The following is a 52,098-nucleotide window of genomic DNA, read 5'->3' on the forward strand; positions in this document are numbered from 1 at the left end:
ATAATTGTCATTAGTACATATACTCCCAATCTTAATTAAAAACTTAATCCAATATTTCAGACTTTATCTATGGCCAATTTAACATCGGCTTTGAGGGTGCAAAAGTGTTCTCATAACTTTAGTAAAATGTAAAACATACGGAGAAATATATGCAATTACAAGCACTGGGATTACATTTGTACAACAAAATGTACTGAGCTCCAACTTTTGTGTATGCATGCCTCCACACTTTGTCAGTTTAATAATTATCCAGCATATCAGTTATTTTTCAAAATAGTGCCAATGCACAATTGTTTTCTCACTTTCTTTGATTCACAATAAATGAAGTGATGTGTGGACCCCAGTAAAACATGTCTTGACAAATACCTGCAGTATGTAACAAATACTTGCAGTATGACTATACTGTCGTACAGTGACTATAATCGGTTGTGGTGTCATGATAACGGTCATGAAAATCGACATGTACCACACAGCCAGGTATATCAACATGTACTACACAGCTAGGTTTGGTGATATGTACCACACAGCCATGGCAGGTATGGCGACATGTACCACACAGCTAGGTATATCGACATTTTTTCCCAGCACATGCTACTCTCTGATCTACGTACATACAGCAATAGCACCTGTCTGGCATTTATCATCACACATACTCACTTATACTTTCTCCAGTGATCAATGAGTACATGAATGGTCACATGGTTTTGGCGTGTCATACCCAGCATGCTGAAGTCATGAGAGTAATGATTCTTCATAGCCGTTATCAAGAAAACCTAACCCTATAATCTCACTGAACTTAATGAATTCATGTAGAGCTTTCCTCTGCCGGAGTGACTTCCTCACTTGGACCATTGACAGTGTTATTCAGTAAAAATGTTACAACAACCTGTTATCGTTCAACAAGCGATGGCGCCATCTACGTCACATCTTGGTGGAAGACGAGAGTATATGCGGCCCAAACTGCTACTGGACTTGGAATTACTCAAATTGTTCTAGGGATATCCGCATTTGTACTTGGCATTGCAGCGATTATTGCTGATTGTGCGGGGGCTTTTATTGGAACCGGAATATGGTGTGGTACTTTTGTAAGTCATTTGAGCTACTTGCACGGTTTTAAAACATGGTTGATATATACAGTTTTAAAACTACTACTACGAGTTCACATATACACATAGAAATAACGTTGAGTGGCTTCATCGAATCCAACACACGTGATAGGTTAATACTTGGTATTCAGGTTAGTACTAGGAGAGTAAAAAGCAAGCAATGTTCTAGGTTATACAGTTTCACCTATAGTGATTAGGAGTTTGGCTTATATACCATGGAATTCATACTATAGTATTTTACTTAGGAAATAACTGAAAGTCAATATCTTGGAATGGGCTAAAGAATATATGTTTTCTGATTATCTGCATAGTGTATATTTTTACATGTCTGTATCATTCAATTTATCAATAAATTGTATTCGGTCTTAAACTGACATGTTGTCTATCAAGTAACCAAAGACATATTCACTAAAAAGTGGTCAAACACATTGCATATGTTAATTAGCAGTCAATGTTATCTATTGGTAGTGTAGTGGCAACTTTATAATTAAATCTTGAGCCGACGCTTGGTTTTTAGAATCCGCCACCATGTTAACTTGACATTGTACTAAGTTTGTAACTGTGGTATCATTTTTTTGACAATTAATCTATTCACCGATAATTGTTAAAATACCAATATTGAGATATAATTGTACATGTTAATCAACATCTTATCTGTAAATAGTGCAGTAATAGATTGAAATCGTGATTGCTCTTGAGGGCGCTGTTTTTTGAATGCGGACCTCAAAATCAATTTGATTTTGATTTCTTTAACCATATTATATCTACAGCTTCAAAATACGTTCATCCACAGGTGATTCAATACTATTCACGATTGCAAGCAACTTATTTAACCATCAGAACATATTCAAATATACTGCTCAGTTGTAGATTTAAATAACACGTTGTGTGTGTGTTTGTTTGTTTGTTTGTTTGTTTGTTTGTTTGTTTGTTTGTTTGTTTATAATATCTAGAAGAGGTTAACTATAATATTAAAAGTAATAAAAATAAAGTAGAAAATCTGCCATATATAGTATCCATCGGTTATCAAAGTAATTCATTGAGAACTTAAAATGTCAATAATTTATAAATATGTTTATCCATAATATCTTATCATGTTTGGATTTCAATTCTCAGTTCATTATCACTGGAACGATTGATATAGAGTCAGCAAAAAGGAAGACAGAGTACCGTAAGTTGAACATACTAATGATTGTTGTTCACTTTCTTGTCACCCAGAGACACGGTTATATCACCAGGCATACTGCAATGGCTCATAATACGACATTGTCGAGCGTCAAGACATGTACATATAGTAAAGTCTCTTGGCTAACTTTCTGACACTTTTTTAAAGATCAAATCTGACGAGGCAGTGGATAATCACTCAAGGCACCACTCCGAGCACTCGCACAAAAGTGTTCTGCCCTAAGGCCCCGTACATCAATGTTCAGCATGGACGATTTTCAATAGCAGTAACAACAAGCTTTAGTTACTAGGGGAACACTCGTGAATGACAAAATCAAATTTTCCAACATTGCGCGTTTAACCTGTTAATAATAATTCTGTTACGAAGCTTACCAAATTAAGGGATCGGTCAGTTTCTCCAGCTGGGGGGGGCGTTGGATTCTTAAATCAGGCCGACAAAAAGTCACCGACACCCCCTATCTGTAAAACCAAAATCATGCTGACCACCCCCGCCCCCATCACTTAATTCTAAAACACGATGACCCCCCCCCCCCCCATATATATATATAATATTCACATGACAAGTATTTTTTTAAACGTAAATGTAAGTTTTAAATGAGTTTCCCATGTCACATAAAAATGGCCCCCGTAACATTGGTATAGGGGCATTAATATTGCATGTATAGTAAAGTCACCAGTATATTAAAGAAATTTAGGTGGTCATACCTAGTGTATAATAGAAACTGGAATCTGATGAGATGTGGTGATTTGTAGTGTCAATAACAGGTAGTGTCCAAAATAGAAAGTGTATTAATCCCTTCTGACATCTTCATACTGACGAGTAGAACAATTTAGATTAACTTTTTTTTATATAAAATATCTATAAAGATTACACCAAACCTTCAAGTTCACTTTTGTCCCAAAGTGCAATATAAGTGAAGCATTGATTGTGAAACAGCCAAGCATTTACATGACATGTTCTGTAACTAGTGTGGTAGCTAGGTAATACATGTATATTTATATGTATAGTTATGTTTGAACTAATAAGTTATATTAAACAGGGACAAGAACAAATATTTACATGTACCACATTTCAGACAAGGCTATATGCCATTGTAGAAAAGGATTTTTTTCTTCCATCACAATCCAAGACACAATGACCCCCCCCCCTTCCACAATTTTCATAACAGCATGACCCCCCCCCCCCCTACTGCCAATTTAAAAAACAGGGTGGCCCCCTACAAATCCATCGCCCCCCCCCCGGCCGAAGAAACTGACCGGTCGCTATAAGTGGAATATATTCTGTGATTTGCTACAGGATGGTGGACAAATTTTTAAAAAAAACATGTTTCAGGGTATTGCATACTTTTAAACTACATGTACATAATGTCATATTGTGAACTTTGATACAGAAACCAAGATATGGTAATTGGAAAATAATCACATTGATTTCTATTTCTGTACAAGATTGTAGCAACTATGGTTATGTCAATCATAGCAGCATCTCTAAGTGGTTGTGTCCTGTAGGTGTTTTCGTCTATTGCTTTAGATATTGATTCTTGGACTTGTTATCACAATTATAACGTAAGTATCATGTGCCATAACCTTGGAACAAGACAGATCTACACTCTGACAGTGTTCTTTCATGTCTGTAAATACTGAAGTATCATTCAATTCGATCGCGATTTTCTCCAGCAAGGTAGATGACATCTACAAAATGAAAAGTGAATATGTCGTCTTGACAAGGTAGTTAAAATGTAGTGCTGCAGCTTGTAAACCGAATATTAATAATACAAATACATAGTGTGTCTAGCCACAAGTATAGACGTCAATCAATACACTCGAAATAGATACGTTGATAGGAAGACTTTCAACCGATAAAACGGAATTTATAAATTCATGATTGTCTATTCGTTTCAATGGATACAATAAGGTTATAAATATTCCAACGAAATGAAACCTGCACTTGTTTAGCATTACTTCTCAAAGTTCTCAACATAGATAAAAAAAAAATTATGGACAGGTATGGTAATATCTGATGATTAATCATTTCTCAATTTCTTAATACAGGTTGGGAAGGTAATTATTGATTCCCTCCTTATAACTGTCTCAATCATTGAAGGTACTGTTGCGATCTTGGCCTCTATTGTCTGCTGTAGCGGTCTTTGTTGTGGCAAATCTGAAAGCGCAGATCCAATTGTAAGTATTTGCAAATAGAATGACTATAGTATCAATGACAAATTCGTAATATTCATAAATTCCATATTTGCTCTTCGACTATTTTTATTGAACGATGAATGAACTATAGTCAGGGTCAGGATATGGATGCCACTCTTTGCATGTTTAAGGAAATAGTACACATTTCTCAAATAACTAGAAGTCATATTAATCACAGGCATTTATCATTATTGTTTGCGATGGCTAATACATTTTGTAACTCCTCCTCTTGTCGACCCTTATATAGTTTATATATAATTATTTTAACCATTCCCATTCATATTGTAAGTTTGGAGCTTTATCAGAGTAAAACACTCCTGAAAGAAAACATGAAAGGGGACGTTCAGCTTAGCACAGAGAGCAGAGAGCTGTGTTTAGCTCGAGACGAGAATAATGGAGCAGATGTGCAAGGTGCACAGCTCACAACTGTCCTTTGTATGTTTACCTTGGCTTTGAATATAAGCCAATGTGGTGTCCACTAATATATAATCCTCAAATGTTCAAGTTACCTCTGTACAATATGGAGATATGATAGCGACCTCTGTATAGTCGCAAGATTTAGCTGATGGGTGGTCAAAGATCAAAGATATGTATCAACCACGAATGCAAGAAATGACTTTAGTTCCAGGTGAGTCTAACCAGTAACCATGGTAGCACGATTATGATGAGTCAGCCATGGCATCATAGTTCAACAATTGTTTGATTTGACGTATCGACATGTGTTTCTTTCAAAATTTATATATGTATGATTCATACAAATCTTCTGAATCATTTGGAAGAGAATATTGTATCTACGTTTGACCATTTCACCTTGGATTACTAAGCAGATGTTATGAAGACTGTCACTCTGAGTTTTTATCCAAAATTTACCCACCTCGATATCAGTTTTAAAATAGTCAACGGGCTTGATATTAATCATAGATGTTTCAATTTTAACAGGCTCGGGCTTTGGTTCACAACAACCGACACTTCAGAATGTGCAAATACCCTCACCCCAGCAAACATCAACTGGGTTCTACCCTCAGGTAGCAGTAACAAACCAACCCTCACTGAACTATCCCTCAGTGGCACCACAGATGTATCTACAACCGGGTCAGCAGCCACCATCAGTCTCACAAGGGGCGCCTGGCAATATCAGAAGTGGAACCAGTCCGCCACCAAATTATGATTCGCTTCAAAGTGGCAAACAATAAATGCTGTAAAATTAGGTTGGACAAACCTACGATCGTAGTCAGCGCTAGCCTTGAATAGACTTAGGAAAACAACTGAAATTTGACGGACGGGAAACTGTTATGTTCTCAAGCTATTTTTACCTCATCCCATAACAATGCAAAGTTAAAATTATTGATGTATCTAAAGTTAGTTATTACATTACATTACCTCCTCAACTGATGCCTTTACTTTTCGTCTTTTTGCTGACGACACCAACCTCTTCAGATTTATGGATACCCCCTCCATTGATTTAAATGATATCAATGGTCATTTTAACAAGGTGTATACGTTGTGTCGCGCAAATAAACTCACTATTATCTTAGATAAAACTAACTACATGACATCAAAACCCAACAGAGACAGGTAAATGCTCAAGGTTCCCTGGCTATTGGCAACACAACTATAGAAAGTGTATCCTCAGCCACATACTTGGGCGTCTCAATTGACCCATCATTAACTTGGAAATCTCATGTCGAGAAAGTACGTAGCAAGGTTAGTCCTATAGTAGGCATTATCTCACGTATCCGTCATTATGTTCCAAAATCAGTTCTTCTTTTAATTTACAACAGCCTCATCCTGCCCCAATTCAGCTATCAGAAAGAACGAATTTCAACCCGAAATTAACTGCCTTTCTTTCTGTCTGCTTGTAAGAGTTGCTAGTCAATCAGAAAGAATGAATTTCAACCCCAAATTCGGTCTGTCTGTTTGAAGAGACACAGGGGTAGTTCACTGCCTTTCATTCTGTCTGCCTGCTCGCCTAGTCAATCAGAAAGAATGAATTTCAACCCCAAATTCGGTCTGTCTGTTTGAAGAGACACAGGGGTAGTTCACTGCCTTTCTTTCCGTCTGCTTGTTCGGGTTGCTAGTCAATCAGAAAGAACGAACTTCAACCCGAAATTCACTGCCTTTCTTTCTGTCTGCCTGTTCGGCTATTCAATCAGAAAGAATGAATTTCAACCCGAAATTCGGTCTGTCTGTTTGAAGAGACACAGGGGTAGTTCACTGCCTTTCTTTCTGTCTGCTTGTTCGGGTTAATTGATAATCAACCCGAACAAGCAGACAGAAAGAAAGGCAGTCAGCTACCCCTATGTCTCTCCAAACAGACAGACCGAATTTCGGGTTGAAATTCGTTCTTTATGATTGATAATCAACCCGAACAAGCAGACAGAAAGAAAGGCAGTCAGCTACCCCTATGTCTCTCCAAACAGACAGACCGAATTTCGGGTTGAAATTCGTTCTTTCTGATTGATAATCAACCCCAACAAGCAGACAGAAAGAAAGGCAGTTAGCTACCCCTATGTGTTTTCAATCAGAAAGACCGAATTTCGGGTGGAAATTCGTTCTTTCTGATTGACTAGCAACCCGAACAAGCAGACAGAAAGAAAGGCAGTCAGCTACCCCTATGTCTCTCCAAACAGACAGACCGAATTTCGGGTTGAAATTCGTTCTTTCTGATTGGTAATCAACCCGAACAAGCAGACAGAAAGAAAGGCAGTCAGCTACCCCTATGTCTCTCCAAACAGACAGACCGAATTTCGGGTTGAAATTCGTTCTTTCTGACTGATAATCAACCCGAACAAGCAGACAGAAAGAAAGGCAGTCAGCTACCCCTATGTCTCTCCAAACAGACAGATCGAATTTCGGGTTGAAATTCGTTCTTTCTGACTGATAATCAACCCGAACAAGCAGACAGAAAGAAAGGCAGTCAGCTAAGAGAATTACAAACAGCCTCAGACTTTTAGTGGTCTGAGATATAGCGGAGAGCAAAGTAACCAGGGAAAGAAAAAGAAGTAGTTTTAAAACTCAATGAGTGAATTGTTCAATATCACACACAAACTAAGTTATGTTGCGCCACAAAAATTGATCATTCAATCGATCAATCATTCAACCAAATAATCAATCAATCAATCAATCAATCAATCAATCAATCAATCAATCAATCAACCGATCGGTCGACCAATCAATCAGTTAGTTACATGCTCGCTGCCCCCTGTGCTGTTATCAGGAGAAGACAATGCACACTGTATATATTCTCATTGCCAATTTCTGATCCAAGCAAAGAGTAAATACTAAAATATTAACTATTAATCATATTCTTATGTGTGCTCTTGATAGTTAACTCTAAAGATGTCACAACAACCTGTTATCGTTCAACAAGCGATGGCGCCATCTACGTCACATCGCAGTGGAAGTCGACAGTATGCCGCCAAAACTGCTACTGGACTTGGAATAACTCAACTTGTTCTTGGGGTACTAGCAGTCGGGTTTGGTATTGGTGCGATTATTGCTCGCTGTGCAGTCTCTTATGTCGGCACAGGAATATGGTGTGGTATACTTGTAAGTGTTATACTTTACCTCCCGTAAGGGTCGATTATGTTATGTGTGTGTGGGTGTGTGTATGTGTGTCTGTCTGTCTGTCTGTCTGTCTGTGGACACGATATCTCAACAATAACTGCATCGAATTTGATGAAATTTGTCTTTTTCAGGAGTTTTTCTGTGAATGGGATTTGCTCCCGTTGGTCTTACATTAAATAAATAAATAACAAATAAATAAATAAATAAATAACAAATAAATAAACAAATAACTAAATAAATATCTTTGAATATGCGTAGGTTTGAGTTAAAAGAATGATTGACTTGCTCACTATTTACTGATTAGCCATATAGTTGATGTCTGATGTCTACACATTCAATTTAACATTAATTGCTAGCATTTGGATCATCAGAACACATTCATATCTGCAGTTAGGTATATATGTAATTTTAAAGTAACAAAAACAAGGTATCTAACATCAGTCATAGTATCCGTTCAAAAACATGGTAATTCATTTCAAATTTAATATATCAGCAATTATCCATGTTCTCTTATCTCAGTTCATTGTCACTGGGTCGATTGAGATAGCATCAGCAAAAGCGAAGACAACATGTACCGTAAGTTATACCGTTAATATTATTTTATGTGTACGATGAGGGTTCAGTTCTAATATATAGCCCATAGACTTGGTTATTTGACTTACCATAAATTTCAGACACCATTTTAGAAACAAAATCAAATTTTCCTATGAAGTGGATAACGTCTTAAAAGATGTTCTGCCGCCCTAAAGCTCGTGCACCTCACTATTACGACCTCATATCAAACATTGTAGATGATTTTCAGTAATGTAATGATCCAGTACGTAGCAATAACAATAATCCTTACCTATCTGTATTAGGGTCTTAGACTAGTAAGACCCCAAAAAATAAAAGATACGAAATTTGCAGACTGTCTCAACTAACATTGTTGAACAAAGAGTTACTAACTACCCAAAGTGCTTTGAAATTGACAATTGTAAAACAGCTCAATATAAAGTCATTCGTTGTAAAAAAAACAACAACAAAAAACACACTCGTAGACTGGAACAATCTGGGCAATATTACTGTGTGCGCTAAATCAAGTTATAACGCCTTTAAAATGGTAATCACTGTCAAAACCATAGAATCTATCCTGTGATTTGCTACAAGACAGAGGAATTAAATAAAAGGTTGCACAGTATTGTAGTGTGCTAGTGCGGCATATTTTAAACTACACACTATAAACTCATATTTTGAACTACAATACTGTCAGAAACCAATATATGGCTAATTGGAAAAAGTAATCATATTTATTTCTGTTTTACGAACAGATCGTAGCAACTATGGTTTTGTCAATCATATCATCATCCCTAAGTTTCTGTGCCTTATTGGTTCTCTCTTCAATCGCTTTATCAATTGACGTTTATTATTATGACGTAAGTATCTCATTAAAAATCAACGTTTATGTATCAACCTAATGTAATTTCTGGGACGCCTTAAAATATTCAGTATGCGGCAAGATATTGTAGTCAATTTTTATCATTCAGCCATTGAAAGTATTTTAACTAACTCTATCATCGTCTGGTTCTGGAACATTACGCTGGAGGAGTTAACTTCACTCGAAAAATCGTCTGCACTGCAGAAAGAATCATTGGCACCGATCTGCATTCACTTGACTCCATATATCGCTCGAGGATTAACCGTAAGACAACATCTATTACACAAGATTCAAATCATCCCACTCATGGTCTCTTTAATCTTTTACGCTATGGTAGGCGCTATCGTAGTATAAATACATTCTCTGAACGTTTTAGGATATTATGGTAATTAAAGTACCTGAATCGAATCTGGATAATGGCATCTGCAATGAACATGGGAAGTGCATATATCGCTTATTCGTTTCATGGAAACAATTAGGTTATTAGAGGAGTGTCACTAAAATGAAAGCAACAACTTTTGAAAGATCTCAACCTAGATATAATGTTTTTCCAAGAAAGTAGAAATGGTAACATATAAAATGATTATTGGTGTCTCAATTCCATCAATACAGGTTGCAAGGGTAACTATTGATGCCTTCCTTGTAACTATCTCCGTTATTGAAGGTATTGTTGCCATCGTAGCCTCTGTTGTATGCTGTAGGAGTGTTTGCTGTGGTAGATCTGAAAGCGTAGCTCCAACTGTGAGTATTACTTGACATTTATTCACCGCTCATTTTATCCCTGTAGATTCCAGAACAATGACATAATCATTGCATACCACACTGTTTTATTTGCCTTTTAGGACACTTTTTTCTCTCATAATTGCACATATCAACAAGTTCTACAATTAATGTAAATATAAAAACATGAAAATGTGACAACTGTTCTCGCAAGAAGGTTTAAGAAGACACAACTTAATTCCTGAGTTTTGTGCTTTTATCTTATAAAAGTCATTTATAGAAATGCTAGTGTATGCATGTCCAATTATATTACACACACACACACACACACACACTATATATATATATATATATATATATATATATATATATATATATATATATATATATATATATATATAGTTTTCCATATAGTTTTGGTAGTACTGGAACTCTTTCTTGGGTGTAACTCGGAGTTTCACGCATATTGCGATCATCAGACACTCTGAGGCCTACTCTCTGGGTGTGCTGTATATATAGAGTGTAGACAATAGAAATACCATCACTATTGTCTGTGTCGGTGGGTAGGTGTTGTATGTGTGGAGGTGTTGGTTGTTATTGTGTGGGTTATTGGGTGCGGACAAGTGAGTGTTGGCGGGTTGTTCTATGTTGGGCTTTGAAGACATATGAAGACATATCAGATGAAGACAAACAAATTATCATGCACGCGCGGAAATCTCTCCTCTTTGATAAAACCAAACCATGGGTAAAAAAGAATAGCAATGGATCATTTGACGTCACAATGGGAAGCAACGACGGGGCCGAAATATGCGAACTGGTCGGAATATTCATGCTACACAAATTAGCCAAAAAATACGGTAAAGAAAACATAGGTCTATATAGGGACGACGGACTAGCCGCCTTCAAGAACATCACCGGAAGTAAATCAGAAAGTATCAGAAAAGACATAACTAAAACCTTCAAAGCCATGGGGTTAAAAATAACCATACTCACCAATCTGAAAACCGTCAACTTTCTAGACATAACGCTCAACCTCAACAACGGTAAATATTACCCTTACAGGAAACCCAACGACAACCCCATGTACATACACACACAGTCTAACCACCCACCCAGCATCATCAAGAACATATCGTCAGCCATCGGCCGTAGAATTTCCGACATATCATCCGACGAACACATCTTCAACCAGGCAGCCCCACTGTACCAAAATGCACTAAAAACCAGCGGCCACAAAGAGAACATCACGTACACCAGCACCCCGACGCAGAAAAACAAGAAAAACAGAAATAGAAACACCATCTGGTTTAACCCACCATACAGCAAAAATGTAGCCACCAATGTAGGCAAACGATTCCTCAACCTAATCACAAAACATTTCCCAGCAGACTCTAAGTTACACAAAATATTCAACAGAAACAATGTCAAAGTCAGTTATAGCTGCATGCCAAACATGGCTACCATAATCAAAGCGCATAACGCCACCATCTCCAACAGCGAAACTAAACCCACTCAAAAACCCTGTAATTGCAGACAGAAAGACACCTGCCCTCTGAACGGCGAATGCCAAACGGAAAACATCGTATACCAAGCCACCGTCCACGGAAAACAAACAAAAGTATATATCGGTCTAACAGAGAACAACTTCAAACAGAGATACGCCAACCACAAACAGTCATTCAAACATGAAAAACACGAAAACAGCACAGAACTATCAAAACACATTTGGAAACTGAAAAGAAACAATGAGCCTTTTTCCGTATCCTGGTCCATCAACAAGAAAGCCCAAGCATACACCAATAAAACAAAACGATGCAACCTGTGTTTAACCGAAAAACTAACTATTATTAAAGCAGACAAAAGCTCAACACTAAACAAAAGAACTGAGTTGATATCCAAATGCCGACACGAGAATAAGTTTTATTTGTCCAACTTCAATAGAGCATCTATCACCTAAACTATTAAACCCGTTAACTAACGGAACATCAAAGCCCAACATGGAACAACCCGCCAACACTCACTTGTCCGCACCCAATAACCCACACAATAACAACCAACACCTCCACACATACAACACCTACCCACCGACACAGACAATAGTGATGGTATTTCTATTGTCTACACTCTATATATACAGCACACCCAGAGAGTAGGCCTCAGAGTGTCTGATGATCGCAATATGCGTGAAACTCCGAGTTACACCCAAGAAAGAGTTCCAGTACTACCAAAACTATTACGCTCTGCCACTGCGGTATAGAGCACTGTCTTATAGCAGATTGATACTCACCGAGTTATATATATATATATATATATATATATATATATATATATATATATATATATATATATATATATATATATATATATTGTGTTGATTTTTGCATTACCTCTCTGCTATTGTGATTTTGTGATAGATATATTACATGCCCGCTCAAATGAATAACCTACCAAATCAGGTTCCTATGACGACAGTGCAGCCAGCCTCCAACCTACATATGTATCAACCGGGTACGCAGGTTGTGACTTTAGTTCCGGGTAAGTTTTATCTGCAACCATGGTAACAAGAGTGTATTACGTCAACCATGACATCTTTGACTGATTTGGCATACGTATATATCTGGTTGTTGGCAAATTCATATATTTTTGAGTTTTGGCAATCTTCTTAATCATCACATTGGAACAGAATAATATTTTTATATAAGCTTAATATGTTCACTATGAATTAGCATATATTTACCATATACATGGGATGAATCGATTTGGTCAGTCCGTGATTTTTCTCCAAAATTTTTGTCACCTTAATATTGGTGTTACAATTAATGGCCCGCACAGGTTAATATTAATCACAGATGCTTCATTTTTAACAGGATCAGGCTTTGGTTCACAAGCAACAATCCCCGCAGCACAATGTACAAATGTACTCACCCCAGATCTACCCACAGGCATCACTACATCCGGGTCCGCAACAACAGTCAGCCTCTCAAGCGCCACAACAAGAACCCCAACAACTACAAATGCCAGCTTACAATGTTGAACACATTGTATGTATGTATGTATGTATGTATGTATGTATGCATGCATGCATACATACATACATACATACATACATACATACATACAACTCAAATCGACGAACAAGCAACTGTTTGTTTGAGGGAAGAAACAGTTGCTCGTTCGTCGATTTGAGTTGTATGTATGTATGTATGTATGTATGTATGTATGTATGTATGTATGTATGTATGTCTATTATGATTTCTAATACAACAATAAATGACATAGAGAGGATCCAATCATTAACCACAAAACAACGGCTTTCTAGTGAATGGTTTTACTACAGGAAAGGTAGAATTACTGCAAGTGTTGCAAGTGACATTGTAAAATGTAAGGGAAAAAGAGAAAGGGTTGATACCATTGTTAGCAGAATTATGGGAGAAAGTTGTGACCTGTCTGGTGTTCCAGCTGTGTATTTTGGTATTGAAAGTGAGCCTGTCATTCGACAGCTTTACTCTGATAAATATGCTAAGACACATAGAAAAGCAAGAATAAAGCAAACAGGATTGTGTGTATGTAAGGGTTTTCCCTACATTGATGGAAGTGCTGATGATCTTGTTACGTGTGCATGTTGTCCTCCTGGTCAGTCAGAGTATAAAGCATGCTATAAACATAGGAATGGCCTTCCAAAGGATGCAGCAGAAGACCCTCAGTCTCAAAGTGTATATCTTGATGAAAATAATGAAGTGAGACTTAGTACAGAGTCTGCTTGGTATATACAAATTCAAGTTCAGCTTGCATGCACTGAACGTCAGTGGTGTGATTCTGTGTTATACACACGCAAGGGAATTGATGTTGACAGGATATATTTTGATGACATATTTTGGAAGTCAACTGAAAAGTTGCTTTCTGCATTTTACAGAGCAAATGTCATAAACAGGTTAATGTAATTATCAAAATTGTAAAGATATGTGATAATCCAATCTTGCTCTTTGTATGTGATATTTATCCACGTATATTTCTGTAACCATAAATAGTAAGTCAAATAGTAAATCATATTATATGTCATAGTCATAGTCATAGTACGCGTGGCGTTCTGATTGGTCATAAAGAAGGTGACGATTGTACGCGCAACTATGACCCCATGCATTGCGCTTTACCAGTTAGTATTGTACATATCAATGACTAATATTTGAATATTTAGTATTTCGACAATTTCAACCCCTTGTCTTAAAAATATATTAATTAACTTCTAAAATTGAGCTACTATAAAAAAAAAAGTTTAATTAGCTCTTATCCCGTCGGTTGACTGACAAGAAAAGTTGGCATTGACATATTGTGATCATTTGAATGATGTAAAAACAATCTCATTTCTTTGTCACAGAGCAGATAATGACAGCAGTTAGAATTTGTCTGACGATCTCATTTTAAGTCAATTATCACCGATGACTTCATCGTTTACTTACATCAAATCATATAGAAGATATTATGACGTCATTGTTTAAAAATAGAAATGTAGACTTTTCTCAAAGTAAAAGTTTTGACAATAAAGGCCGGAGAGGTAAATGTCGAACCGTACATCTCTGTCGACGTCTGTTATGTTCATGATCTATTCCTAGGCGCTCGTGCGTGATCCGGTACACAATACAAGAAGTAATTTTGAATGTAGTATAGTTTAGCTAAACATTCACTACAGCATTAGGCGTTAAGAAGAGAATAGCGACCCGAATGTGAATCAAACACACACTGATTTCATATATATGACACGTTGTCATTATATTCCTGTAAATTGCGAAACCAAAATAACCATGAACAACTTATTATTTATATGAAATAAGAGACCACAACGTATAACCGACCCTCTATGTAATCGATATCATTGATGTAATGTGTACATTGTGTACTGGTTTGATGTCTGTATGTGTGTATATGTATGTATGTATGTATGTATGCATGTATGTATGTATGTATGTATGTATGTATGCATGCATGTATGTATGTATGTATGTATGTATGTATGTATGTATGTATGTATGTATGTATGTATGTATGTATAAAGTATATAATAATAATAACTATTATTATTTACTGTATTTATAAACTTACATCTTGAAATCATTGACTTGACTGACCACAACAAACAGCTCTGCAGCAGAACGCAGATGTCAAGATAGCAATGATCCCCTCAATTATTGCCACAGCTATCAGAAGACCATCAACTGCCATACGATTATACTGTTTTCTGGAGTAATTTAGAAGATTGACGCCATGGCAAATGAAGAGATGACTGTAGGTATGTAAATGTTTTTGTTTCTTAATTTTCAGATTAAAACTCGGATTTATTGTAGAAATTAGCCTCATTTGACAATATAAAGAGATGTGAAATTTTGACAAAAGAACAACATATAAAATCATGATAGAGGAGTTGCTAAGATAATGCATCAGTACATTTATATACATGACTACAGCATGACTCTATTTCACAAAAATATTTGAATTTTCCGTCCATTGTACAAGAGCAGAATATGGACGTTAGTTTCTTAGGTAGGTAATTATGTAAACACAGCCTTCATTGAATGATATTAAGTTACAGTTCTAGAATACTTGATATTATGTTATAAATATCTGATGATATGCAAATAATAACTTCATAATTTATAATCTATTCTTTCACACATATTTAAACTTTTATACAAAATTGTGTCAGGATAAGTTGAACCCCACAAGTTATGACACACAAGTGCACATGTGTCATACTCTGGGTATTTGTGCGAGTGTTTGCAGTGTTCTCTGCGCCCGTCCTTTCACGAGCGTAGTGAGATACACACAATGTCCATGAATTAAAATCAATATCATTAAGTTCTGGAGGATATTATGCAAACTGTTAATATTTCAATGTCAAGAAAATGTTATGCTGATCTTTGCACATCATGGTGTAATTTTATCTGCTCTTGATAAATATTAATTTTGCTTTCGATAATGCATTACTAAAAACTTACTAATGCAATGTTCATAACACCTCATACTTTTATAGTATTCTTTACTATATTCATGTAAAAACTTTGTAAGCATTCATGAAAATTTACATCATGTGAGTATTAGTGACTTCTGAATTCAATAAAAGTCATTCGATGCTAGAGATTGTATTCTAATAAATAGCGCCCTCTAATGTTGGGTATTTGATGTAAGCATTGCACGAGATATCTGTTCTTCGAATGCATGGCTTCTGTTTTGTGAGCTACAGTCAATCAATGAAAAGAATTTGTACAGCACCAAAATCCAATACGACGACATGTTCTATGGCGCTGAACAGGAACGATAGTAGATCATTGTAAAAAGTTAGAAAGCTTTTGCAAACAGATGTGTCTTGATGTCCTTCTTGAATGTATCGACAGTTGACGAAGAACGAAGTTCAAGTGGTATACTGTTCCATAAGACTGGCGTTGCTTGCAAGAACGCACGCTCACCGTACGACTAATTTGTATTACAACAGGGTATATGAAGTAGACTTTTGTTATTTGAGGGAAGTGAACAAGTTAATTTGACATTTGCAATACATGATTCCTTCACCATCTCTGCCTTGATATCCCAATAAAATGAGGTACGTTAAGTATACAATATATGATGTACCTATTCATTTAGCCCAATATACAATTCAATCTTTTCAATTAAGTGAATCAAAGTTACATTATACCATGCACAAGCCAAGTTGAACAAAAAATATGGATTATATACTCTGATCATTCTACGTCACAATAACGCACGTGTACCGTATGTCATTACAACACGTGTCTACGTCACTGGTTCTGCTGTGTTCAAAATATGAGTCAAACCATTCAAATTGTCATTACTTTCCCTGGTTTTCCTTAGATATTACGGGAGCTGGCATAATTATGTTATTCTCCAATATTTTCAGCTTGAAAATACTCGTGACCTAAGGGTTGTTACTACTTATCTAGTGACTCATAGTGACAAAGACCCCTTAGATCACTTGTGTTTTCCTTGGATGAACAAAGAAAAATATTGTGGAATAACATCTAATTAGACCACATATCAATTAAAGAATTAAATATTCATTGATTAATCTAAAAACCTATAATTAATTATTCACCAATATTTTTTCTTCGTTCAGCCAAGGAAAATACGAGTTACCTAAGGGCAGGGTCTTGTCACTATAAGTCACTTGATGAGTAGTGACAACACTTAGGGCAAGAGTATTTTCTGTTGTGACATAGGACGACCTGTATATATTCTATTTAAAAAAATTAAATTTATCTTGGCTCGTGCATATTATAATTATCATTAGTACCTATACTCCCAATCTTAATTAAAAACTTAATCCAATATTTCAGACTTTATCTATGGCCGATTTAACATCGGCTTTGAGGGTGCAAAACTGTTCTCATAACTTTAGTAAAATATAAAACATAGTTACGGAGAAATATATGCAATTACAAGCACTGGGATTACATTTGTACAACAAAATGTACTGAGCTCCAACTTATGCGAATGCCTCCACACTTTGTAAGTCTAATAATTATCCAGTATATAACAGTTATTTTTCAAAATAATGCTGATACATAATTCTTTTGGCACCTCCTTTGGTTCACAATAAATGAAGTGATGTATGGACCCCAGTAAAACATGTCTTGACAAATACTTGCAGGATGACCGTACTGTCGTACAGTGACTATAATCAGTTGTGGTGTCATGATAACGGTCATGAAAAAGGCGACTTTTTCCCAGCACATGCTACTCTCTGATCTACGTACATACAGCAATAGCACCTGCCTGGCATTTATCATCACTTATACTTTCTCCAATGATCAATGTACATGAATGGTCACATCTTTTAGCGTGTCATAGCCAGCATGCTGACAGTCATAAAACTAAAGATTCTTTATAGCCGTTATCAAGAAAACCTAGCCCTATAATCTCACTGAACTTAATGAATTCATGTAGAGCTCTCCTCTGCCGGAGTAACTTCCTCACTTGGACCATCGACAGCAGAGGGGTCCCCTCCACTGTCTATGTTTGGATTGTCATCTTGTTGATGGTGACTCAATTCAAACAACTTTTCAGCAAGCTTTTCAATACGATCGTGGTATTCCACTTTCTGTGACAGACAAAAAACAACAAAGATGTCATATTTTTGCAAACGATGTCATTTGCATTTATTTTTTAATGCTTGTGACTATTGTTCAACTTTCACTCCAGTGTGGTCTTTTTGTCAGGAGGTTCAGTTTCTTCACTTACTTTATATTTCAGTTGCGATAAAAAATTTTTACTGATAAAATGCCTTATACATTAATTTACCAATATAACATTTCTAGTATATAGATATTTGGAGTAAACAGCATTTACTGACAATACCCATTAGTAAAGAGACTTACCGTATAATTGTTTTTAGGAACACCATTGAATCCATACAACACACCCCACCAGCATGCACCTATCACACCTGTAGAGTCACTGTCACCACTATGAAACATTGCACGGCTACAAAACTCATTCCAATTATCACCCCCACTCAGCAATGCATCATATCTGCAAAACAAACATACAGTGATATTATTTTTCAAATATTCAAAATTGAAACATATTTTATGCATTCTTGAAATGTCTTTTGCAGTTAACAAAATGAAAACATTCACTTCAGTATTCACGCACAAAAGTAATATGATGTATGATATGAAAAAATAGATTTTGTGATAGCCTACGCAATCATTGGAGCATCATGGCCGCTAGCACCTCCCCAACCAGCAAAACTGAGAGACTTGTAGAACTGGTCACGTTCTTTGACTCCGAAGTTTTCTGGAAAAACTGGTTGTGATTTGCCATCTTCTATCTGTCGTAGTTTGAGATAATCTGTCCATTTGTCAGTGAAGTACGACCTACATCACAAATTAACATTAAACAAATGTAATTATTATATTATTATGATAAAATAAATCTATATTCAGGGTAAAACTCACAAAAAAAGTGTTACAAATGATGCAAAGTGTTGAAGGGATGGCTTCTTTCCATTGAGGCCCCCAAACATCAAATCGACAATCAAACAAGAGTCAACTTACAAATTCTAAAATACATTAAAACACATTGTGACATCATACCTCCAGATATATAAAATAACTGCTAGTCAGAAAAATTGTCTCTGTAATTGTCTTTGAAGTGTTTAAAAGTTTTAGCCTGCTTTACATGTTCGGGTAACGAATTTGATGTAATGTATTGAATATTCATAGTGCATTGACAGTAAATATAAATATTTTGAAAAATGTGAAAATTTTGATTTAGTGTGACTTATAAGCCCGAAGGGGCTAGGTGAAAATGTTTCCCTTCATGTGTTCCTACAATTGTAAACTGTCAGTCATGACCCTATCACTAGAATTAATCCCCACTACCACTATAAAACTGCATGAATGTGTCATTTACATTTGTAACTAAAATTGTTAGTTCATGCTAAAATATTCATTTATAACACAATTAATACACTAATTTACAAACAGGAGTAGAGAATGTTTGACAAGATCTTTTGAGATGACATGATGTATGATGGTGAAAATAAATGTAAACATTGATATTTTGCCTACCAGGAAATTTGACAAATTTTTGGAGTACAACCCATTCCCCAAAAGACAACATTTTGTATATTGTTTATTGCTTTGATTTGTAATCAAACACAAATTGAATGTAAATCATGTAAATGACTGGTATGTATTATCATCATGTTTCTATACTTTGAGAAATAGGTCTAACTTCATAGTATATACATGTACTGTACTCACCAATGACTTTCATTCTCTTGTACATCTCTGCCTACCGACTTGATGTACTGCAAGGCTTGAGGTAACGTCGCCATCAATCCTGCACCCCATTCTATCACTGTGGATCAATAACAACACACACTTTTCAAATATGGGAACAACAGTTACAAGACTATCTTAATTACTTCCTTCTTGATCTGCACTGTGAATTTTACAAAACAAACTAACTTTGGGACAAGTATCACTAACTTTGGGACAAGTATATGTAAAGTTATAAGAATAATTGCTATTTGAAACGTCAAGGATTATACTAATTGAAAAAGGATGGTATTGCTTGTTACTTGTGCACTTCTATGTAGCAATAAATGTAACTCCAGAAGCTACAAGGTTTTACAATTATTTATTAGGCCTAAAAAATTATTTGGTTCCGGTTACCTGACCCCACCTAGTTTTTCACTTATTTCTTTATGTATTTGAGATTAAAATAATAAAATTGCAAAAATTGTGAAGTCTCGCAAGAAATAGTGGATACAGAAACTGACATAAACTTAAAAAGACAATATAATACTGTTCTTCCAATCTGTAATTGCTGTACATTTGATGAGAAGAAGCCAATAACACAGAGACCATATGGAAAACAATGGAAAACATAACTACCTGAACCAGACACTCACACATGAAAAAAAATATATAAAATAAAATAAAAAATCTACCTACCCTACCTGTTCGAAAGTTGAGCGTAATAGGAACCACACAATTTGTTCTATTAGGCTTTATATCTTTCACTCAATGAGTTGAAGTTTGCCAAGTTTTAATGAGGAATTCAAGATGTCTGTCATACTTGAAAGTGATGACTTGGCAATTTCACTGAACTGATGACTTTTGGAGGATCATCAGCTGTTGGTAAATTTTTCTTCCCCTTCATTTATCCATAACTGGGAATCTGTTCAGTTGAAACTTGCTCCTTAACCTTTATATAGCCAATCTCAATTGAAACTTGCAAACAATGTGATTGTTAAGAGAACTACGAAGAATAGTACCATTAAGAGGCATTTCATTTTATGATAATCTGTCAGCTTCATAGGCCATCATTACCAACAACAGTTCACAATAATGATTTTGTGTGCCTCAATATAAGAAAACTGACAGTAACTTTGCCTGTGCAGCATATAAACTTACCAGGTTTATTTTGCACTGCATATGAAGTAAATAACGCTGCAGTCAAACTTCCAAGATATCCCGTAGGGTGATAATGGGTCATACGACCACTTTCTACACTGACACTTATTAAATCTTGGAGTTGTTCTGGTCTAGGAAACCGTAAACCTATGCACATAGCTCTCATGGCTGCACCACACCCTCCACCTCTATCCACAAATACAGAAAATAGAAGGTCAATTTGAGATGTAAATACATATAGTGCCATTGGCACTGCAGCACAACTGATCATACAGAATTAATCATTCCTGAGCTAAAAAAGCTGTTTAACTGCTACCTTTTAAACACAAAACGTAAATGTTATAAACAAAGTTGTCATGGTATGAAAAGTAGGAATTGAAACAAGTTCAAAATTGGATGGGTTGAGATTGGGAAGAAAATGATTGTGAATCAAGGATTGCTAGAGATATGTTCCTACCTTGGATTGAATGGTATAGTATACCCTCCTGGTCGGTTTGGTTTCAAAGTATGGCATGCTGATGTGGTAGTTAAACCTACAAAAAGACGAATCCAACCTTTCTATTTACCAACTGTCTTTATTTCCAATAACAATGTTTTTAAAACATGTTTGTTTTTTCAAGTATGTTTTCTTCAGGAATCTTACTTGTTTGCTTTATGCTAGACTCAAAGAAAGATTGTTTTGCAAACAGAATTGTAATTATAATAGACTTTATTCTACAGTGATGATTTCAGAAAGCAAATGAAAATTAAGGTTACATAATCTTAATTCTCGTAATATTGACTATATAGCAAAGGTAAATAACGACACAAAAAAAAGATAATCAAAAACTAATGAATAACTACAGTTTAAGTGTTATGAGGAGAGACACATTCACCAAAGACTTACATCTCCAACACCAAAGGTACCACAAAATATGCAGTCTTGATTTTTGGAAAGGAAAATACAACTACTGACATCAGACCATGGACGAAAGTAACCTGTTACAAACAGGGAAAGTAATCAACTGAATTGGATTTAATAAAACTTGGCACAACATGTTGGAAGTACAGAGACTTGTATAAGTTACATTTCATCATTTGATAAGAACAGTTCATGTTCACAAACAAGTTAGAAGTTCCCCTGGCATTTCGTGCACACATAAAGAGGCCATAAAACTGTTCTTGTATGGTACAACCATGAAATGTAATACAAGTCTCTGTACTTCCAACCTACTGTGCCAAGTATTATTAATCTAATTCAGTTGTTTACTTTCCCTCTTTGTAACAGGTTCCATTCATCCATGGTCTGATGTCAGTAGTTGTATATATATACAATTGTACTGATATTTGCATTGGAGTGCAATACTGAAATCAGTATGGTGTACCTGTATACAAAAGAGCGTACTACTAGAGTTCCATGATGTATATGAAATCATGTGAATACACATTCACATCATTTTGAAATTTGCAAGTTCAGATAAACATATATCATAATATACAGAACTCCATGACGCATTTGAGTGCCAGAATAGGATCTCAGGGGATTTGCACTTGTGTTTTATTTTTTATTTTTTTTTTGCATGTGCCTTTTCACATGCAAGCGAGTGAGAGTAGGGCCACAGACAATATGAGTTCAAATACCTCAAGTGTGGTACACCACAACCCACATGTTATAGACTTCTGTCATGCTATTTCCAGACACACAATAGAGTACATAGTGATACACTAAAAGTATTCCATTCTCCCTAGAGGGTATTTGTTAGTATTACAAGTATAGGCACAAGTTTGGAGAAAGAGAATTTATTATGGTGATCAATTTCAGTTTTACTTACCTGGAGCCCTACCAGTCATGTCTCTTACACAGGTTTCTTTATATTTGGCAGCAAGCTCCAGAAACAGCTGTTCTCCAATAGGTTTATTGGTTGCTAAGGCTACCATATGATAAAAAGTAAAATTAACATGAGTTAACTTAGCAATTTGTGACATGAAATGAAGTGCATTGTGAATATAAAAATTGAAATTTCCAACTTTTTAATAATTTAATTTTTAATTCCAATTCCATTTTGTGATTAAAACTTAACATTTCTCACCCTGGAAGGAAAAATATTTTATACAAAAGACAGAAATAGTTTGTGTCTTAATCATCAAACAATTTTCTGGTTCTTTAATAACTTATTTGACTCCAAGCATTGATATAAGCAGTAACATAGACATAGACATTTACTGTCAATTTGAAAATTTGCAAATATCAAATAATCACATTTTAAACTTACCTTCAGCTGTTGCTATATGTAATACAGTATCATCACTAACACACCAGCCTGGTACTACACTCATGCAAGATAAAAAATAGGAAAATCCTAAGAGTTGATTTTTTCTGAACAACTCAAAATAAAAGTTATGACTATATTGTCTTGGGTGATATTGCATACTGGTTTTGTTTCTGCCCTCAGAAAGTGTGCATACTTTTCCATGACAGCAAAAGTATACGCTCCATATTTCCGAGTGGACATGTTTTTTGTAACAATTAACACACCACTTTGCTGTATTGTGATACTATTACAGGTCTGGAGTCTGTATTCTTTGCTTACTACATAATGTAGATTTCTGTGATACTGGCAAATTTGGTTAGGGTGACCCTATTTTTCTTCTGTTTCTCACTACCTGACAGGCCTAAATTTTCAACTTTGACATTAATATGAAAAAAATATTGTATTTTCACCCATCCTTAATATTTTGCTGAACAGCACCCTCTCTGGCAAAAATAACAAAGTGTCTGGACTTTCGATGTCATCTACAGTCATGGCGGTGATGACAAAACTTGTTCACAAACAGAGCATTTCTTTCAGGACAGAAGTTATTCAAGTAGGGGGGGGGGGGGGGGGCTGAGAACATGTCAATTGTGTACAGAAGCTAGGAAAAGGCTTGTTACCAGGAATCCAATAAAAAGAAGATAGAGCGGAGGAAAAGGAGATGCACAAAAACATGAAGAAGATGATTTTTTACCCCTTTTTTTAAATCGACTGACCACCCCAAAGTCATGAGAAACAATTTAGAAAATAGAGTTACCCTTAGCCTGACATTACAAGTACAGAGTACAAAACCTTACGTACATTTAACAACAATCTTCTCTAAGCCTCCTAATTTCTTCAACTCTTTATGAATATCTTCTCCAACGTGACAGAATTCCCAATCTCCATTTTTGTAACCAAGTGCATCACCAACAGCACTGAGAAGCATACCTGCCCTGTACTTATCACGCATATCAGCAGCAGCCATCTTGAATCACTCAATACCTTGTGGATCTATTTATGCAAATAGTCATAAAAAACACACATTTTCATCAATTGATAAAAAAGAAAGGTTAGGTGGTGTTATTTATCGCTACATGTTTTTCAGCCAACCCTACATGTAGGCAAAAGAGAAATAGGGAATTCTGTTATGTATGAAATAAAACACTTTCAGTTGTTATAACCCCTGACAGTGTTGACAAGACATCAGAGAAAATTTGTGATTCACTTCCATAGAATGTGTTGGACCCAGCGAGTAGAAGTTTCCATTTGTTACTAACACTATGACTAGAGTACATGAACATTCATTCTGCATTCATTTTCTTGTATGTTTCTGTAAACTTTTAGTGGGAGCAATGTGTAGCCAGTCTGGAAATTGAACACATGTAGATTTTGCCTACCCAGTATTATCTCCCAAATCTCATATTCATATATTATATATAGTAGTCAAAAATTCAATATATACAATTTTGGTTTCATGAAATTAGTGTACACTTTCATCACATGACATAATGTCTGTAATTTATTGCAAATATCTTTCAATAGCTGGACTTGACAAAAATCCACTTTGTCCTGATTAATACAATGAGATGTAAATGAGTAAATAATATATCTACCAGATATACTTCAGGATTAAAGGGATACGGGCTGCATATGTTTTGGGACATAATTTTTTCTACATATTAAAAAGTTATTCACAATATTCTACTTACTGATGTATACTTAACCATCACTTGCAATTGACTGAACCAAAACCTGGTATTAGAATATAACTTATTAACGATCCGATAACATAATTTATTATATACTATCAAAAAATGTACAGGAACTCCCTACTATGCGATCAACAGTTCTATGAATGCTAGAACACAAATTGTGATGTGATACTAGTAAAAATACATCAACATTAAAACCTGACTAATTTAATCAGGGTTTTATGTATGTATTTTCACTTGTAATGAGTAAAAAACTTACAAACTCGGCTTATATCTCTTGTTCCTGCGGAATCATTCAAAAACAGTTGGACGATGGCAACGGTTATTTCATATGATTAATTGTTTGCATTAATTTATTAGGTCAATCTAGTCTGTTACACATGTAGTCTGTAACCATGGAAGTATGTGGTTTATACTTCCATAATGTAACATACAAACATTCATGCCATGCTCCCAGGGCCATGCTCAGCCAGCACCCATTCAGAAGCCGAATAGGGCTGAACAACATGTCGAATCTTACAGTCTACAGTTCAATCCATCTTGAAACAAGCGACCTATCGGTCTGAATAGCTCCGCTGTTGTTTTTAATTTAATTTTTTATTTTGGTAACATGTAGAAGTGGTTCAGTTCTTCAGCTCTTCACTATGCAGTTTTGTTTTAGCGATGTAATAAAGTGGTTAGTGGTTTCATATGATGTCTGACTATAAAACGCATTTTACACAGAAAGTTGGTAATGTATTGTACTTTTATACCATAGTCACCATTTTATTAAAAAAATCTACTGTCATGAAAAATTACACAATATATCAGAAAAATAATGACTGGGAAATGCACACAAGAAAAAGAAAAAAAAGAGGATTTTGAGGTTGGCTATAAATAATTCCAGTGTCTTACAGCTTTAACCCTGGAAAATTTTAATGATGAATGAAATAATCTAGGGATCTAAAATAATTTTGAGGCAATTCGAATTTCAATTGTCTAACAAATTTACCAAGTCAACAACATTCAACTTGTACTAGTTGTAGTAGACATAACATCGTCTGATATTTTAATTTACGGAGTTTCTTGTGACCAGCGCGTGTCAGTAGACTCGGCCAATTTTTTTCATCATTCCAATGTATTTAAACCTTGTACTTGACATTTCGCAATATTTATAATTCTCAACAAATTACCTCAACATGCCTCACCTCGCTCGTACTCAAAGCAGTCCCGGTATGATCACTGACTAGTCGTGCTTGCATACGGAGTAATCTGGGACTCGATTTTGACAATTGTCCCTACTATTTGTTTAGAGTCAAGTCAGCAATATAGACTTGTGCACCGCCTGTCGTATGTAAGCAGGGCTAACCACTGGCATGACAGGAGAGAACCTTTTCGGATTTACATGTAAAACGGGGAAAGATACGAAAAACATAATGCAAAGTCTGAAGCCAAATTAAAGTTGTAATTATTTTAATTATTTTTACCTGCCAAATATTTGCATTTTGGAAATGGCAAGACACGTTCATGTCGTTTAACTTTACATGTAAACTGTCGGCCAATAAACAAAGTTTAGTCGATTCACAGTCGGCAGTGAGACTGCTCTTGCATAACTTCAACTGCATGCCAAGGCACACAGTCGCTTGTAAACTGTTATTCCTTTCCAAATGGTTTTATTCTTGTCTATGACGGTCCTAATACAGAACAATGACGTTATTATAGGGATTGGCGATATTCTTATAAAATCGGTAGCGATGTCATAAATACTTCCATGCTATGAGCGAAAAACTGGGTCAAAATTTCAGGGCCTCAAGTATGCGTCTCGAATTCATCGGAAAATCGGTATTCCTAAATGTAATGCCAAAATTTATTTTGCTGGCACGAAAGAAGAGATATCAGTTGAGGTTTAGGCGTTTTCAGTATCTAAAATGGGTAACTCTAGTGAAAGTTTCGGCGAGTTGAAAATACCGAAAAATAAGGCCCGTGAGCAGCCATTCAAAGTGTCGCTATCTGGAGCATAGCATATGAGGATAGATTATATGGAAATGTGTATTGCGGACTGGCTGATTATGTAGAAGGGGTGCAAAATTTGGATTTGAAGTTTACAACCCTGTTTCGAACAAACACTTGTCATTTGGGCGCAGAATGCGTAGAATTATGACTATAGCACATATTACATTGCTTGTTTGACGTCAATAGTGTCTTTTGAAAAGTGGCAGTTTACTTAAAGTCTCGTCGACTGATTTCCAATATGGCGTCGGTCACAATGCTCATTAACATATTCATTTTTTCTTTAAATTACAAGAAAAAAATCATAAAAAATAAAAATGAAGATGTGCTGACTTGAAATTAAGAAATCTGAGTAAGCTACCCCCTGCGCATCAACACACCAGATATCAAAGTAATCTGACAAATAGTATTTGAGGAGATGATGAAAATGTCATTTTTTGAAAAAAAATCATAAAAAATTGAAAATGGCACAGATCAACTTGGCATGAACAAATCTGAATAGCCTCCCCCCAGGGAACATGCACACCAAATATCGAAGAATTCTAACTGTCACTTTCGGAGAAGATGATGAAAATATAAAAAGTTGACAGACACCTGTGATTCACTCTACTCTCTATACTCTATACAACCTATACCTAAAGCTACGCTTTCAGCTTTCGCTGACAGCGGAGCTAAAAAAAAAATATTTATAAAATGTTCTGATGATATTGGGATAAGTTTTCAGTCCAAATAATAAAATAAAATTACTGACAAATGACGTTGTGACTAGAAATGTTTTGATTAATAAACGATCCTAACAACTTGTGAACAGTTTAGGGAACCCAGTTTCTTGCTGATGAAGGTCTGAGAACCCTGGTATAAATGCAGAAAGCAGAGAATAAGTTCAACTGGCCTTATATAGTTTGCAATATGTTGTACCATAATTTTGGTGGAGAACCCCAGTAAGGAACTCAAGTAGAGATTCTAGCTACTTCCTTACACTGACATCACAGTTCCTATAATCAAACAGTCCAGGCATAAAGGTATAGTATACTTCCATAGGCACTCAAATCAATATGTATGATTTTTTTTATATGTATGGTAAATATTTAATATTTAATATTTTTAATATATAAAATCATACAGATTGATTCGAGTGTCTGTGCTGTGTATACTTCCATGGTCGACAGATAATCGAACCTTTCTGATAACCAAACATCCTGGTAATCAAATAGTTCATATCATTGTCATATTTTTTTTTTACACATGAATTTTGATTTAATTTGTACAGTAGTCTGACTTAATATCAAAATCACTTTGGCGTCGACATGCTTCATCCACGGGCTAAAGTCGTTACTTGCTTCTTCCACGGAAAGTCGTTAGTTGGCTAGGTGTATAATAATCCTGTTTGCATACGGAGTAATCCGGGACTCGATTCTGACAACTGTCCCTCTTAGAGTCAAGTCAGTAATATCACGGACAACTATTCTTGTCTGTGGTAATCTAGACTCGTGCACCGTCTATAAGCAGGACTCGGTGTATAGTCCTGCTTGCAGACAGTGCACGGGTCTATAGTACTGACACGGTATCCAGTCAAAACGGCCCCAACGTCAAAACGGCCCCGCCTTTAATGGTCAAAACGGCCCCAATGGCCCCGCCTTTAATGGGCATAAAATGTACACTTTTGACCCCCTAATTTTGAGACAGTTGTAGAGTTTGCGCCTGTGTTTCAAACCAACCGCGGTACTTATTTAACTTCAGGTCGAGTGCCCCCTGGATACAAGTACTACGTACATTTCTACGCGTAGCTGTACACACAGTTCTTCTCGTGATTGTTACGGGAACCAAACAATAGAGTATTTTCCGTCTCGCGGCAGATCTCGCGAGATATGCAAATAACCTAGCAACGGTTGCTACGGAGGTCAAGCTTTGCGGAGTGGCCATGTTGTTCATATGAAAGTCAATGCATTAGTCTGAAAAAAATACTACCGTTTGTGAACATCTACAATCCTAAGTCATCATGGAAGACATTGAAAAATTGAAAGTACACGAACTAAAGAGCATGTTGCGAAAATATAGCGTGTCAACATCAAGTTAAAAGAAAAATACGCCAGTGTCACACTGTCATTATATTTCCGAACTGACAGTCATTTCTGGGAATACGTTGTCAGTGCCAAACTTATGCAGCATACTAGATGGCTATAATATTTCAATCTTGAGAAATGGTAATTAATGACAAGCAAAATCGAGTAGTTTTGATTATTAGTACACATGTACATGGTGGAAACATTTCCCGTCACCAATATTCAATATAAGTATATTAGAATGCAATGCACATGAAGTGTGGCGTAGTACTACTACACATCCACCAGCCGTAAGCCCTTATGAACCGTTGACATTTACGCTGTTGACAAATACGGACGAAAGCTAAAAGTCTTACACATTTTTAGAGTGCCAATGTCCCGTTTCGGTCCTAGAGTTCAGAATTGAAAAGTTCTTAATTATCGTCACAGATCGGGAAATCATAGTCAGTTCCTGACAATCGTATTCCGATTTTACCACATGTTATCTTCATACAACAATATCTACCAGTCTAGTTCCCAATGACCGTATTCCAATTTTACCCTACCTTAATAACGTAGAGTAAAATCGGAATACGGTCGTCATGAACTAGACTAGTACTGTATGAAGATAACTTAGAGTAAAATCGGAATACAATCGTCAGGAACTAGAATTGGGAATCACCGGCGATGCGTGAAACACGTGTACGTGTCAGCCATGTTTATACTTGAGTTCGATGAACATGTTGTAGAACTCATAGTCCAAATTCGTAAAATAAAACGACATAGTATCTCTAAATTTTAATTTTAAATGCATATATATAGCTCATTTATAAATGTATATGATAAAATCAAAGACAGCGAAAAAAATTCTCAACCGATTTCAAAGTTTTTAGCGGACCCTGACGAATTTAGCTGACGAATTACGGACTAAGAATTACATCATTGCCAACTATTAACACTAACAGCACGTTATACAGTAAAGTGATCGCGTACACGTTGTTGTGTTGGTTTTTAGACGACGCTACGCGACGTATAAAAAGTCTATGGAAAATTTATGACATTGTATCAAATTTTAGACATTGTTTAAAAATAGGAATACAATATTCGCGACCTGACATGCAAGTTTTCAACCATAGGGCCTGCGATCCTCGAGTGGATCCAACTCTAGTAATATTTTCAAGTTCATGTTGAAACTGTCAATCTCAACCGCTCTTCATCTGCGCCCAGACGGCCAAAAATCACCGTCACGTCTGACGGCTAGTTATGAATTTCACATACGCACATCGTTTTTACAACCATACTTTAAAAGTTTGCTTCCCTTGATCTATCATACCATGGAAGTATACTTCCATGATCATACGTATTGCACTGTACGTGACGTCGAGAACAATGGTGTTGCTAAGCGGTTGACACTTCAGCTTGACCACCCGAATGTGGTTGCTATGCACTCAATGGCGTCTCCCGCGAGACGGGTAATGGTCTATTGGTACTTGTCAATCTCCCATAAAGGCGGGGGCCTTTTTGACCTTTTAAAGGCGGGCCGTTTTGACGTTGGGGCCGGTAACTACACCGGTAACCACTGACACAACACAACCCTAAATAGAGGGACAGAATAGAGTCCCGGATTACTCCGTATGCAAGCAGGACTACAATGTAGGTGTATAGTTGCATTAAACCATGGCTCTATTATTGAGAAGCCTTCTCAATAATAGATCCATGATAAAACTTACCTAGTACCTCCGAGTCCGAGTGAGATGAAACTCTGAAAGTGAAACAGTTGACAACGAAAACCTGACAATGACTTTGAAATCAGAGACAAACTGCACTCACAACTCAATGCTGTGCTTTCATATACAAATGTGAACAGATTACAATCGTTTACGTCATTTTCTATTTGTGAGTGTGTGACTGGACGAGCTGACTCGACTATTCATCATGTTTATGTTACACTGCACTAGTATAGTAGTAATGACCTAATCACCAGAAATAACAACATAGCGTAACCTTTGACCTTTACCGACCTATGACGTCAAACAGGAAGTAGCGCAATTTTCAAAACAGTTTCGACCATGGCGAATGTACAGGAGCTGAAATCAGGTGATTTTAACCTTAAATTGATTCAAACACCTCTTATACGTTTACTTATTAGCTATAAGTGATGACATTTATGTAAGAATCGGTTCTGTAGATAGTTTTGCTTACTTTTAAAGACGTATTTATAGTGCTAATTTTAACGACGTTTTTTGACTTGCTCAGTCATGTTTGTTTGGAAAGCTGTCGGTACAATAATTCAATTTCGCTTCAATCAAAGTGTAAATATCCTAAGACAAACTTCATAGTTTTTTCCAACTACATCGATTAATATGCTGCATTAAACATATACATCTTAAACGTAGAAAGCTTTGTAGATATATCTGTTCAGACGTCTAGTGAACAACATGCATGCATTTATTGTCTTGATCAAATTCAAAAGGTCAGTGGACAGCTCTTTCGTCTTGATAAAGGACAACTGAACTTGAAGCCAGGAATCCATGTTTATACCAAGCCATTTCACTGATCAGCATTCATTTAATGTGCACTGGACAGTATGGATTTTAGCACCAGGATAATTTGTCTCTTATTTAATGATTTCCAAATTCCTATACGTTTGAGCTCTAGGGACTATGGTTTGAGTTTTGACACTAATTTACATAAATAGATCTTGCGAGAAAAAACTTATTTTAATTATAGTATACTGATGGAAAACATTTTAGCCACTTGATTTTCATGGCCGGCTATAACAATAGTTTTGACATCAAGTCCACAACAAATGGACATATTTGTCTTTAGCATAAAAGAATGTCATTTGATCCAATTTAACCACATGGAGCTCAGGCTCAGTTAGTTTTGTTTATGCAAATAAATACAAACAAACAAGTAAACAAACAAACAAAAACATAAATAAACAGATAAATGAGTTGATAAATACATGAATAAACAACAAACAAACAAGCAAAAACCCCCCAAAAAAACCACATGCATTGGTGACTCTTTTTTTAAATTGGGGGGGGGGGGGGATTAGTGTTTGTTTGTTGTTGTTTATTCATGTATTTATCTACTCATTTATCTGTTTATTTATGTTTTTGTTTGTTTGTTTACTTGTTTGTTTGTTTGTATTTGTAAACAAAACAAAACTAACTGAGCCTGAGCCCCCTGTGATTTAACATTTGCAGATGAACTCCAAATGTCATAATAAAAATAATGAGTTTAGTAACATAAAAAGACTTGTACTCTCTGTGGCAGATTGGCAGGTCTTATAAAACTAAACTGTTCATATTGGCAGGTCTTATAAAACTAAACTGTTCATATTGTTCTTTCATTAATTTAACACTTTCAATTTCTTTTCAACATTTCTCCTTGTCATGTGTCATTTGTGCAAAAATATAGCCCAGGTATAAAACTTAAAATAACTAATTACTTCTTTTTTTTTCTAAATCATTTGCTATATTAGTGTTGAAGGAAACACTTGAGAATAGAGGTGCCCTTGGTCAAATCAAAGCCAGAATTCGAGCTGAAGTTTTCAATGCCTTGGATGACCAGACAGACCCAAGACCACCGCTGACTAATGAAAATATGCTAATAAACGAACTCATCAGGGAGTATTTAGAATTCAATAAATACAAGTACACTGAATCTGTACTGCTTGCAGGTAAGAGTAAACACAGTTGTGAGAATAGTATTACTCAGCATTAGCAGTAGTCCCATGTCCACAGACTACCAATTCTTGTCATGGGAATACCATAATTTGCAACTGGTAGTCCGCTCAGACTACCACTGACTGTGCAGTGATTTTAAGGATGGAAGATTTACAGATATAAAAGTATATTTATAACACACATATTTCCAATAGAGGAACTCTGTTTTCAGCTCAGGAATATGGGACTACTGGTCACCGTCCTTGGGCTACCAGTATTCTTCACTAAGGGATTTAGCAGGGCGTGGCTCCCTGGTATCAACAGCCAGTGCCCTGCTTGAATGTTTTGTGCCCTGGTATATCAATCTTGTGCATTACAGCATAGTCTGCAACCTTCCATGAACACTTGCATCCTTTGAACCCGCCAATTGGTAGCCCACTATCACTACCAAAGAAAAAAGTGCTACTACTTATGTGTTTCCATATTAGCTATATTCACATTTAGCAAAATTTTGGCCATGCCCTAGTTCCAGTAAACAAAATAAAAATAATCCCAGATTAAATCTTGGTCTGTGTCCACATTGCCACTAGGCTAACCAAAACCAGACCATTAACACTGCTTTCTGATTCAAGGACAACTCTGACATCTCATCATGGGCACATTTTTCACCCTGTAACACTTGCTTTCGCTCTGGGATGAAATCTTGTCCAAGTCTGGCCTGAACCAAACTGTTCACACTTCTTTTTTAATCCATCGCTGGGACCTGGCCATGGCCTGGTTCTAGCTGAAAGTCCCAATGTGAACCCCCTATGGATTTTTGTGGATTAGGGTTAGACACCCTCAGCATAAGCTGGTTTGTATTTTAAGGAGGGGGGGGGGGGGGAGAATGTGTGTTTATACTTGGTAGGGATGTACAACAAATCCCATGCCACATACTCCATGTACTCCATTTTAGACTGTATATTAACATTCCATGTCTTGACCAGTAAAATGCATGCATTGCACAAGCACTGTAATACAATTCATGATGGGGCAAAGTCCAAAATTAATTGTAGTACGTTTGTCCAGTCACATGTTTGTTGTCTCGTCAAGCCTACGGCAGAGTGGAAAGAGTACACCCCATTTTGGACCAAAAATACTATTGAATAGAGAGATACTTAAAGGGCCACAATCTGTGTTGATATGTTTTTGTGATGTAATATATTTCTGCATATTAAAAGTTACTCTAATTATTCTACTGACTGATGCAGTGATGTATACTTACTTGTAGCCACCACTTGCAATTAACTGAATTCAAACCTGGTATTAGGATATAACATACAAATGATCTGATGACATAATTTATTACTATGCAATCAACAGTTCTAATAATGCCAGAACACAATTGTAGGCTCATAGAAAATATACATCGACATTAACATTATACGATTTGCATAAAGAAGAGGGGATCCACCATGAACAGGGATGAAGGGGCTTACAACCTGAGTACCGTGTGGACTGGTCTACTTTCGCCGATACCACTAAGAGGCAAACAGTTCTGAAGATGGCTGCCGATGGTAGTCGAAACATCAACGTTCTCTGGTATGAAAAATTATCTTGGTTGTGAAATATAACTATTTTTCTCAAGCTTTCCTCCTACTTCAAGCATTCTTTATTATATCATTCACTCATGTAGAATCAGGCCAGCCATCAACTCCTCTGGACAGACAGTTTCTTACAAATGAATTAAACATAGCAGAAGACAGAGACACAGCTACAGTGTGAGTATAAATATTTCAATATATTCTTTGTACTTCACACCTTTAATCCCTTTACCTTACCTTGGTACATGTAAGCCTTTGGTTACTAGAAAGTTGGAATGTAAGAATGTTGTTGTGGTGCCCTAACGTAAGAATTTTGTCATTTAGGCAAAAACAAAAGATTTGTTTTCGGTCAGTGCGTGTATCACTAAAATACCTTCGCTTCAGTCTTTTTGTGTGTGTGCGTTTGTCCAGTGGGACACACAAAAATACTTCAGTGAAGACAACTGCCGAGCCAATCATGAACAAGCAAATGACGTCTGTTCCAAACACACACTTGCTCTAAAGTACTAGTCTAAATAAAAAGATCAGTAACTGCCATAAATACATGTAGTAGATTGAGCGACAGGTTTGTTGAGAATAAAAAATAAATAAAAATCGCATCATCACACCACTTTAGACAAAATGTGCAGGCCAGAAACAATTCTCCAGTGTGTTGAGGGTATATTGGTACTATATAGAATCTAACAGGTCATAACATAATATTTTCCCAAATGTTATGGTAGAATGCATAATAGTCTGTTTGTTTTGAATTGGCTGGCCCCTCAGTAGTAAAGCCAAAGAATTAAAATTGTGTGATTCTGAGAACGCCCCAATTTCAAAACAGTGTGGGTAGGTAGGAAATTTGTTATTTATTTTTTTAGTATAAAAAAAAAGTGTTTTGATCTTGTTCAGGCTGTTACAATGTATGTAGAGGTCAACAGAGATTTGTTATTGATGTGTTCACACTTTTCATATGATATGCAGAAGACAGTGTTTTCTACACTGCATTCTGCCATGTTGTTTTGATCACAAGACAATAATGTCATCGAATCTCACTATTTCTGCCACGACTTTACAAAAAATTTTGATTTTTTGATTTTGTTTTTTGTCAATTACCCCTTAAAAAGTTGAGGGACAATAGTGAAAAAATTAGGTTGATCAGGTTACCAAACATTTTTTTTTGGGGGGGGGGGGGGGGGGGGGGGGGGCTAAGCAACCTTGTTAGAATACTGTTGGTAGTTTATGTCAACACAAAAACAGGTACTCAGATGTTTAAATGCTTTACATGTGTCTACACAGACCTCTTCTATATGGTATTGTGGCCCACTTTCTGAGTCGCAGTAAGGATGGGTCAGGCAGAGTCGGAACTCTCAGGTCATCAGCTGCTAGACAAACATCACCAAGTAAATACAGGACAACAAAACTGGCAGCAGAGAGAGATCTTGGTAAGCAAGATATTCATGTAATGTTATTGTTATGTTGTCAACAGGCACAAATTAAGGTCTCCAAGTGAAATTCATTGCACTCTCATACAACAAATATACAATAGTACCGGGTATTATGCATAGCACTGCCAATGTGATGCTGAGCCAATTCACATACCTTAAGCACTGGAACAACCAAGATTTGGCACTGGAGCAATTGAAAATGTAGCTGTATTAACCCCAACCAACCTCAATAACAAAATACTCTTATTACTTTGCTTGGTTTTCAAAACTGCCAGGGCAATCAAAACATTCCATTAATTAGAAACTGCATTCTTACCAATAATTTTTTTTAATGAATTCAGGATGTAGCTTCTGTCCACATATTGGCAGTCTCTTGGTAGAGTGTAGACTGAGAGATTATAATTCTGGGTGTTCCTTATGCTTTCATTTACAAGCTATGATGATGTACAAAAGTAGTGAATCTTTCAGTCTAGTTCATACATAGCATTACTTAAACATGTAACACCCAGATGATAACCAGACCTTGAAAACAAATAGTAGAAAGGGTTTCATATGGATCGCTAGTTCACTATATTAAAAGTGAAAATGATAACACTAAATTCAGATCTTGATATGTGGAGTGGTCACAGACATACTACATGCATGGAAATTCCCCAAACAGAAAGGAAAGCTGAGCAAAAGTGGGAAGTTTCTTTCAAAAACCTACCTGGATGTGCAGTTCAACATCACTATAAGTAGCTATTATGTTATGCAACACAGTATTATAGCAAAAATAATTTGGATGAATTTTGTCTTTGCTTAGAATTCGAAATGGGAAAGTAGATTTTAGATTTTTGATTTTTCCATTTGTCTATTGAACTGCATTCTTCATCTTATTTGTATTCTGTAGATCTTCAAACAACAACGCATGGATTGGAGGCTGAACCATTAGAAATGAGAGGTGCTGGAACAAGATGAAAGGAGCAGTTCAAACAATCATTTTAATCATTGGAAATTCACTAGCCAAAAATTATTGACAATTGAAAGCAATAAGGTTGATATATTAATTATATTGATCACAAAAAAATTGAAAAATTTGATAATATGTTTCATTTTGTTTGTGACTACATTATTTCATAGAACCCCATAAGGATGTACCATAACTAACGAGCCAAACCAACCCTCATCTTCCATGACCAAAGCTGACACATATACTTATACAGTAGTGTTTTGGTTCCCAAAGTTCTAATTATATATAGAGAGAGGGTGATTTTACTTTGCCACTCTTGTTGAAGGGGAATACACTGAGTCCATTCATGTTTTGCTACAAGTGAAAATTTCTACTTGCAGAGTAAAAATATTTCTTGGTAGCGAATCCCAAAGTTTCACCAGCATCCCTTCAGCATCATCAGGGGAATACTACAATGGGTTGTACTAAATCTCTCTGACAATTGTGATGATACATGTAGTGTGAACGGTCCAGCCATTGGTCCGCGTGTGAACCACAAGTGTACCCTCTAGTGATAGCCAATTTTTTTTTTTTTTTTTTTTTTTTTTTTGGAGGGGGGGGGGGGGGGGGGGGGGGCAAAATGAGAAAACTGAGATTTCTTGAGAGTCACCACATAGTAAGAGATAGGGGAATATCAAATTTTGGTGCAGCACTACAAATTGTGTGCACCAGTGGTACATCAAATTGGCTTAGAGGGCACACTGGTAACCACTCACTCACTCAATCACTCACTACCCCACGTCTGGATAGCATTTGTGCTAATTCATTTTGCCACCAAAGTTTTTTGGATCCAATCACAGTATAGTACTTTAACAGGCTATTGTGATAAGATATATTATCCAATCAATCTCCTTTTTGAAATGTACATAAAAATGTTATCCTGTTTTGTATCTGGTGAATAAACAATTCAATTAAATTCAATTCAATATAAGCAAACTTTGGGGTTCACTACCAAACCATTGTCATTTTTTTACTCTGTAAGTAGAAATTTTCATTTGTAATGATGAACTCACAGTCTGTAAACATTCACTCTCATGAAATTTACTTGTCATATTTTACTTGCTGGAATGTTGGCAGAACTCAAATCTTGTCTTTACCATAATGTATAACAAATTTAAACGTATGTACATAAAAAGGCAAGGAAACCAAATTTGTCTTCAACTTTATTAACAACGCTAAAAGACAATTTTTAATACCATTTAAAGCAAGCATCGACACTATCTTTATATGAGAATATAGTTTAATTACGGTTTTATGTACTTCAAACAAAAAAGTTCCACTTGTGACAACTTTAAAGACAGTTTGTTGGATTGATAATAATTATGCAATAACTGGAAGGGACAGCTTTTGCCAATATTTGTTTGAAGATTAGGTAGCCTCCATATGCATAATGAATTCAGGTGTTCCTGATGCCCCTACCCCCCCCCCCCCCTCAAAAAGAGACTCGTCATTCAATTTGTTGACAATATATATTGTACTTAAAATACCTGAAATAGCAAATACACGTAAATTGAAACAGGTTTCCATGTAGTCATTTGTGTTCATTATTTGATGTAAATAAAATTGATGATTTAGAGACAATGTCATTAGATGCTTTATTCTTTTGTATGTAACTAACATTTGAAGCATACATTTTTATTTTTATTTTCGTTTTATCAATATTCTTACCTCACTTTGGAATATTTTGTTGTTTGTTCCTGTATATGTTTTTTGGGGGTTTTTTTAATCGTCTTTTTAGTAGTGTGTGTATTTTTAATTTTTTCTTAGTGCTGCTCCTAACAATCTTAGTGAGCCCCTGATACAAAAGGGATGCAATAAATAAATAAATACATGTGTTGAAACTTGAAAGATAAATCTTCAAAAGCTGTGTGCTATACATTGTAGGTACTAGTATTGTAGGAAGTGGTTAGGCGTAAAAAAGAAATTGTGTTCCAATTACGCTCAAGTTTAGAATAGGTGGGGTATGTAGATTTTTTTTTTCATGTGTGAGTGTCTAGTTTTGTTAGTTATAATTTATTTTTTTCCTTTTTTTCCATATAGTCTCTGTGTTATTGGTTTCTTCCTATCAGTTGTACAGCCTTTACAGATTGGAAGAACAGTTTTATATTGTCTTTTTTTATTGATGTCCGTTTTCGCATCCACTGCTTCTCGCAAAATATATAAAAAAATTGAGATTTTATTTTATTTTTTCTCAAATACATAAAAAAAAGTTTAGGGTCAGCAGTGAAAACAAAGTGGGGTTGGGTAACCAGGACCAAACAATTTTATTTTAGGCCTTACCATTAAATCCAAGGACCATTTGTACCCTATCTATCAAGCCAATGTACACTATACCATCAACAAACAGAAGGCAGGTAATTTATTGAAGTTCCAGAAAAGATTTGATGTGTTTTGCTAAAAAGTAATAGAAAGCTACACATACTGGGATGTTAAAGAAGAAAATAAAGGCATTTTCATAAACTGGGTGCTGGAGAGGTTGCATTTCTTATTACATCACCAACGTATACAATAATTTCTGATTTCACAGAACCATCAAGTTGATCTTGTGCCTTTAATTTATAGGGTGTCTTTGCTGTGGGCCATCGCCTCATGGATGTCAGCAGAAATAATATATTCATGGTTACACAATGAATATTCATGAGACATTTTACACACAGGAATAAGCACTCAGGAGTCATGAATATTGCACAAGATCAATTAATGTTTATTAAAGTCGCAACTAATTGTAGGTCATGTAAAATCATGAAATGTCTCTCCAGAACCCATAATAGCTAAGATATTTGTCTGAATTCCCCATTAACCTGTTTGACTTTGATACAGAATATATCAATGTCTTTATTATGTGCAGCAACCTCTCAACAAACAAAGAATCATATATTCTGGCTGAAACCTTGTACCATGATTTGTTTCCGTTCTTTGGCCATGTCCTGACGTACTGGTACAAATAAGTTTCAGACACTTTTTTTTATGTAGTACATTTGACAGACAAAAGAAATAGAATTAAAGTAGCAGCTATGGATGAGGATTGTGTATTTATCTTTTGATTTTTCATTTATTAAATAACTTTATCATGGCATCCTACTTGGAAATTCAGTGTGAAACAACATTGACCAAGTCTGTGTTTGTAACTCGATACAATGCAAATAGCTAAAAATGTGTAAAAAGTTTGTCATTGTTCATACAATAAAAATCATTTATTAATCTTTTGCAACTTACTAAGTTTCAAACAAGGACTTGGCATATGTTGTTACATTGATTTTTCAGAATCCAAAATATAATTATATAAATATCCAATCCTCATCCATATGGCCACTTTTAAGATGAACACTTTCAATTCTGTTGTAATACAAGCAACTCTTTATTTTCCCAAAACTTATACTTCCAACAAAATACTCTGTAGAATTGTGTGTGATTGTGTGGATGTGTCTACTTAAAATGAAATCACTGGGGCAATTCCCTGCACAAAAAGATTTTTTTTTTAAATTTAAAAAAATACCTGCTTGAGCAGAAACCATCATGTTCATTTAATGAATCGTTTCAATTTTGCTAAAAGTGTACATGGTGTTGAAGAAACCTTGTTATCTGCTACTTGGCCAATAAATGTAAAAAAAAAGTTCATCAACTTTAATAATAAGTGGCATGCTACTTTGATTCTAAAGTAACTTACCCAGTAGCCTAGAAACAAGGCTATATATGACTCTTGCTCTGGCAGATGACATTTTCAAGCCAGATAGCCAAGTCTCTGATCTGGGTTACTACGGTACCCCATACAATTTTCTGAGAAGTAATCGACTCTTGGGAGTATTGAGTGCAGCCTGTTTATGATGCTAGTGGTTCTTCGTTTATCTCTCGTACCATTGCTTGAGTACCACTGGCACTGTAAATACCTGACATAAAATAATTATTTTAGTACTTATGACTAATAAGTATGTTTTCCAGCTGTCACATTTATTTATGGTTTGACTTGCACAATTAAATTGTTTATCACCTTGTCATTTAAACAGCCAATATTATGTGATGACCCTCATTACAATACTAAACCACAGGGAGCCCAGGAACCGTGTTACTAACAAACAAACAAATTAATAAATAAATAATAAATAAATAAACAAACAGGTCTGTGTTTTCATTACATTGTTGTACATTGTTGGTTTGTATGGATGAGTACATATAGAAACATATATTATAGTATATTATTACCCATGCAGATATGTTTCTTTGATTGTTTATCTGTTTGTTTTGTAACAAAGTTCCTTGGCTCCCTGTGATTAAACTAGCCGTCCTTGTTTAATTGTCGATTATTTCTATTGCAAAGTATTTTACATGTACGTATTGTGCATAGACCTTCGAACTCACTCCAACGTGTATTGTTAAACGAAGGATGTTTCAACACCTGTGGCCTGTGCAGTGATAATGTTCATCAACCTAGGGAGAGTTTAACCTCTGACCTCAAACTTTCACTGTCATTTCGCGTCTTTCGCCATTGACGTGATCCACACATGCGTGTCTAGCTACCTGTTACAAGCGCAGTATTCCAAGTCTCCTAGAAATGTAAAGTTTGGATAAAATTATTTTCAATTTGGTGAGTGCTCAGCGCGAACTGAAACAGGTGAGTGTGAATTTCAGCCCTAATTTAGGCATTCTGTTTTCAAGGTCAAAAGTCCATAGACTTTTTCAATCAAGCGTATGTACTCCCTGTACTGTCCTAATATGTACGCAGATTTGTTAGCTTTTTGGATAAACTATGTCGTATGTGGAAAACATTTTGTTTAATACAGAAGCATTACATTCAAACATGTGAACCATTTTTTCGCAACCTGTTTGATATCTTGAAAAAATAACAAATTTTGCAAAAAGAATAACAATTTCGCTTTTTTTCTAGACACCGCGTACTTTCTGATTTGAGTGTAATTAATTCGACAACAAAACCAACGATGTCCCATCTGTTCCAATTACATTTCATCTTTCTACTCTGCACTATCGGTGTTTGTATGTGTGTCCAGTATCTGCAATCACCAGTAACAGCACCAAATGACCATTTTACTTCAACTTGTGAAAATACAGTTATCTCTCTGTACCCCAAAAAGTCCATCCACAATTTGATCAAGCAGTTCGACAAATATGCAAGCAGTGATGTGAAACTGGTAACTTTTTGTCTGGATTTACCCAAGTTTAATGGTGTCAATCCCCTGTTGTACAACACTTCTGAAGCGTATGGACTGTGGCATTGGAGATGGGTCTTTGATAAGTATGGAGACAGTCTGATAACATTGCCCCCGTCAGCCGAATATTACTCCCTTGGACTTCTGTATTTGAAGACTAGAGACATGAAGATTGAATTCACAGCCAAGACAAGTGCAAGAGATATTGCATATCTTTCTACAACCTGTAAAATTCAGCTAAGTTTTGATTTCTTAGCAATGCTGATCAAGTCTTCATCAGTCAGTGAATCTACACACAATCATCTCTGCTACAACCATGTTGAAAACTTTCAGATTTATCCGATGTGTTCATTAATAACTGATACACACATTACAAATGATACCATGATGTCTTTTTGGATCCTAGAAAGCAATCAGTGGATAGATACATTCCAATTAATACTTGTTATCTTTGTAGCTGTTATAGGTTACCTTTTGTTACCATTTGTCAGCTGGCAGTTACTTCCTTCTAATGGGAAGGACATCATGAAAGTATTCATTAAAAGCAATGGCCAGAATACGTGTATTAATCATAGAAGTCTTGTACCACGTCAAAAGAAACCCATAACCATAACAAATGTACTTTCATACTGGGAATACTTTAAACACGATGGTGAATTTAATGAGTGTGTGAAAACCCCAGAAAAACACACAAGGACTTGCAAAACAAATAACATGAAATGGCTTTTCTTTTATTGGTTTATTGTGCCAAGTTTTGTCTGGGGTTATCTCATTGCAGTTGGCATGCTGAGTTATTTTCTTCCAGAACAGAAAGAAGAGACTGTATCTTGGAATCAATTTCATGATCACATTCCAGTGTTTAAATATTCCTTCCTGATCCAAACCTCGCCATTTCTTATAACTTATATCATTATTAGTGTACTTGGACTATACCTCATAGTGATAGGAATATTCAAATTGTTTAATTTTGAAGAAAAACTTTCAGACTTGGAATGTTTACGACATCCGCAATCATGCCTACATTATCACACTTCAGACCAACAAGTGTTATCAGATGAATCCCATCCTGTTTCTGAATCAATCTGTGGAACCGTTGGCAAAGACGAACTAGATGAGTATTCAGTATATTTGAAGAAGGTGTACGGCAGATTTCTAATACCAGTAGATGTAGCCAATGTACATATTTATGAAAACAGAGCAACGTTAAGCCGTAAAATACAAATACACCATTTCAGAGAAATCTTAAGTTGTAGAACAGGATGGAAAAAATGTGGAATCTGCTATCCTTTGATGATCATTTTTTCGCCAATTATTCTCCTAAAACATGCATTTCTTTATCATCAAATTGTGAAACTGATTAATAGGATTTATATCTTCATCACATTTTTGTCAATTTATACAATCTCGGTGCTAGATTTTTATATAGTAGTAGAAATGTGTGCATATGTCCTTGCAGGTCTGACACTAAATATAGATATCATAGGACCATATGTGGCCTTTGTAATACTTGTTGTTTACTACATCATATCATTCTACCAAGGATTCACTGATTACTACCATTATTTAAAAAATGTCATTTTCAAGGTCTGTCATGAATTTGACGATAAGAATATTTTTCCTAATTACGGGGATAAATTTGTTAACTTCAAGACTGATTTTTCTCCAAAGACTTGTACTGATAAGATGGGTATAGTCAAACCTGATAAAGGTACTTTAATCTTCAAAAATGTACCATTTGTAGAGTCACATACGTGGGAAGATTGTATAACAAAAGATTTGCTCGGTTTTGTTTGCGAGATCATCTCGCCAGTCAGAATCAAGTTCATGGCAACAATTTTCAGACTTTTAGTAATTATTGTCATGTTATTGATAGTATTTTGTGTCATAAAGGCATTTGATATGACACCAGTTGTAACAGCTGGTTTAACAACCGCTGTGGGACTACTACCAAAGATATTTACTTTTATGAAAGGGAGTTCGGGTGAAGCGAACAGCATCACCTATAGTCAACAGTTTAAAGGCGAAGTTCAGCAGGTCGTGCAACAGTATTTGAGAGACAACTTGAACCAATCAGGAAGTTTTGATAATGATGATGAGAATATTAGTGAAAGTGAGCAACAGTATGACATGTCTCCAGAAAGTATTAATGTTGATATTCAAGAAATAGCTCCTTTAGTCAGCACAACTCAGGTTTTTTATTCTGGCGATGTTATCTAAATTTTATTAAAATGTATAGGAAAGGTCCAATCAAACACATTTGCACGGATTGACGAAGCCCATTGTAATAGCCATCAAAGGGAGCTAATAAATGTTATAATAGATAGCAGTTTAATTCTAGGGAACCAAGCCATCAAGGAAGGATAGTTTGGATAGTTGTGAATTTGTGTTGAGATTGAACCCCACCCACCCACCCACACACACACACACACACACACATATATATATAAATATGGCTACATGCCATGTCAATGTGCAAAATCTTGTAAATGATTTACAGGGATATCCAAAAATAATATCAAACACACACACACACACATATATATATATATATATATATATATATATATATATATATATATATATATATATATATATATATATATATATATATATATATATATATATATATATATATATATATATATATATATACATGTATAAATATACATGTATAAATATATATATGTATATAAATGATTAATTAATTTTCAGTTAGTAAGTTAGTTAATTATTTATTTATTTATTTGTTTATTTATTTATTTATACCACTCTAAATACATATGTATTGAGCACTGTTTACTCCAGTATAGACATATTATATATACTGAGTTTATATATACAACTTCATAAGTTCAGAAGATTTGTAACTGGAGAAGGGCATTCTACAACATTGACCAATAATAAAGTGATAGACTGGGATGAAAACATATCCTATTAAATTTACATTAATTTTTTTTTTGTACTTTCTTCAAGAAATAAGATTTGGAGTATCACAAATTAATTCCAGAAGTACAGCTAAAGAATTGACATATTTACAGTTATATAAAAACTTATTTTGACATTTAAGAAGAAGGAATTGAGTATTTACAACACTTCCAATCTTAAATTGGAACATTTCTGCCCAAAACGTTCTATGGAAAAGTTTGGTTAGAAAATACATTTTACCCCCCACCCCACCCCCCAAAAAAGAAAAGAAAGACAAATGACACATTATGTATATAGATTCATGTGTCAGGGTAGATTACAGAGTTGGTAAGTATGAATTGCAAACATTATGGATGTTAAACAACTTGAACGTTTCATTCACAAAAGTAACAACAAATTAGAAACATTTGTAAGGAAGTGGAATAATTTTGACTTGTAATTTGGGAGGGGGTGGAGGTTTTTTTTTTATGAACGGGGAGCTTTTGTTTGGTAAATGTATTCACTTTATGAACTTGCAATAAAAACAAGTTTTAAAAAAGTATTCTTAGCCTGGTAATAATATGCCAATTACTGCTCGACCTCTTCAAAATGACAATACTGTCTATAATACTACTGGAGATTTTATTTATACTGTTATTTAATTCACTGGGATAAATTGAACTCTAGAGTCTCAAATAATTTTTTTCGTTATTGTAATTATGTCGTACAACATAAATACTGTCTCTGGACGTCTAAATGTAGAGTTTTTTGAGTTTGGTTCCATGGACCTTTGCACAGCCTTGTTCTGTAAAACTTACAGGCAGGACATTAATAAAAACAAATATTTTTTGACCAATATCAATAACTGAGATCAAACGCAACATTTTGAGTTATTTCTGTTCTAGTATTATTTTTATCAAAATTTTAAAATGAAGACAAACCGTTCGGTCAGAAAATAGTTCAGAAATCGTGAGAGACAATATTGAATTAACAGGGCCGTCTAGAAGGTATATTACTGACCAAAATGAAGGCAATTGGACGTGAGCTTTTAAAGTGGCCATATGGATGAGGATTGGGTATTTATTTATTTTTTATTTATAAAACAATTTCATCATTGCTTCCTACTTAAAAAAATCAATGTGAAACAAGATATCCCTAGTCCTTGTGTGTAACTCAAATAAATTGCAAAAGATTAATAAATGTGTAAAATCTTTGTTATTGTACGTACAATAACAAACCTTTTTACACGTGTCATTTCTTAGTTCTTTGCAAAGTATTGAGTTACAAACACAGACTTGGTCTTTGTCGTTTCACATTGACGTCCCGAGTAGACAACCATGATAGAATTGTTTTATAAATTAAAAATCCAAAAATGAATACCAAATCCTCATCCATATGGCCACTTTAACAGCGATATTGGCCCATGAAAGAAATGTCTCGCAGTGAACAGTGGGCTAATGGTAATTCGTAATAAATTAGCAAACGAATCAGTGCCGGTAAGCCAGTAAATGTTACCGGGTTCCCCTATCAATGAACCTGAGTTCCCCATGGGTGTGGCCCATGATCAAAATGAAACGACGGAAAGCATGTAAAATGCTTCGGATATCGTGTTTTAACTAATAAAGAAGGCAAGTTAGCTCATAAAATATTTTCAAAAAACTGCGTAGTCCGACTGTATGTTTTGCTTTTGCATCATGGTGCTGAGAGTCGATTGTTTTTATTTTGGAACATGTACATAACAGGTACCCCTGTTGCAATCAACGTAAAAAGACGCAAGACTAAGGCAAAAAAAAAATGATCTGGTTCTGGTCAGGGTAAACTTTCTAAAATGGTGCGACGACGCGAATTTTTTTTTCTATTTTTTTTTTTTTTTTTTTTTTTGCAAATTAGTAAATACACATTTTTTTGACACTTTACATATTCTGTTCTATCATATTTATCTCTTGAATAACTTCCTTTTTCTTCGAAGCAGTTTAGGCTTTGTATTTAAGCAGTCTTGGCATGTAGGGTAGATTTCAGCTGCTTGTTCTCCTGATATCAGGAATAAATAAGGAACGGGAAAGCAAAAATTATCGTAAAAAAATTATCGACGCGAGGGTATTCAGGGCACGCGTGCGCTGACCAGAACCAGATATATATATTTTTTTTTTTTGGCCTATTAATGTTGCAATTTTAGTTGCCATTGTTGAGACTACCTGGAAAATTAGTGCAGCATGCCAAACACAGATTCATATAGACACAGTACAGTGAACACGTCGTGCTCCCACATCAAAAAAGAAAACCTCGCACTGTAAGACATGTCTAGCCAAAGTTCTCTTCAGCATGTTCAGATTTTTTTTCAATACAAAAATAGTCGGAGACGATACGGCACCATGCCACCGGGCCTTCAGTGAGCACGGCCGATTTTTGAAAGAAGGTGAAACTGCTTCGAATTCGTTTCATTGTGTGGATGGTAATGAACTCCAAAGAAAATGGCATAAAGTGAATACATAGTTTTCAAGAGGGATAGTTTCATATCCAACAAAAAATTTCCGACGACTTTGCTGGGCTAGCTACATCCTAAGATTGTGAAAGTGAAACGTCATAAATTCACGGTACTGTGACGACACATAATACTTTTTAACTAAAGGGAGGGGGTTGAGGGGGATACTGACGTTGCCAAGGAAAATCATACTCTTGTATTTCTTCTTTAAAAAAGCAAATCATAGACATGTAGCGACTTTGAAAACCATAGATTTTGGAGAACATGTACACATAAAAACGGACCTTCCAAGACTTTTTGTTACATGTCATGATCACCACCCACCCATCCATGATATAGTGGACTCGCACACATTGAAACCACTATTTTTATATTGCATCATGTGTTGTCTTCTGGTGAAGCCCTTTCTCATCTGATCTCTGTAAAGTTCGATGTGTACGAAAATATAAGATCATTTTCGTTTTGATTAGAATTCAATATTTGGGAATTAGAATGTACCATTTTGTTCATTTAGTGACATTTTAGCAATTATCACCTAAGTAGTGTAGGTCGACAACACGAGATGGTATGTGTTTACATGTAAACGATCCGTTGATCAGGGTCGGCTTCAAATTCGCATGAGAGTTCACGTGCCAAAATTGGAAATCGTCTATTACATTTGATGACTTTAATAACTTAAAGCTGCTCTTTTCGAGAAATGGTGAAATTTGTGTAAAATGACCTAGCTGGAACTCGGCTGTAATATAGGATGCGACCCTGTATGACACCACGCCCCACTGTTTGACACCCCACCCCCACCCACCCACCCCGAATTTTGAACAATTATTTATTGGGTTCTTTCAAGTGCATGTATGTCATCAATGAATGGAATTAGTTCTCTTACAATACATTACAACGTTGTTAATATATTTTAATATCATATAACTATCGGTAGTCTCCACTTAGATAAAAGAGCTTTAATAGTTAAGATTTATTCAAAAAATTTCATCTCAAAATCAAATATAACTAATTGTTTTGTTTTGTTTCGTTGCAAGTGTTCTGATCATTACTTACTCATTCCATACACAAACAATATAAACACACACACATACAATATTTTAGAACCCCTCCCCAGCACGAAATCTTGTTACCATAGTTCCCCATCAATTTACCTATGTTCACCCGGCCTTAAAAATACTCTGAGTGCGAGGAATATCGAACATAGACACAATTTACCAATGTGTATAACTCTCTACAAATCGGAGTTCTCTAGATCTTTTGTATATTTTAGGTCTGCTCTGACCAAATATATCTTGACCAAAAATGCAACTTTATGTCGCCCTCAACAAATCGAAAGTACACTGTATATATATATTTTAACATGTGGGGCAAAACTTGCTGTCAGAATCAGTGTCATAAACAAGAAGACGATTCGCGAGCAATAACATTTTAACCAATACACACAACATACTTTTGATAAGCTGCTGAGAGGTATCGACTGCAAACAGTCAGTCTTGTTCACTCATGATAGAGGGCGCTATTTATGATCACGTCACGAGTTCGTGGAGAATGCTCCCGTAGATCTTAGGGAGAAAGTACCGAAGACGAGTCTTTCTTTTATTCTGCAAGGATTGAGCATGGAAGATCGATTATCACGAGGTACAACAAAATATTTCTTAGATACAACCTAGTTTTTAAGACGAGTCTTTCTTTTATTCTGCAAGTATTGAGCATGAAAGATCGATCATCACGAGGTACAACAAAATATTTCTTAGATACAACGTTGTTTTTATCCACTAATGTAAATGGGACAATTTCAAACTAAGACTACATACATATTTTTATATAACTTGATTACGTGTACTACTAAGATATCTTAAAACTGTTTGGCAAAATACATCTGCTTAGAAAAGTAACATTTTACTGACTTCGGCCCTGTATTGTATATGCCTAAAACATTTCTACAGGTGGAATTGTATTTTTTTCTTTTCCCTGCCATCATCATAATAATAACAACATCAACCAGATAAGTTGTTAGCAATATTTTCTCAGTAGAAAATGATAGGTCTCCCAAAAACCATATGACCACCTGGTATATGACAGTATTATGTAAAACTATCATGAAACAGTTACAGTTTAAGAACTATTTTGATATGTATCGTTTCGCACACAAGTACTAGAAAATCTGATAAAATGCCGATATTTTATCCATTAAAAAAATCTGCATGCTATAAATTACATATTGTATAGATATTGTCTATTCATTTCAAACACGTGGAGTAAGATCTCTTGAGCATCTCGTATTCATATGACATAAAATACGCCATACTGTTTTGGGAGTAGGCTTTGAATAGAAGGCACAACTTCTTATTGAATTTCGCTCGGCAGCTAAGGTTTTCACTAAAATGTAGCTTAGATATTGCCAATCTCAGAAATGTATACTTTTCTACACCTTTGGCTAATTATGATTCGCACACATTGATATTTCAATAACCGGGAGCAAAACGGTGTGTAACCCGGGCCATAAACGAATGACAACCCAGATAACAGAAAACGAATGACAGATATTTGCAGTATGGTGTAAACACTGGTATTACACCCTTTTCTACATTCAGTTAGTTGAATGACACCGTACCATACACTGTTAAGTAATTTCATATAGAGATATATCCAAAAACAGATAGAAATATGAAAAATACATGTTTCCATAACATATAGCATAGTTGTTGTTATTGGCAACTTAAAGTTAAAGTTGCCATGAAATAATTAACCCTAAGGAAGTAATTATGTTTGTTTCTATGGTAAACAAAATGTATTTTCTCGATGGGAACCCCACTGAGTAACACCTCTTAAATGAAAAAATGCATTTTCCACCATCAGTCCTTTTGTTTAGTTTTTCACTAATATTTAGGAAATATAATATATTTCCACTCAGCCCAATTCTCATCACCAAAGAAACAGAGTGTGAGCACAGAGACTGCTGCAAGTAGTACAGAACAACTTCGTCCCAAAATAAAGAGAAAGGAGAGATGAAGAATTTAGCAGTCATCTGATAATCAGAATGCCAACAGCTTCAGCAGCACTAGCAGCAGCAGCAGCAACACCACCACCACCACCACCACTACCACCACCACCACCACCACCGCCAACACCAACAACAACAAGTACAGCAACGAAATTATAATGCACAAGTACTCAAGGTTTGTGGTTTTAGTGGATTTAGTGATACATGAGATTTCCCTGCAAGAACATATAATGTACAACTCCACTTATATTAGTTTTTGATAAAGTTACATAGCTGTAACCCATAGACCCTTCACCCAGTTGGTGGAGGGTCTATGTGGAGGGTCTATGCTGTAACCTAGGGTGTTGTTGTACTTGATAGGTTGTTAAATTGACACAACTGAAGAGGAAACAATCTGAACATTTAAAATAAATTCATGTTAAAACTGACTGCTATAACATGAATATTGATTATCAATAGGGAATTTTCAATCCACACTGAGCATGCTCAGATGAAAAGTACTATTAGATTATCTGTAGTTATTATAATACCTAATCTGGAGTCATTGGTAAAATAAACCTCCTACAATGGTCAGGGTAACCATGACTACATTATCTGTGTTTATAATTTAACAAAATTGTATACAATACTGTTTGATTCATATTTATATTTATCACATTTCCCATGATGCATCACCGATGATATTCAAGATGGCGGGTTTGCAACTTCCCTATTTCCATCTATATTTGCATGTTTGGAATGCATATCAATTATTTCTTTGACAACCATCAATGTTTTATATTCCTTTAGGTATGGGTACAATATTGTTACAATAGATCGGGGAGGTAGCCTGGAGGTCTTGTAAGATTTGTGGGTATGCATTCTCAGCAGGTGCAAGCATAGCAAATATATATCAACATTGCATAAAATATATATTGGATGACAGAAAGAAGTAGCTGATATCACAAGCTGTACATTTTGTAGTTGTACAAGACGAAAGAACTGTTGGAGAATATATTGGGAATGGTTCCTACAGTCAATAGGACAGTCAAATATAGTTACTTTGGAACAGTACGTTAGAAATTAATGTAAAGTTTAGATCTGTCTTAAATATAGTGGTGAATCGACATATCCAAGTATACACAAATGTAGTGGTGAAACAGTATTTTCAAGTATAGTGCTGAAACAACCTGAAAAATGTTAAAGTATTAATGTCACACTATATTTCAAACTGTTACACTAGTGTAGTGATATATGTACTTAACACAAACACAGCACGTTATGTCAACTAAACAATATTTTTTAGCACAACTGAGCTGAGGTTTAGAAGTGCTATAGACATGGTGAAATATCTTGTGTGTGTGTGTGTGTGTGTGTGTGTGTGTGTGTGTGTGTGTGTGTGTGTGTGTGCGTGTGTGTGTGTGTGTGTGTGTGTGTGTGTGTGAACGACTTAACAAAGTAAAACTGTCAGGCCAAATGCCTTGGTATGTGGTGGAAACATTAATTGTTCAAAATGAAAATAATTGCATCAGAGATGTGTGTTTTGAGTCAAAAAATCTTATTTTAGATAAAAGACTTATCAGAAAATACTTGTCAGAACAGTATGAATTGTTTATATGATCATTTGGATTGTTCATGACATGTTGATCCTGTCAGTGATATGCAAATTAGGTCTGAAATTGTGTCTTTTGGTTGAAAATCTTTTATTCAGAAACTACTTAGCTGAAAATCAGTGGAGATGTTTCTAAATTCTAGGG

General features: G+C 35.5%; 2 protein-coding genes across 3 annotated transcripts; one reads left to right on the top strand and one right to left on the bottom strand.

The window, feature by feature from the left end:
- Positions 1-15,528: 15,528 nt before the first annotated feature.
- Positions 15,529-30,979, bottom strand: LOC144435041 (ADP-ribosylhydrolase ARH1-like). 2 transcript variants are annotated; one of them, XM_078123581.1, is made up of 10 exons: positions 30,869-30,979; positions 24,215-24,406; positions 23,375-23,428; positions 22,934-23,032; positions 21,580-21,655; positions 21,123-21,310; positions 19,965-20,061; positions 18,900-19,073; positions 18,573-18,726; positions 15,529-18,295 (listed from the first exon to the last, which is right to left on the bottom strand). In XM_078123581.1, the coding sequence occupies exons 2-10, from the start codon at positions 24,378-24,380 to the stop codon at positions 18,134-18,136; spliced, it is 1,170 nt and encodes a 389-aa protein (XP_077979707.1). In that variant the 5' UTR covers positions 24,381-24,406; positions 30,869-30,979; the 3' UTR covers positions 15,529-18,133. The 2 variants fall into 2 exon arrangements, with proteins under 2 accessions (XP_077979707.1, XP_077979708.1); XM_078123582.1 differs by lacking the exon at positions 30,869-30,979 and adding an exon at positions 29,516-29,854.
- A 214-nt stretch (positions 30,980-31,193) lies between these two features.
- On the top strand, positions 31,194-37,321 carry LOC144435784 (centrosomal protein 20-like). The gene is made up of 5 exons (XM_078124404.1): positions 31,194-31,235; positions 32,629-32,826; positions 34,488-34,572; positions 35,674-35,819; positions 36,712-37,321. The coding sequence occupies exons 1-5, from the start codon at positions 31,208-31,210 to the stop codon at positions 36,777-36,779; spliced, it is 525 nt and encodes a 174-aa protein (XP_077980530.1). The 5' UTR covers positions 31,194-31,207; the 3' UTR covers positions 36,780-37,321.
- Positions 37,322-52,098: the final 14,777 nt, after the last annotated feature.

Source organism: Glandiceps talaboti, chromosome 5, assembly GCF_964340395.1.
Source record: "Glandiceps talaboti chromosome 5, keGlaTala1.1, whole genome shotgun sequence".
NCBI lineage: Eukaryota > Metazoa > Hemichordata > Enteropneusta > Spengelidae > Glandiceps > Glandiceps talaboti.

Bases quoted from the DNA above. Each gene is read 5' to 3' on its own strand.
- LOC144435041 (XM_078123581.1), bottom strand. From the start codon at position 24,380: ATGGCTGCTGCTGATATGCGTGATAAGTACAGGGCAGGTATGCTTCTC. The intron at 23,033-23,374 runs GTAAGTTTAAAA...ATCATATGGTAG, and splicing joins ACATATAGCAACAGCTGAAG to CCTTAGCAACCAATAAACCT. The intron at 19,074-19,964 runs GTGAGTACAGTA...TTTGTGATGTAG, and splicing joins CAAGAGAATGAAAGTCATTG to GTCGTACTTCACTGACAAAT.
- LOC144435784 (XM_078124404.1), top strand. From the start codon at position 31,208: ATGGCGAATGTACAGGAGCTGAAATCAG. The intron at 32,827-34,487 runs GTAAGAGTAAAC...TCACTCATGTAG, and splicing joins TGAATCTGTACTGCTTGCAG to AATCAGGCCAGCCATCAACT. The intron at 34,573-35,673 runs GTGAGTATAAAT...GTGTCTACACAG, and splicing joins GACAGAGACACAGCTACAGT to ACCTCTTCTATATGGTATTG.